Here is a 72,089-nt window from a genome sequence, read left to right on the forward strand (position 1 = left end):
CTGCCTGGGACAGCAGGCAGGACGGGCTGCAGGGTCACACAACAGCGCTGGGCTCTCACAGCCCGCCCGTCCCAGCCCGTTCCCAGTGCACCCGCACCGGGACTGGCACTGCCACACACACCACGGCCATGCACCTTGGCTTTGCTGGTGCTGGCTATTCCGTGCCAGCTCCCAGTCTGGGCTTGAAAAGGAAACCTGCTGGGCAATGGAACAGGGGTTGTCCTGCAGCTGCATGAGAAGCAGAAGTGGGAATGCTGTCAGAGCACAGAAGGGCTGGCATGGGGCGAGCCACACTGCACGGAGCAGGGAGGGCAGGGATGCCACCCCTCCCGCTGCTGCAGGAGAGACTGACTGCTGTCCCTTGTGGAAAACACAGCTGTGCTTCGGGGCAGGGGGAGCTGTGCCCACTGCTCACCCCAGGCTGTAGCTAACACAGCAAGCAGACAGGCACGGCAGGGGAGAAAGCCCCCCAGCTTACACCAAGGTGTAAATCTGCAGCTCCTCGTGTTCTGTCAGTTGGATCTTGTGTAACAGACTCACTGGATCCCAGCTCTGTAGAGGCATTGCCCACCACTCTCTCACTGCCCACCCCCAACAACCTCTGTGAGCACCTGCAGTTCTTTTCCTTTAAACAACTGCCCCGTTATTTCTGGCTCATTTGCATCTCTTCACCCATCTGACATTTAAGAGGGACCTCTAAAGGAGCTGCACACACCAGCAAGCCAGGGCATGACTCCAACCAGGTGTGGTGTCCCCCAGCAGCGAGTGAATCACAGAATCCCAGAATGGTTTGGGTTGGAAGGACCTTAATGCCCATCCAGTGCCACCCCTTCCAAGGGCAGGGACACCTCCCACTGTCCCAGGGTGCTCCAAGCCCTGTCCAACCTGGCCTTGGGCACTGCCAGGAATAGGGCAGCCACAACCAAAGGCCATGCTTCCCTTCTCTGCCTTTTAGGAGGACACCACAGATCCTGGCAACTCAACCACTTGACTTGGGCATAGGAAAAACTTTTATTTACATGTTAATTAAAAAAATACTTGACAAAAAAGGCATACAGTATTTTATACTAAAAGAATAAAGATTTTTATTAAGCACTGTAAGTTGCATTCAATAGCCTTCAAAGACACCACACCACAATCCATCTACAACCAGCCAAACCCAACAGTAGTTCATTCTTGCACAATCCATGAGTTGGGGCAGAACTCCCTTCAACTTACATTAAGATACCTACTTAGCTCTGGCGGGCAGGGAATGGGGAATTACACCTCATTTCTGATCACTAATGTGTGATGAAGAGCATCAGGAGAATTATATGAAAACGAATATAAAGAAATGATTCTGATTTTGAAGTACATTAAGTTTGGAAACACTAACAAAAACATCAAAATGATACAGGTATATTTGCTTATACTAAATTCTTGATGGGAAAGTTCTCAAGAACAAGCCATTTGTTTCCTGCTACAGAAGGGGGGTACTTTTTTTTTTGAAGATCAAAGCGTTTTTTTTTTGTTTTTCACAGAATTTCATATTTGCTAATATGAAGGCATAAAACAGCAACAGAGAACAATAATGCATACAGCAATGAGTACACCAGGGTAACGTTGATATTCAAAACGGCTAGATAATTTTTTTTTTTAAGTTTTAGAATAAATGCAACAGAGGTCAATAATCACAAAATTTTAAGGTTAGAGCAAGATCAGTCAATGACTAAACATAGTTAACATCTTTTATAGGACTATTACTGATTATTAGCTTTTTTTGTTTTGCAAATGGGCACAGTACTTGTAAGAATGGAAGAAAGAGGACAATAACATGCATAATATTAACTACACACTTTAAAAATCATGAACCATGCAGAAGTTTAGCTCAAATAGTAGTACTAATGGTCTACGTCTGATTCAAAACCACATAGTTCATTGATCACGGATGCATGGTATTAGTCACAAAAAGTTTCCTAACACATTGTGTTTGTTTTGAAAGGTCGTTTGCATCTTCTATGATTTCAAGTTTATCTCCGTTTAACTCGCTCGTAACATATGTATGATGTCTATTGAACTCAGCAGAACTGCAGTGTTACTGAGAATTGGTAGTTTCGAGAGTTTGCACATTTTTAACACAAAAGAACCACGGCAACGGTGATGAGATTTCAGAAAGAAAAAACTGTGGTTGTGCCTTTTTCCCCCCATAATCATGAAATCAAAGCCTTAAAGAAAGCTTTATTGTGACACAGTAATGCAAAATCAAATATAATGGCATACATATGGTGCCAAGTACTAAAAATTATAGTTTTAAGCTATATATACTTAAAGACTGCCAAAATTTGTTTTCTTTATATTTCAAAAAACAAAACTACAAGCTTTTGTCATAACCAGTTTAAACTTTATGTATACTTCATTTTAAGTGCGGGAGTCAAATGCTCTTCATTCTTTTTTTTTTTTTTTTGTTTTATTGTAGCATTTTGACTACAACTGGTTAAAACTAAAAAATGTGTTGTTTAAATCTCTGACATCAAAGAGGGATCCGAATTTCCAAAGTCCTCATTTTTCTCTTACGGAAAGGAAAAAATGTACGTAACTGTAGGCTCTCTTTCTTTCCAGATATTCCTAATCCTGACCCTTCCCAACATCCTTCACCCTCTATAAAAAATAAGTTTACTCTTCTTTTTTTAAGACAGTGGCCTCAAGAGCATCATCTTTATGGCAAACACTGTCTGCATTTAGTGCATTTAAATGAGGATTCGTATTGCACATTTTAGAGTCATTACTCAAGGCACTTTCAGACTGATTGGAAGCCCTGATGTCTCCTGTATTCCCATTCATCTGGGAAGCTGGTTTTTCCTCAGTCACAACTCCATTTTCAGCCAGGGATCCATCTGAAGACACAAGTGAGGATTTAGATTCCTCGGATTTTGACTTAAGTTCTTTGGCTACTTCTTCTGCTGAAGCAGCGTAAGGAGGTTTGCCCTAGTTGTTAAAAAAAGAAGAGAATTACTGAAGAACCAGTGCTAAAAATGTATATAAATGTACAGTCTGATATAAGGACACTACAACAGGCAGCATGCAGGGCACAGGGTCGTGAGTGAACACCAAATATTAGGCATTGCTGAAAGAAGTGGCCCACAAAATACATGGAGAGGATTTTCGGTGTTCCCCAGAGCCTTCTGATGCCCCTGGGGCAATGCTTTAGTTTTAACTTTGCTGTTGCCCTCCTTTACAACATCAGAGCTACATAAATGTCTGAAACACCAAAACTGAGAATCAATGTCCAGCTGCACTTTGCTCCTTAGTTCACGTGTGCTGTGGTTCAGTGGCAGGACTCTGTGTTACTCAAACACAAACACGACTGTTTCCAGCCAGCGTTTGGAGGAGTGCAGAAGCACCATGCACTATTCCCTGCACCAAGCTATATGCTTGCAAGATTAGGAAAGGCTTTCATAAAAAAGCATATAGTAAAATTGTACAAGACTGAGTACAGCCAAAAAAACTAGACTGATGCAGCATACAATTAGTTATGTATTTGTAATTAATCTTAGTGTTCCAGAAACATAATAGCCTTTAAACAAACCAAAATAAGCAGGTTAGGCTGCTAAGAAGCAGCACACTGGTCTGTCACATTGTTCACAAAGTCAAGTGCTAAGAAATGGCTTATGACAGGGATGCCTCAAACAGCAGCAAACAGCTCTGCAGTATAAAAACCTCCACTGTCACCTACTGGAACACCTGCAGGAAGCTGTTGAAGGGTTTTACAGAAGAACTTTGCAGGTGAGTCAGAACTGCTGTTCTCCAGCATTCTCATTATCCAGATAATCACAATTCTCAGTCCCATTGCACAGGTATGGGTGATCACTGTCACCGTGCCTCTTTACAGACATCCTTAAATTCAGCTTCCAAGACATGCTTTAGTTTCTTTCCAGAACAAGAGTGAAAAGTTTCATCTTGGGACAAACCAGAGCAGTCTGGTGTGTTGGATAAATCCAAAGAGATTGTTTTGGTCAGATTCCCAAGCTGAGGGGAGGAAGTGCCTCTGGCTGAGCCTGGTCCTGCACAAGCACTGCCTCAGTGAGGCACAGGGGCCACTGGCACCTCCCAGCCTCACCTGGCCCTCACAGTCCACTCACTGCATGGGAACTTTCCCAAGTTCTCCCTGCCATGTGCATTTTAAATAATCTTTTTTATCTTCCTATACAAGAAACATCCTACATGGCCCTGATGACCACAAAATGCAATGAGCTCAGGTCCATTGAGAATGCCACTTATCTTCTCCAGGCACAATTTTACACACAGGTCCTTGTGATCACAAGTATTTACCATCCAAATTACAGATCATTATTAGAAATGCAAATACCCAACCTTGATGGCACTTGTCAAGACACCTGCAGCTATTACCTGAACTATACTCCCATATGTACACCTGTAGTAAGCCTGGAGTATTTGGGAGCTTGTTTTCAGGACTTCCGTTATTTCAAAGCTTAAATCAGAAATTAGATGCTCTATTATTAACACAGTGGTTTCTCTTCTACTTAAAATGTAAAGTTTCAGATCCACAGGTACATTTGTAGACATATAGTCTGCATACACAGCAATTTAACAAGGAAGAGAAGTATTTGAATTTTTACACCTTTAAAACAGTCAGTTTTACTGGAAGTTAATAGTTCCTTCATTATCTACTGGAGAACATTCTTTTACTGTCTGACACCTGAAAACACCCCCCTACTCTCAGGTCTCTCTGACAAATGGCATGTCCATATGACATATTTATTGTGGAAGTTTTTCCAACTATTTACTACTCATTCATCCAAACTGCATAGCAGCCAGAACCATGGAAAAGGAAGAAAAACAGAACTCTGAAAGCAACTGACATGTCATACAGGTCAGCAGCGTGCCTCAGCTATATTTGAAGGATCCATGGAACAGACAGAAGTCATGATCCACGGACGCTTGGCAGGGTATCACCAGGAAGGAACCTGCATGCTCAGGAGGAAAGGCTGCTCCGCTATTCCCAAGTTTAGAGTGACCTTTTAGATCTGGAGCATGGCAGCAGCAAAGATCCTTCACTGCTACAAACTTTCCTTCATGAGTCTGGACCGTGGTCCCAGAAAAAAAATTGGGGAAGAGTGGGGGCAGGAACAGAACTGCTAATTTGTTTCAGCTTTGTATTTCTCCCATTTTCTAAATTTTCTTCTACTCCCATGGCTGGTTAGAGCTGTGTAGGCACAAGATTCATGTCAAAATACATTCTTCCACATCTGTCTGTAGAAGCAAAGTTTGCTTTAAGCGAGCTGTGACACAGCCTGTCCTGTCACCGCTGTGCGGCTCACAGCCTCCACGGGTCGCCAGAAGCACTTGGAGCTGTGACAGTGCTGCTGGTCTGGGTGCAGCCCAGCCCAGCCCGTCCCAGAGCGTGCTGCAGTCAGGCACATGGCTTCATTACCTGAATTGCTCCCTGGCTTTTATAACCTCGCCCATAGTACCTTCCACCTCTTCCAAAAGTTCGTATCACCGGAGTGGAGATAACTCCTCTAGGTCGCCTGCAGGGGTGGGATAAGGGGAGAAAATAAAACACTGATCAGTTTTCTTTACAACTGCTTTGCATTTAGTTTTGCCAGACTATTATTTCCCTAGCTTTACTGTCTAGTGCCTATCATCAACACATTTTGAAAGAGGAAAGATACCTAATTCGGAATTGTAGGGTTCTGCTGCTTGCAATTGTATCAAACCCGACAAACCTTTTGGGTCCGGAGCAATAAAATGTCTCTTTCTAGATTTCCTTTCAAAAGAAACAATAAATGATATTTTCAAGATTTGCAGAAACATTTTCCAAGTGTCAAATTATCCTCATGGCACTTTAAAACCAGAGCTCAAAATACTTTCACCATACAAAAATAGCATGAAAAGACATTTCCCTCATTAAGTAACAGCTCCCAACGTAAACACATGAGACAGGCTCTGATAAAAGAAAGTAAGGCAGAATTAAAAAGTTGTGTAGGTACAAAATTATCTAAGAAACTGAGGGAATAAATGAGCTTCACCTTTATCTGGCATGTGGCAATTGGTAAGTTGGGATGCCTTCCAATGGAGACTCCCAACTAAGACACATTAGGCAGTGGTTTTTGGTGTGATTCAGTACAGATTACATCAGATGAAACCAAACTTTCCCACCTTGGTCTCAGGCTGTGCCAGGGAAGGTGGCTTAGATTAGATATATTTGGAAAAATTTGTTCACAGAAAGGGTTGTCAAGCCCTGGTACAAGCAGCCCAGGGCAGTGCTGGAGTCATAATTTTGGAACTGTTCACAAAACACATGGATGTGGCACTTGGGGACACGGCTTAGGGGTGAGCATGGTGCTGGGTACTGGGTTGACAGCTGGACTTGATGATCTCAGAGGTCTTTTCCAACCGCAGCAATTCCAGGATTCAGCTACAATTGCTTTAACTCCATCAGCTGCAGAAACTGAATTTCCCAGTCATTATGTCAAGAACTCTTATATAAATGTTCTAAAAATTCCTTGCTTTCTCTACCAGAGATCCTGGATTGCTCTAGAAGCCTGGGAATGCCCTATGTTTGCTCTGGATGTGCTGCCTGGCAGTAGGAGGTGGTGGTGTGACCCCTGACTCCACTGGGGCTGGCTGTGTGCTGCTCAGGCCCCTGAGCTGAATGAAGCCCAGGGGAACTGGGCTGTGCCCCCCAGTCTCCTCTCATATGCTGTGAATTCCCACACTGGGCACTAAGAGATCAAATTCTGGGGTTTAGAAGTGACAGCAGAGAATGAACAGAGGAGCTGTGGTTTGCACGTGAGTCCCTCTCACTGTGTTCCCTCCTTGCCAACCCCACTGGCTCTCTTTTTACAAGGACAAAGCATGTCCTTCAAGGAGCTGTAAAACTTCTCCTGCCCAGAAAATCACACTAAATCCACTGCTGGATCGAGGCTAATGCAAAGCAGCTGGTACAATTTTACACAAGAAGAACAACATCTGAACTCAGCATTGCAGAGACATGAGGCAATGGGGTGGGTGAACAAGCCTGACTCAATCCCCTCTGCTGAAAGAGATAAAAATGGAATACAAGTGTGCAGAACTGGGCCATGAACTAAGACAACCTGCTGTGCTGTTTCCTAGTTGTGACCTTTGTAGGAAATTACCTCTGCCAATATGAACCTGCTGTTAAAGCACTGGATCTCAGGGCAAGGCTCTGCCCCCAGAGGGTGCTGGCAGTGCCCAGGCTCCCCAGGGAATGGGCACGGCCCCGAGGCTGCCAGAGCCTTTGGCCAGGGATGGCCAGGGTGGGATTGTTGGGGGGTCTGTGCAGGGCCAGGGGTTGGACTCCATGATCCTTGTGGCTCCTTTCTAACTCAAAATATTTCTATGGTTCTGTCTTTAGGCAGAACCCTTAACATGATCATATTTTCCTATTGGTTCTACTTTAGCACCAACTGACCAAACAGGAAAGCTGCCTGCAGTCATTCTACCTCTGGCCTATTCTAGTAACTCTGCATGTGACCAATGCCCTATCAGTGCTGATCTGATGGAGAGAGGAAGATCTGGCATTGACAATTTTCCTGTTTCTTTGGGGTGACAATCTGCACCAAACCATACTGCCTTAAGACAGTACCTCCAACAAAAAGAAACTTCAGGCATTTTATCTCAAATTGAAATCTACTACTGAAAAATGGTATTTCTCTGTCATAAAGGTACTGGCAGGAGCAGCAACACCCTTTCAGTGATCTGTTCACTTCCCAGATAAGGAGGGTTCTCAGTTCCTGGCTGCTGATGCTCTGTGTGAATCCAGGTATTTCCCCCTTCAGGAGATGGAGGAACTGCTGTCCTGTATGGATGTAACTGAGCTCTGAGCCCCAGGCTGCCCACAGACCCTGGCTTTGGCAGGATGGCAGGACACACAGTGCACATCACTGGGAGAAGCCACCAGCTTCTGTTCATGTATCCTCATGAAGAGCAGAACAAATGATCATACAAGAACCTCGTTTCAGTGGTGAAAAAGGTTATTTTGTCCCCCGGTACCCAAGCAAACCTCATTCCTCCCCACCTTTATTCACTCCCCCTCTCTCCAGATGCTGCTCTGGACCAGTGCAGGGCTCCCAAACCTGCCCCCACACCCACCCAGGCACCTGACAACTGTCTGAAACACCTAAAACAACACTCAATGCTTCTGTTTTGGCAGCTGGATCTCATTCTTGAGAACTGGGCAGTCCTAGCTAAATGAGGTCCCCTCAAAAGATCAGCTCTGCAGCCAGTGAACCTGCTCACATTTGTTCCCACAGCTCCTGCCTCTCCCTGGCCCCACAGCAGCTCCAATTCTCCCAGGGCTTCAGATTAACCCAGCTCCTCACTCAGCCCAACATGACATGCATTCCAACAGCTCTGGCTGACTCCAGCATGAAGCTCCATAGTGCACACTGGAGTAAATGAACAGAGAGATGAAATTCATGAGGTGCAGTCTTTCACACTGCTGCTCCCTAGCTACAGGTGGCAATAAATCCATCAGCTTTACTGCACTAATACAGACAGACACAATGCACAGTCCTTTAGGATTGTCTCCTGTAATAGACACAACCTTAACAAAAGATAAAGAGAGTTCTGTAAGGCACAGAACCAGCAAGCCTATGGAAAAAATACCATCTTAAAAGTAACAAACTAGATATTTTTGTAACAAAGTACTTGAGTTTCAGACATGCTGTGCACCTATAACTTCAGCTGTAGTGAAATGAAGTGGAAGAGCTAAAGAAATTAATATTCTTTTAAGCACACTTCCATCATGAGAACTGTAACAGAGAACTATTAAACTCAGAAATGTCCTTCAAGTGTTTTCTGCTTCACAGGATTACATAATGTAGTTGTTAAAACTGTTATCATGCTTCTTGATAAATGTCCTTCCACAAAAAGGAAAGGTGTTTAATGTAATGCATCTACTGGTTTCATGGAAAAGTCCCAAAGTCATTTCCTCACTCAAAAGCAACCTCTATGTTTGTGTGTGTGTATATATATATATATATTTCAGATTGAGTATGAATTTTATTTGCACATAAAAATGCTTACTGTGTTTGTGTGTGTGTGTATATATATATATATATATATTTCAGATTGAGTATGAATTTTATTTGCACACAAAAATGCTTATACCTATAACTGGTGAAAAGCATCTTAAAAGGAATTCTTGAATATGCAGTGGGTATAATTCACCCTATGTGTCCTAAAGTGTGTCATATGCAATCTCTACTGCTTCCAGCTTCTGTTTTCCTTGCTTCCCCAGTGATTAAACCCCAGGTGAGCAGCACATCCCCAGGCTGGCACTTACCCTCTGGCTGGTCCTCCCACGGACACCACCTGCAGAGGAAATGGCCCTCTACCCCCTCGTCCACGTCTGCTTCCAGCCCAATGGCCGACTACAGTGCCGGCAATTTCAAGTTTCCCTCCCTGAGAAGGAATAGGTTGGACTCCTGCACATAAAAGCAAAACCAAACTTTGATCTTCACAATCATCACAGTAAAGTTCCAAACGAATGGAAAGCTGGTCTGCCCATATTTCACCACCCCATTTCCTCTAGGGATACTGTGAGGTTATTGCTCATTTTGCAGTATTCCACAAGTGTTAGAACTCCAAGAGCCTGTTTCCCCCACCCTTTTTTAAAAATAGATATGAATTCTGAAAAGAAAAATTGTCTGACATGAATGCTTCCGTTTCAGTAATTGAAAATATACTTGAGATAAGCCTCAAGAAACCAGGGGAGTTTTACAAGCTGGCTGAAGACTGTTTTTTTTCCTGCATTCTTGAAGAAGAAGGAATTCTTGCAGGTTCAAGGCACTTTTTAGCCAACAGCAAGTGTCAGCATAGATCACACAGATTATATTGGCAATAAAGAACTTACTAGGCTGGACAAGCTGTACTAACACTAAGTTGCTATAAAAATGTACCATTCAAACAGATCTGGTTTAAAAGGTGTGTTTATCATTTCCCCTCAAAGAAGGCAGCTGAAGTTACAGTTGTCTAAGATGCAACTACATCTTCTGTTCAAGTTGCTCATGTCTTTATACTAAATCAGCTCTGGGGCATAACATGTATTTCAAGAAATCCAGGTATGTGAACTGAGCAAGATGTTACTGGTAAGACCATCAGCACCGAAAGGGTTACAAACCACAGCATTTATGCAGCCATAATTAGTCTCCAAATGTTATAGGCTGGGAACTACACTACTGCTTACATCCAGAAGGTTCCTACTTCCCTGTGCAAGTCCTTCAGCTCCAAATGCAGATGGTATGCAGGGCCAGAGTTATCCATACATGAAGCACTAGAGGTATGATTGCTCTTAGAATAAAAGCTCAGAGGCCAGAAACAACAGCTAAATATGTGGGAAAAATGTACCCTCAACAAGCTTCCATCATCTCACATACAGGAAGTAAGCAATGGGCACACAGGTAGGGAAGTAAATCCCACTCCTGTGTCCACACCAGCACTGATGCCAGCAAAGAAGGGCTCAGCAGTAATACCAAAGACAGTCATTTCTATGCTAGGTCTTTGCAAAAAGCTCAACTGTCCCCAGATTTTGGAAAATCCCTGTTAATACAGAGGCCAGTGGGTTACAGATGCCCTCTTGGCCAGTGGGAGACAGGCTGCCTGCCGGGTTTGGGCTCTCCTGTGTTTGGAAGAGGTTTCTGGCACGAGGAGCCTGGGGGCTTGCGGCAGGGATGGGAGCAGAGCGGACAGCAGCCGGGCAGGCTCTAGAGAGGGAAGCTGAGACAGTTAAGGAGACAGGGAGTCAGAAGGAAAGCCTCAGACCAACCCGTACAGTGGAGGAAGCCGTTGCCAGAAGCTCTAAGAAAAGGGGTTTGGGTATAATTACCGCCCTGAAACTTGCTAGTCCTGTTGCTGTCATTGCCAGAGAAGGCTCCGGAGTGTCCTGCCGCTGCCGCCACCCGGAAGGCCCGGTAAGTGCCTGTGGCTACTGTTTCCCCATAAGGGCCTCCAAAGCCATAGACTCCTGTTAGACCCAGGGTAAAGAAAGACAGGGGAAAAGCTGTGAGGGGGCCAGGCAACTGGGAAAGCCCAGCAGAGAGGTTGCTGCCTCCTTCCACCCTTGCAGAGGCAGGCGGGAGGGCCGCGCTCCCGCAGGCAATACTGCAGCCCCGCCGAGGGAGCCCTGGCCAAAGGCATCCTGCTGTCCCAGCCAGCAGGGAGCTCTGACCCAAAGGGCAGGCCCTGGGGCTTGGGATGGGATCCCAACTTCTGTGGCATGGTAAAGGCTTGTGACAATTTTTTGGCAGTGAGCATTGGTAGCTACAGTCACGGCACCCCTGAAATGCCTGTGGCCAGTATCTTCACCTCTGGGCCTTGGTACGGAGAGATTTTGAGGAAGTGAGCAATTCTAGGAACAGCCTGCAATGTTTATGTCAGTATTTACACTTGAGGGTGCCAATGGCTATATGACTGCAGCAAAACACAGAGGAGTGGGGAGGGGAAAAGGTTGTCTTTAGCCCTGACAATTAAACTGTGTCTGATAATTTATAAATGTTTTGAACCAATTTACTGTGCAAATCAAAGTTTTTTCATATTGCCCAGTGTCAATCTATTCCTCTTTTTTCTACTTCTACAAAAACAGTAAAAATATTTTGATCTGGCACAGTTACTAAAATCCTGATGAAAATATGTAGCGATACAGCACATTCCATATCACTGGGCTAATAAAAGCAACCCCAAAACACAGTGGCAGGCACATGCCAACACAAGCCCACCACTTGCTTTTCTGTATTTTCCCTATGAAATTGAGCAGACCTATCAGCTTTGGGAATGTGCAAGGTATGGTGACGTGTGGCACCGCTGTCCCATCACTTACCAGCAAAGCCTCTCCCCCTGCCCTGAGGTGGTGGGACTGGCCCAAAGTGTCGAGGATACATAGAAGCTGGATAGAAAGGCATGGCAGGTGGAGGTGGGAAAGGGAGAGGATGGTTCTGCCTGGAGAAATTTAATCCTTCTAGGATGCTCTGACGCATCTTTTCAACCTTGGCTGCCTGCTCAGCCTAGGAATAAAGAGAAGGTCACAGAGGGACATTAAAATTCTTATTGCAATTGTATAAAGCTACATTTACACAACAAATTCAAAGGAAAACCCAAAATAATACAGAAGTAGAGAGAGAATCATCATCCTAGACCTGGACTGCAACCCAGAGTCCGTGTATACAGGCCTGGAGGGTTATAACCCTGAGAAGGGACCACAGCCACCATCAAAAGCAAACTTGGGATCAGCTTCCCTCAATTCACAAAAAAAGAAGGGATACAATTTCATATCTTTCAAAAAGTTAAAAACAAAAAAGTTTAGGTTGTTAAACAGAAACTCTTTTATCAGTTTCCTGGTTTTACAGGTAGATAGTAACTTCGCATGATTTGGATAACACAAAAAAGGCCTTCGTTCGTATTTTAAGAAATGTTTAAGATTGTAAGAAATGTGAAAAGATTTTGAGCTGAGGACCCCAGGAATGACTTCACAATCTGTCAAGTCAGTTAGAAAACACCAATTTTCTTTCACTACAAATCCAGTGCAGTTTAGTATTTTGGACAGTCTGACCCAAAAAGGTGGGACTTGAACAAATGAGCAGAGTTTCCAACTTGGCCATTCATCATATCAGTGTTTCCGTTTTCAGAGAGAAAAAAAAAAATCAAATTCAACTTGATGCCTCTTCTTCCAAATCTACCCAAATGCCATCCTACTCATCAAGAAATAAGGAACTAAACAGCAAAACCCACCCATTAGCCATTTTCCTCATATTTGCCTTTTAAAGCAGAGGTGACACACGTGGTAAATGACAAGCCAGGCCATGGAACCCTTGTGGACACATGGGACACTCCATCACCCTGCCAACTACACACCTGACCATCACAGAGGTCGATGAGCGGAACTTTCTCCCGGCTTGCTTTGATGAGCTTGGTCTGGAATAATTTCCCATCAAAATACATCCAGGGACAGCAGTGCTCCCATGGAATGGGCTGTCCGCAGGCGTCGTTGGCAAAAAGAGCCATGTCCACACCGCTCATAAAGAGAGCAGACAGCTGGATTCCACGGGGATCCAGATTCTCAATCTGTTTAAAACCACAGTAAATACAGTCAGATCGCAGTGAGATAGAATTCAAAGTTATTCCAATAGTTACATTCTTTTCAAAACTCTTGCAAACAGAGGGATTTTAAAAGGTCATCCAGACTTTCAGAGGTTTGAGCAGAAGAATGCACCAGAACCTCACACTTGTGCATGCAGAGCTGCCATCTTCAGAAAAGCTCTTGTCCCATCCACCTGCTCTGGAGACCAGAGATAAACAGAAACCCCAATTTTCTCAACACAAAGTGCAGGAAACTATTTCTAAAGACACTTACAGGAAATTAGCACTAGAAAACTTCATTCAAAATTTTATTCCAAATAATTAAGTGCTTCTTAGGTGTGTGGCAGAACATCTCAGGAATGAGCTCAACGCAAAATTCCATTTTTCTTCCCATGTAACACATTTCTTTCTCAACTCCTTTATCATGGATTTTCTATTAGCTTGATTCAAGATTTTGCTTTAAGAACACTTTAAGATTTCTTAATAACAAAGTAGTGTGTATGCACACAACAGCTTTATTTAGGATGTAGGATAGGGACACTAAGGTAGAACTAAACAGTGAATAATAGGTAGTGGTCAAAGCAAAAAGGATTTGCTTGCAGCAAGTGTATTTTTAGCTCTAGCATAAGAAAATATCACTACTGGTGTTCTCTGAAATACTTCTCAAAATATCAGCCCTTGCTTGGGAACATTTTCAAGACCTTGGTATTAAATTTTAAAATGAAACTCCATTACCACCTTCCTTATGCATAAGCAACCTTTAAGAGCCCAAAGACTCTCCTGCTCATTTTGCAGATACATGGCTGGGTTCAATCAATTTCAACTGCTCTTTATGTCTGACTTCACAAACTGCTTCCTGTGAGGACAGTAACAACCCTGAGGGAATTACTGCATCTTCCAGCTAACCAACATATCTTATGGAAGTAATCCACATTACTTTATGTATGATTAAAAAATTTTAAAAAAAATACTACTAAATCAAAATATTATCTGCTATTAGTGGCCTTTTGATTTGTGTTGGAATGGCAAGAATATTTTCTCTGGGAATTCCTTTCTTAGGTCTCTAAGAACAGTGATTTTCACACTGGAGTTTCTTCCCCTATGCATCAGATCTTAAGAGAGAAGTGAGACTTGGTGACTCTACAGTAGATACTTTTGCCAAAATCTATACACCTAGATATCATTTAGGCTATGGGCTCAACATCTCTGGAAGTGTTCCAGGCCAGGTTAGATGGGGCTTGGAGCAACTTGGGATAGTGGAAGGTGTCCCTGCCCATGTCAGGGAGTGGAATGAGATGGGCCTTATTTAAGGTCTCTCCCAACCCAACCCACACTGTGATTTTGATGCATTGTGTTGTGTTTGGAAAATGGACATTGCAGACCACTGCAGCCATCTCTGCAACACTTTAAGCTGCTATGACTAATATTTTGGAAAGTACAGGCTTTTAGTGAGGCACACACAGATCAGCCACTACAGTTAATTCCTGCATCAGCTGGAAACAAATCTCTCAAATTATCTAAGTCCTAGTTAAGAATTACCTTGAGTTCCTGAAGCTGGTCAGGTTCATAGAGCTTTGGAGACAACGCCTGGGCAAGGAAAGCATCGAGTTCCTGGCGGCGCAGAATGCGCACCCCCGGCCACTGCACCATGTACCTGCAGGGAAGCACAGCCCGTCAGTGCCCCGGCACAAACCACCAGGGCACACACAGGGTACACACACAGGGACATGGCACAGCACACAAACATGCTGGGCAGGGAAAAGAGCAGCTCTAAGATAACACTTGTTTTGCATACCAAGTAGCCTATAAGGAGAAACAGTGCTCAAAAGGCAAGATGAGGTCCAATAGAACCAAAGACAAATTTACATTTATCATTCTCAGAAATGGCTTAAATTTTACCATGTTTAAGATGCTTACCTTGGATTCTAAAAGAACCATAAGCTAATTGTCTTAAATAATTACCCCAAACGTAAGCATCTCCCAATTCATCTGTCAATTTTCAATGTGAAAATTAAATAGTTCAGGATTTTGGAACTTATGACATTTTCTGGAAGCTTTTGTTGTGCAACTTTACCCACAGAACCCTCTGAGGCCCCAAAAGTTGTTTATTTTTACTGAGCTGAAGTCTTGAGTACACTAAGGTAAAACTAATTGAAATGATAAAACCTCTTTGCAACACAAGACCTTTTTTATATTCCCCTCAATCCTTTAGAGACTGATAAAGAACTACACACATGCTTTTCTACAACCAAACCCGCTCCCCCAGTGAGGCTGCAAATATGAATTAGCACTTTCTAGAGATCCCAGAGTAAAACCTTTCCTGGGTTCTGACGGCCCTGGAGGTGACACTGACCTCAGCACACAGCAGAGCACCATAAGATGAGTGGGCACATTAGTTGGGTTGAGCATTGCTGGTGTGTCTGATCGCATACAGGCCAGGAACGCTCTCATACGTCGGTTCTTGTCTTCCACAGCTTTGCCCAGCCACAGCTTCTTCAGGTTTGGGCAGGTCCACTCCCTGAAGGCGAGGGCTTCCACCAGCTCAGGGGTCTGAGGAGATTTGCCTTTGTAAGCAGCCCATTCCTTAATTATCACCGGTGAAACTGCAGGATGGCAACAACAGAAAGAAATCAGCCTTAGTATTTCATATTCCAGCATTTATTTCAAACTTTACATGCAAGAGATTTTGACTGAAAAAGCATCACTGTGAGACTGCAGTAGTGTGCTGGATTACACTGCCAAACAGGTAATTTAAACCCTGCATGAAATACTTTTAATTGTGATCACTTACAAATTAGGTGTATACAGACATGCATACACCAGGAATGTCATGCTAATAATTTCAAATGAATATACAACATAGAGGGAATACACACATTTTTCTAAAACAAACAGCACAATTTCCCCTGGAAGTGTTCGATGCCAGGGTGGACAGGGCTTGAAAGAAACCTGATCTACTGGAATGTGTGGCTGCCCATAGCAGGATTGGAAATGGATGGTGCTTAAGGTCCCTTCCAATCTAAACCATTCTGTGATTTTAACTTAAAAGTGCAGTTTTCTACTTAAATATCTGTGTCATATCTGTCTGTGGTCATACTGTCACGTGTGACAACACTTGTGTACGATGAGAAACCTATTCCAGAGGGGGTCTTTTAAGAACAATATGATCATAGTGATTCTATTTGAATCATATTTAAACCTGGTATTATTATACTTGTCTGCAGCTGTTCAGCTACCGCAATGGAATGAGATCTCAAATATAGGCAAGTGTGGAGTTCTCCCTAAACATTTTACAAAACACTACTTTATATTAAGCCTTCCCATTTATTGCACTGCTTTCTATGAAGAGGTTAGTGGTTTTGTGCCTAATCTCCCTCTCATCTGCATCAGCACGAAGACAGTTCACTCTACATTGCTACTAAATCATCTCCATTCTTCTATTTGAAGACAACCAGAACAGAAGACAAGTTCAAGTCAAGGCTGAGACACTATACCTTTGGCCTTGAAGCAACCCGAGCCTGACACAGTTCACAGTGTGCCTGCACCCTGCCAACTCTGAGCCAGTTATGCAGTGTGGAAAGGTTCAAGGAACTTGTTAGTGCAGGTTCAGGTTACAGTCCAGGGGGATTCCCTGAGGGAGCCCAGACCTGTTCACTCTGCTGGAAATCCACTGGATACAGCCTGGGGAATACATCCCACTGGTGCCAGCACAGGCCTGACGGCTACAAAGCAATGGGGCAGCAACCTAATATGTGATTCTATAGCCAAGGGCAGGCAAACCACAGCAAAGGTGATGGTCAGGATTACAGAGCAAAGCTCCAGAACACCCCAAAGAGTTCTCCTGCTTTTCATGAATAAACCCAGCCCAGCATTACAGTTACTCTTCACAGAGCTCAGGGCAGTTTTACAAAATCACGCACAGCAACGCAAATAAACACTCTGACATATTTAGTTGGTCACCTCACTATAAAATCATGTTCTATTTTGGTTGCTTCCAGGTTTTATACACCACCACACTCTAAAGATGGGCTCTAACAGCCAGCCGAGCTACCCTGCCCTAGTGTACAGCTCATCTCTCTGGGTTTCTCTGCTTGCTTAGGCCCAGAACAGCAAATACAAATAAAAGTATGTCTTTTATGTCTGCTTTCAAACTGTTCTGTAATTGCTTTAGATATCAGAAGCAAAGCTGTACACACCACCAGTGTTTTTCCAGTGTTTCTTTCACTTACACTGAACACACTTCTCAAGCTTATAAGAATGGAATGTTTTATGTCTATGTTTTCTACCTTACGTTTCAACATTCAAATACGGTTCAAAGCTTTTAATCTGTGGATGAAAACTTCCACAGCCCTGTGACATGAAGGTCACAGGAAGAATACCTCAGCCTTTTATTCAGCCACATGCTACAAAGGTTACACTAGAGATGCACACTGCCTTCTATGTTGTGTTAAATAATAATACACAAGATCACTAGAATGGCTAGAGTGGGAACAGACCTTAAAGCCCACCTTGTTCCATCCCCCACTGTGGCAGGATGACCTGTGCTGGGCCTCACCACTCTCACAAGGAAGAATTTCTTCCCAATATTCCATAACTGCCCTCAGGAAGCAATTCCCCTTGTCCTGTCACTCCAAGCCCTTGTCCCAAGTCCACCTGCAGCTCTCTTGGAGTCCCTTTAGGTACTGGAAAGGGCTCCAATTCTTCCTGAAGCTTTGTCTTCTCCAGGATAAAGAGTCCTCCCAGAGTGTCTCCACAGCAGAAGTGTTCCAGCCCTCAGAACACCTTCATAGCCTTCTCTGGACTTGCTCCTGCAGATGCATGCCCTGTGCTGAGGACCCACAGCTGGGTGAAGGTAACCATGCTTCTTGTGCAAAGGTTTAACACAGAGATCAATCTAGTGGGCTGGAATAGAGTTTCCTCTCTGAGTGATGGGGATGAGGAATTGCAGCTGAATCCACTAACAAGCAACTCTAGCACTGTCCACCAAAAATTAGCATTTAACCTAACAGATGGATCCAGTACTTCTCCATATCCACTAATTTTTCCAGGGCGTTCCTTAAACCTTTGAAAAATCTCCACTGAGACTGCTGCCAAACTCCCTGCATCCTCAGCTGACAGAATCACGTATGGAGACTTCCACTGAGACATGAGCAGTGCCTACCCTGAAAGCTACACAGACTACTACTAGGATCAGCATGTAATGTACCATGGTGTATTACACTGTTTGCATACCAACCTCATCCTACTGCTCCTCAGCACGTTTGAATGCTCACTGAGGCCTAAGGCACCACACAATCTATGGACCTCTGCTTTCAACAGTGCCCTCATGACATGCTGAGGCTAATCCAAGCAGAGGGTCAGCATCAACCTGCACAACAGCAACCTGCTTAATGAACACCTGAGTGCCATTACAGACTCTGAAGGCACCAGCCATAGCACCTCAGCAGAGCTCTGGTTGCCAAGCTCCAGGTTCTGGTCTTATTCATTTACTGTGATTTTTAACCTTACAATCCTTCCTGACAGCACAGCTTGAGCTCAGCACACTTGATTTTGCACGAGGGCTACTGCCCAAGAGACACGGCTTTCCTCTTGGCTGAGTGATGCGTGATGGGAACAGCAGGTCACCTGGGGCTGGGCTCAAAGTAACAAACCCTGGGATCCAAGCAGGAGCTCTGCCAGCCTTTTGCCACTGAGCAGAGAGAGCAGATGGTTTCACTACACACATGGATTTATCCTGGACAATAACCTGGTCCAGGGCTCGACAAGCAGAGCAAGGGAGAGCCTTGGTTTCACCCCCTGGGAGGGAAGGGCAGCACGGGCAGCACCGTGCCCTTGGCAGCCAAACACAATGAGGCACTCTGTGACCCAGCAGCTCCTGTCCTCTGAGAGCACAGATGAGGCCATGTACACAGACACTCATCACTGAAGAACCCCACTGACTGCTGCTTCTGTTGTTTCTCACTGGCTTTTAAACTTCATACAAAAAATAATGATTTAAAAGTCAAGAAGCCATCCATTTCATGATAGATCCATTATCTTGCCATCTATATATTTAGTAGTAATCCTGATGTGTCAGTTTATTATGCATTTTTCCCAGCTTCCCATAACCCTCATGTACAATATCCTTGCCAATTATTCAGGAACTATTATTAAGTTGCCAGTGTTTGGTTTGTACAACAAAGATGACAAGATTTTAGGTATTAATATTCATTACCTCTCTACATAAATCTTAAGGATCATTTCCATTTCTTCAGAAACTAATTTATTGATTCTCTTAACATATCTTAATACCTAGATTTTCTTTTAATTGTCTTCATTACAGCATTTCATAACATACTCATTTCTGAGAGCAGCAAAACAATGTAGACACTGGAGGAGAATGAGCATCACCAGTTCATTATAGTCTGGGTGCTCAAAAAAGTTAGAGAAGGCTAATCAGTGCTTCAGACACTGTTCTCTCCTTAGGTCTTGCACAGACTGCCCAAGCCTTGTAAGAGAGCCAACCAAAATAAAGGCACTCCTGCACCAGAGCCGTTTCACACCCCATACCTGCACAGCAGCCCAAATCCATCTTTACTGGCACTGCCAGCTTTGCAGGAACTTTTGGGCATATGTTCAAATCGGCTTCTGCTTTTTTAAGAGCTTGGTCAGTCCTAAGCTAGAAGTAGGTCAGTAGCTGAATGCATCCTGCAGCAAGATTTGCCAGAGCTCTTGTAACTAAACTAAGTCAGCAGCAGTGTGCTTACCCTCCAGAGGTAAACTCTGGAAGCAGGATAAATGGAGAGAAAATAGAGATTATATAGGCTTCCCCAGTAGCCTACAGAGAACATTGGAGGTTTATGAGATTAACCTGAAGCACACCTCCAGCACACCTCCAGCACTCAGCCACTTCACCACAAGACAGCTGTAGTACGCTTTTCAGGACAGAATTCTCATGAGGATACATCATGACTGCAAATAAAATCACTGCTTTAATCCTGAAATGACCTTGTAACCCAAAATATCACCATGTTGTGTGAGTCTTAAGAAGTAAGAAGTTTGTGAGTAGGTGTGCTGAGGTATTATTCAAGCAGTAATACTAAATACTGTAATAGTAAATACTGATTCCCACAAAGTAACTGGCAAAGATAAACAGCTTTTCAAACATCATTGGGAGATTACCATCTTCACTACAAACGTACAAAAACATTCTCAATCCCAAATGGAAAGAGCAGAGGGCAGGGAATGAACATAAAGTTTACAACTGATAGTTATTTTTATCCTTTTACACATGAAGCCTGTGAATGATGATTTCATACATTCTGAGTATCTGATTCTTAAATTTACCATAGTGACAGGAGACTCCCACATTTAAATACTTGTGCTGCTGCTGCCTTGCACTGAATGCTTCAGCATTCCTGTAACCTTTATAAGCTGCTGCTGCTGCAAAGTTCAGTCATTTCCTTGTATGCATTCATTATAACAAAAACACTCTAGAACGAGGACTGAAATGACAGTAATTCCTGGAAACTGAAGACTTAAAAGACAACTTTCAGATTAATTAGAAGATTAACATCTGTATCTCCGAACAAATCAAAGGATCTTTTGACAAGGCGGTTTGCAGAAGTCTAGTCTGTCCTTACCCAGGGCTACCTTTGGTTACATTACACCCTGATTTCTGTGGCATTTAATTAAACTAGGTTTTTGTATGCCAATACCTGGAGGACACATGATACTTGCAAAGTTCCCTGAGGTACCTTCAGGGACACATTTGGGAAGCCAGGGCAAGTTAACCTGTGCACCTCTGATTTTTGAAAAAAGCAGGCAGATTTGTACATGTGCAGAGAATAGAAGTTTCCTAAAATCCAGTTCTGCCATACACAGAAATGACATCACAAGCTGACATCACTCACTGCAGGTCTGGCAGCAGCTTAAGCAAATGTTCAAAACCAAGCTTCAGAGCTTGCTTAGAAATAGCAACATTTATAACTCTTAAACTATGATAGGAAATAAACTTTCAAAGTAGCAACATCTTTTTCTCTTATCCACAGCATCCAACAGGCATGAAATTCCTCTGGCTTCAGCTACCTTGAGGGGATCTTAGCAACAATTTCCATTCACACCATGGTACAAGTGGCTCTGAAACCACAGCAAAGGGAAGAGGAATAAAGCATGGGTTGTGCAGTACGTACATTCTGGTGGAAGTCTGTTCTTTCTAAAAGCAAGCCTTTCAGTTTTCTTTCTGCTTTCTGCCAAACTAAACAGGACTCCGTAAACATACTGACGCACTGGCCTATACAGGAGAGCAGCAGGAGGCAAGTCTTTGTTGGCTTCATCTTCTATAGAAACGGCGATTTTGATTTCACCCTTTGGCATGAAAGAAAGCAGAGAAATATGACATGTTACAGTGAACAAGAAGCATTCAGGTATGCACAGCAACCCAATCCAACCCTAATACACGTCCAGCTAGTCAAGACAAATGTGGATCTCAGGGAAGGATTAGCCCAGCCTGCTTCATTTCCTCTGGGTTCTGTTGCTGTCCTCTTTTCCTTCTCCATCACACACATATTTGTCTAGACATGTGAGGATTAACTAAATATTGCTCTTTTAATACAGGCACTTGGAAAAACAGCACACATGGAAATAGAGCAAAGCGCTTTTAGACAGCCAAAGCACATGTGAAGCTGATCTAGATTTCAGGCAGTTATCTTAAAAAATACTCATGCGGTCTAAAAACACCAGTCTGACTTTTTGCTGCAGGATTTGAAACACTATTGGGGACTCACTGTAAAAAAACAATGCATGAGCACATGTGGCAAAAACCACCTACCTGGGAATTGCTACAATAAGGCTGGGTTTGAATTACTACAATAAGGCTAGGTTTCTACATCTATGTAAAAATTTAACATTTATACCTTTTAAGAAAAAAAAGCATGAAAGAACCTTCCAACATTTTCCCTCAAAACAGCGACACTGTTTTCTATAACTGCACATCCAAACATGTTAAGATATTCTTGGAAAATGACTGACTGCACTGTCCCCAAAAATCAACCTTTATTTTTAACACTGACAAGAAAACACTCCATTGTGCTACTTTCTCTTAAAAAAACCCCCTATTTAAACTATCGCAGTAATGAATTCTGAAGGTGACACCTTGAAGTGGTTACATTAGGATATTGTCAGGTTTAACTGGACAACATTACCTTAGATGTAAGGTTATGTGTCAAAGGTCTTTCCCACCACAAGGTTCAAGAGTTCTGCACTAGAGTCACAGAGACCTCCTGCAGCTCCAGGCTGAGCCAGAGGGCCTGGCAAGGCCCTGGGGGTGCTGTGGCAGTGGCTGAACAGGAGCCCAGGTGGGTAGGAAGGACCAGGGCACCTTGGGCTGCTCAGCACTGGCGTGGCAGCAGGGCCAGGGCAGTGCCCACCCCTGTGCTGGACATGCTGGGGTCAGTTTTGAGCCCCTCACAATAAGGAAGAGCTGCAGGGGCTGGAGTGTGTCCAGAGAAGGGAACGGAGCTGGGAAGGGGCTCAGCCTCAGGAGGGACCTGCTTCAGCTCTGCACAGCTCCCTGACAGGAGAGCAGAGCCAGCAGGGGCAGGCTCTGCTTCCAGGACAGAGGAAGTGGCTTCAGGCAGCAGGGGAGTCCCCATCCATGTAGGATTTAAAAGCCACGCAGATGCAGCACGTGGGGACATGGGTCAGTGGTGGCCTTAGCAGTGATGGGTTAACAGTTTATCCTGAAGATCAAGATAATCTTACTCAATGATCTTGGAGATCTGTTCTAACCTAAATGATTCTGTGATTAAACATCAAGTAGCATTTAAACATGCTAAGAATATTTGGATATGCAAAGTGTGAAACAGAACTGGCATCAATGGTCATCACCGACCTTCTGATTCTTCTTCACTTGTCTTTGACCAAAAAGTGTAAGAACATGACAGCAACACGAGCTATGGTATAAACAAATGGGAAATAGGAAATCCAAACCTCAACCCTGATGCAGTAACTTTTAGTTTGATGGATTTCAGATCTGCCTGTGGTCCTTATTGTCCTGAAGAGGATTTTTAAGGTGAATAAAAGTTAACAGGCAAGGGGACAGTGCCATTTTGCTAGCTGCTGAAACAAAAGGGATTTCTTAGAGCTGTTGTGTTTCTCTAGGGGACAGCTACCAGTAATGGAAGGGATCAGACTGGGCGAGAAAACAATCTCAGTACTTTTGAATACTGAAAATAGAGAAGACTTGGCACAGACACCAAAGCACATATGCAGGAATTTTTAGATGGAAATGGACTCTGCATAAACACACGCACACAGACATATACACCCATGCATAGAGATACATACAAATAACTGCAAATAGTTGGGAAAAATAATTTTCTAAATAAGCACTTCTAATTATAGCCATCTCATATTTACTAGAACAATGTACCATATCAGTGCTTAGAAAACAGGGGGGAAAGCAGGTTCAAACAACTAAAAAGTGACCAGAAGTTAGAGCATTAAAAAGGAGGTAAAAATCTGATACTCTAGCCAGAAATGCCAGATATCTTCACAGAATCATTTTCTCACAGTAGCTCATTTCAAAATGCCATACCTTGGTTAGCACATGAAAGATGTAGGGATACATTAACCCCTTCTTGTGCCTGTGCTCTGCCACTCGTAATACTTCAGGTGCTACCGGAGGTAATGGAGGGGTGGTAATATCCATGTGGTTTCTGGTGGGCATAGACAGCAGGCATGGGATTTGTGGATTACTGCTTTGATTCCCTTTGACATCAGCTGCCTGACTTCCTGAAGAAGCACTAGAGGAACCTTCTGCCTGTAACAGAACATACAAAATAAAGTGCTTTGGATGTGTGCAGAAACATAACAGGAGATCAACCAAGAGAAACAGCAAACTTCCTCCCTCACCCCTAATGAAAACAGTACATCTTCACATCACACTGTGGCAGTGTGCAGAATGCATTATCCAAAGCTGGCTGTAAGGTTTTCAGGAAGCCTTCCGCCATTGTTTGCTAGTAGAACCAAATTACTAAGACAATAAATATTATGATAAAGCTTTTAATTCATTAACAGCAGCAAAAATTACTGTTTTCTGTAAAATTACTGTAAAATTTTAACTGCCTAATGCAGAAGTGGACTAATGGACTCCCAAATCCATGTGTTAATTGAGAGTCACATAGTCTGTAATTTATCTACATTTCCATAAACATAGCCCTTCTCAGCTTGCAATTCCACTCAAAACGGGAAATTTCATGGTTCAATTAAATAACATGTAAAATACATAGTGTCCAAACTCAAAACGTGGTAAACGCTGTTGATTTTTTTGCTGTTTGGGTTTTTGTTAACATAAAAGCTCTTTGAGAAAATGCTGAAGTTTTCTGACTGGAAAACTAAAGTGGCATTCTATTCCAGTTCTAGAAATGCAGCTTATAAACTTATGGGAAAAATACGATGCATAAAAATATACTGTAAACCTTCCAACCTTTATGTTGATTTCTCACAGATACAAAAAAAAAATTTGCAGTTCATTCCTGAAAATCCTGGTCTTCAAAACCAAAAGCTGGTTTTAGCTTAAGAGTTCCTGTTAGCTTCATGCATATCAATTATCACAGTGACAGTAAAAACTTTTGAGAGCAAAATTTCATCACTTGATGATACATCATGTATGAGTATTTTCATGCTATCAGTAAAGAAGTTCACATGCTTCCTAAGACTTGAAAAGCAAGGCTTGAAATGGAAATGGCCAAAGCATGAAATCCCACAGAACATGTAACATAAAAAATAGGCCCAAACAAACTCAGATGGTTCTCCTCAGACCCACAAAAAATTCAGACCTAAATCAAACAATAAAAAACCCCACACAACTTTCAAAAGTCTTCTACAGAAAAGTGTAGGTAGTAAAAACAGGCTCTAGCAAAGTAGCAAAATATCAAAGGGCAACCTTCTTTTCAGATGATGTTTTAATCACACAGTCAAAGAGGATGTTACTGAAAGATTGTATTTTAGTTGGTAATACAGACTTCATTTGAGTTATAAAAATGAAAATATATAGATGAATTGGCTCGAACATTTCCAAAACAATATGCTTAATAACAAATGCTTTTATATCACACCTTTATTAAATCTGTGTTATAGTATCAAATGTATCCATGTCAGGTTAAAGAATTTTCCCCTGTCTTCTCCTACCCCAACAAGTCTAAGTCAGCAATTCTGAACCACGAGAAGGTTACAGAACTATCCATTACTGGGGGCACACAGGGAAGAAAACAAAACCCTCACATGACAGCAATGCTTTGTACCCAGGCTCTTTCTGCTTCTGCTCCAGCAATATTCCAACACCTAAGCTGAAGAAACACCACAGTTAAAGGGTGATTCTTTTCTTTAGAAATATGCATCCAGCCAAATGAGAGGAGCTTATCTTTGTCAGGTAGAATTCACACTGTGAGATAACCGGTTTTTGACATTTAATTTTGACATTTAAGTCAAGTGAAAGGAGTGTCAACACTGCTGCTACCTGCCTGAGCCATGCTGGATTTTCAGCACTTCAGAAAATCACATAGCTTACTCACTTGAAATCTTGATAGAATCACAGACTGGAAGGGACCTTTGAGACCATCTTGTCCCACCCCTGCCATGGCCAGGAACACCTTCCACTATCTCAGGTTGCTCTGGGCCCTGTCCAACCTGGCCTTGGACACTTCCAGGGATGGGGCAGCTTCTCTGGGCAACTTCTTAAGGAAGTACTACCTCTTTTCTCTATCATTATTGTTTCACCTCTCCAGGAAATGAGTTCATTTACAAATGTACTCACAATCCTTCCTTTTGTGCTCAAAAGACACTTGTGCCTTCTCCAGCTACTGAGGGCTGACAAAGTGGTTTGATAATCAAAAACAAACAGGCATAAAGCTCAGGAGCATTACTACATGAAACTGTATACATTTAAGTCAGCCTGTTCATACATCTCCTGGAAAGTTCAGTGAGTGCTGGTTCATCTCTGGCTCAGTGTAGGGACTGTCTCTGTGAAAGGATGCTTGGGGCTGGGAGAGCCACAGGGCTGCACACAGGGCCCAGCCCAGCAGAGAAGAAAGGAATGTAATAGGTCAAATTAGCATTTGCATACAGTGACTAATCCCAGGCAGACACAGCTACAGGCACGGTCTGCAGAAATAATAACTGCTGATGGATGAAATCATCCACTTGATATTTTAAGCACAAAAGCCCAAGTTTACTGGAATTCCTGTGCCCAAAGTACAGGGAAAATGTTCTGCTTGCTCACAGTGTAACTAACTCAAGATCAGGGTTTTTTGACAGAGTTAAGTTGGTGTACAGCTCTACCATTAAGACACAGATATTAAGTGCAAATGCTCTGAATGTTCTTTCCAAACACAGATCAAACTTGGAATAGAGATCATGTTCTTGATTTGAAATCTCCAATTTAATAAAGATAAATCTTTATCAAGGGCTATCTAGCCCATCTTTACTGAGTTAAACAGCAACACTAACTGGCCCTATGGAGCTACTTTACAAGTATTATGTGAAATTCCTACCATGCAGTTATAAAGGACCTTTAATTCCTCAGCTGAGTGCTAATGCACCTGCAGTGCCTTGGCTAACACTGACGGTGTCAGAGCTGTGCTTGCTCCACTGTGGCTTACAGACATGGGCTCTGACTCCATGGACACTCAGACTGCCACACTCCTTCCTAAAATTCCAACACGCACTACTGGAAGCCCAGAAAGCAACATCTGAGGGTGAGATCATTGGCTAAGGGCCAAACAAAGTTATTGATTTGTTCCTGGTTTGTATCTAGTATTTTGTAAAACATCGTATTTCATGTTTGTATTTATGCATATGCTACGCTGTCCTTGGAAAACTTCCTCCTGTATTCCAAAGACGTTGTTTCGTACCTAACAAAGTCAGTTACAAAGTGTACAGGTTTGCACTAAATACTGTGGATCAATATTGAAAATCCTCCTCCAAGTCTGCCGGAAAGTTTTAACACAAAGTAATAAAATGTGAATTTAAGGAAATACCTTTGTTTGGTCTCCCAGCTCTCCACGTGTTTGACCTTCTGACTGGGTTCCTGGCTTTTCCCAGCCTATTTTGTTCCCACTGACATGGCTGAAGGACAACAGAAAGAAAAACATCATGCTAAAATGCAGTTTGAGAGATAGTGAAATAAATCCTTGGTGTCTGTGACTGGAATTTTGGGCAAGATATTCTGATTTTAAGGGATGCTTTCTATTAAAAATGTCCATTTGCAGGAGTCTTGGAACTTCAGACTTGTCAGAAACATTTATGCAAAATTCTGACTAATAATTTGTTGGTTTTATCTTTGCAAATTTAAAACTCTTACCACAACTCCTTTTCATTTTATGCTCAAATTTAGGATGTGTAAACAGTACAAGTTCAGTGAAGTTCTGCAGATTATAGCTTCTGAAATTTTAATGAATTCTACTGTGAAGCAAGAATATTTTTTATACAAAGTAAAGGAAAGGACTGGAAGGGTTTATGACATTTACCAAAACCTCACTCTCTCAATAAAACCTAAGGGCAGAAGAGGAAAAACACCCAACACTTTTTGGTTTTGGCTTCCTGCTTAAGGAACAAAGCGATGAGATTGAACAATGCACAGTCCACAGTCACAGTGACCCAAAACTATCTTTTTAAGGTCTGTCACATCACTGATTTCAGATTTCTGCAATGACACTTGGGGGTTCCTTTCAGCTCAGGGAATTCAATGATTAATTCTATGATTCTTACTTTCAGGATACAGGTAAACTATTTTGACAGTAAACTCATTATAACAGAAGCTGAGTAAGCGAATATCCTCATGAGAAACTTACTTCACTGCACCTCCATTGCCTTCATCATTGTCAGAGGACGAAGATGTAGAAGAGGCAGGAAAATAGGTTGAATCCACATGATTGGGGCTCCCACTCTGGGCTGGATTTATTGGAGAAGACCGTTCATACAATGGTGTGTGTTTTCCTTCGTGAGGAATGTTACTGTAATTGTTCTGCTCAGACAGACTTTTTCCACCTGTTTCCAAGGTGATGGCTGGCTCAGAGAGGCTGTATGGGTATGGACCCTGGCCTTGGGCCCCACCCTGACTGGACATCTGCTGGGCCTAAAATAAAGGGATCTCTCTTGAGTGAAGGCAGCTGAGGCTTTGCTTTGAAAACAAAATACATTCTTTAATCAAGTGGCCTTTTCCAAATGTATGCATTGAAACTCAGCCATCTTGAGCATCCACAAAAACTGTTCCACCAGAGGCTGTAGCATCACTTTAGTTTCAGGTTTAAAATTCAGTCAGTGACTGCCCACACTGAAAAAGCTGGCTCCACCTTTCCCACCTGGATTGCAGTTTGCTGAGCACTGCAGACCTCTCCCCAAGGAGCAGGGCAGAAGCTGTACTCACCACAGGTTTTGCTTGTAGTGAGGTCTGTGGAATGTTAAGCATCTGAGAAGGAACATATGGTGGCACTATCCCAGGCATACCGAACTGATTCGGTCTGGCTGCTGTATTGCAGGGGAGGAGGGGAAAAGAGAAGGAAAAAAAAATGAAAAAAACCCAAGCACTCATGAAAACACTCAGTATTTGACACAAATGTTACCTTGTTTGTCCTTCTGCTTCTATGGTTTATTTATTCTTGTTCTGTTAGCACTACTGTTTTCTCCTATGCCTTAAAGTCAGTTTTATTCATTTTTACCTTTCAACAGAAATACTTTGTAGCTTGTGAAGTGTATTTTATGTGTCTCACCTTCTTTCAGATCTTTGTATCCCTCATTGCTGCACATTCCTATTTTGTCTGGGAATCAAAGGGAGCTTACAAGAAAATAAACCCCAAGACATGTCATAATGGAGACACTGCCAACATCACACAGATACAGAATGTTGACATTTTGGCATTTGAATATCTGACCTCTTAACCCTTAAGTAGCCTCTTAACCCTTTGATACATGTCTCTGGAAGTAAATCAAGACACCCCAACACCTTCCACAAGAGCAGGAAAAATCTGTGTCACTGTACTAGTATGGTAACTGAAGATTTTTAGAAAATTTCAGCTAAAATGACATTTTAGTGTTAAGACTGGGGCATGAGTAGGAAATCTTGTGATCACACATTTTAATTTTTAGGCCTTGAGAATAATCTGAAACACTGCAACAATGTGTGGCTGCAATTTGAGCAGGTTTGTTATTACACCAAAAAAACCAAAAAACTATAAAGGAATTTCTAAAACATGCCAGCAAGGTCAGTGAGAAATAGTAAATATATTTTAATAACTAGAAATGGCAACTCATGAATGGGAGTGGACACCAGACTTCAGCTGTTCACAGCACCATTCTCTCAAGAGTCCCAATGCCAGAATGGATGCTGCAACAGCCAAGAAGAAACGTAATCCAGGTTGTTCTCTTCTGGAACATGAACACAACATATTCTATGAAAACCTTCTTCTGAAACCTCATCTTTGCAGGTCAATGGGAATTGCCAGAAGATAGAAACGTCTTTGTAAGATGCTGCCAACAATATAATTTCTGATTTAGGGTTACCCCAGGTTTTAATTAAAACAAAAGGCATGGCTGCTGTCATTACTTACCTAGGTAATGTGGTGGATGAAATGGCATAGGTTTATTAGTTGCTGAGTAATAAGCAACTGCTCTCTTAAACCGAGTAACTTTGTCATCTGTTCTAGACTAAAAAAATAAAAAAAAATCTGTCACAAGCACATTCAGGTTTGTCACCTGCAGGTCAGCACAGGGCTGTACAGTAGACAATGTACCATATCTCAGAATTAATGCCTATGGACCCTCCAGGGCTGCAGCACTGCTCCAGTACAAGAAATGTTATATCAACCCATGTAAGGGTAAAGTTTAAACACTTAGTCTTCATGTATAGCTGATTCTCAAGGGCAGTGCACACAGCTAGGCTAAAAACCCCTCTGGTTATCAAGACTGTAAAGCACTGAGGGTAAATGCAGTATTTTCACCCTCAGAAAGCACAGAACATGAAATGAGGACAGCTGAGCCACGGCAAATATCAAGAGATTCCTATTATCAACTGATCAAATCACTATTTTATCAAGTGCAATTCTTCAAGACAAATGTACAGCAAAATTGACTAAAAAAAGAAAACAAGACAACATTTGGCTTTATGCTTTACCTGAGAATGCTGAAAAACATCTTTTGCTATGGCATCCAGATCAGAGGTGTCCTGAATGTTGCGGACGTAGTCGGCCACGGCTTTGATCACCACGTCACACGGCGGCAGAACCAACTGGTGAGCGCGTACCTGTGAGCAAACAGGGCATGAGCAGGGATGGGGCACGGCTGAACCCCCACTGACAGCACTGCAGCACAGCTGAACCCCCACTGACAGCACTGCAGCAATGCCCTGTGCCCACATGTACCAGCTACTTCTGGGCCTTCCACTTTGCTTTTAAAATGTCACCTTCAACAGGGACTCACACAATTCCAACTCACTTCTATGTAAACCTGCTGGTAAAGTACCAGCTCCAACAACAAATGTCAACAATGCTGATTCCTTTACTGCTTTCTACTTGCACATTTCCCCCAGCACAATCATCCAATTCATCATACACGAAAATCTTCACCATACATTCACATATATATGCCAGGAAATATTTTGACACAGTTTATTTTCTGAGTGTAAAGTGATAGCAGAACTGATGAAAAAGACCCATTGGAAACCCTGGAGTTCCACCTCAGCATTCAATTGGTTACTCCTGAAAATAAATGATGACTTGGCTCATGATTATGGGAATGGCTGCTCCTATGTGCCCTGTGTAATCCTCTGTGGGGAACAGAAGCTTCAGGCCAAGGAGCCATCCTGGACCTCTGCAGAATTCCAGGCAGGGAGCAGGGCTGCCAGCTGGATCTGAAGAACTCCTCAAGTATCAGCAGCTTCTGCTCCCACCCCAAGTGCAGCACAGGCTCACACAGACAGGAATGAGGTCTCCAAACATGTGTCCTACATTCTAGAGGAATCCTGAGCAATTTCTAAAAATTCTGGCTGGCAGCTCTGCACAATTCTGAAGCACTCTTCTTGGGCCTATAGGAGCAGCTAGGTTTTTGCTTTTAACATCTTTCAATTTGTTTGCAAAATTCAGTGATTCAGAACCTGAGAGGTGACTATTACTATTAGAGGTAACTAACAGTTCTATTTTTAAGATACAAAAGATATTTAAACAACCTTTATGCGTCTTTACTGCATTCTACACAGAGAGATCACACTTTACTAGAAAATAGTGCAATTCAGACTTGTCAGAAACATTTAGGCAAAATTCTGACTAATAATTTGTTAGTTTTATCTTTGCAAATTTTAAACCCTCACCACAACTCCTTTTCATTTTATATGGGGTCTAACATATGTGATTATTTTCTTCCCTGCCCTTATCTGATCTACTTATGATGTGATTTCTTACACTGCTCTCTTCATATTTAGACCATGGAATTCTTGCCAGATACCCATTTTTATTAATTTCCTTCTCCTAATGTCTACTCTTTACAAATGTCAGGATACACATTCTATATCTGGCCAATCCCTACCAGAAATGAGCTCTATATTTTAGAAGCCTAAATTAAACCAAGGAACAGAATGGTTAAGGGACCCTAGTCATCCAGTTCCACCCCTGCCATAGCAGGGACACTTTCCACTAGTCCAGGCTGCTCCAAGCCCCATCCAGCCTGGCCTTGGGCACTGCCAGGGATCCAGGGGCAGCCACAGCTGCTCTGGGCACCCTGTGCCAGGGCCTGCCCACCCTCACAGCCAAGAATTTCTTTCTAATAACAAACCTAAACCTGCCCTCCCCTTCAGGTTAAGACCATGCCCTCATGTTTTATTAGTCCATGCCCTTGTGAAAAGTGGACAGTTAATAACAGTTTTGTTTAGTGTAGTCAGTGGCAGGCTAATTATTTCTAACTCAAATACTAAAATCTAAGTTTACACTAGTGAATATAGACAACAATACTAAATATAGATCACATTCACATGTAAGTTTAGAGTCACAAATACTGGTGATGAACTTTTGCCCACATTTTTCCAGAAGGAGGAATAGATTTTCTTCTCCCTGGTAATCCAAGTCAGCTGCTGAACACCTCCCATTTTCCTCCTATGTGTAACAATTACCCATCTCTGAAACAGCTGAATCATTCCATGGCTGTGTCATGCTGGATGTGCTCTCTGCAGAGCCCTTGCAGAAAGCCTGCACTGCTCCCTGAGTGTTCCTGCAATCTCTGCTTGGAAATCCAGTGGAGGACAGAAGGAAGCAATCGCCTGTAATTTATGTGTTCTCCATGATGGCAATATTGAATAAACCACACAAAGCTGCCATCACAAGAAGACATCACATCACTTTGGCACTAAAGGCCCTGCAAGTTTGAAGCCCAAGTGAGGCCTATGAAGGGCTCACTTGGCACACTGCTCCCATTGAGCTGCCTGCAAACAGCCTCAAGATCTCACCAGAGCATACTCTTAAATGCTGAAGTGAGACCTCCTGGAAGTATGTTTTATAGACCCAGAGACATCTCATGTATTTGGACTTTCTTCTATTGCAAAGACATCCAGTGCAGATGTGAGAACATCCTCAAAACTAAGAATATCATGACCAATGCTACACAAAATTCTGAAATGAAAATTGTGAAATAAAAGTACTTTCCTGATATTAAAGAATAAAATATCATTCTATTAATTTCAGAACTTTCCAGAAATCCAAAATTGTAGATCTTCTACTGAAACATAACAAATGTTTCTAATCCCGTGTGCATTAAAATACAAGCTAAGTCTTACTGCATGTTAGGGCTAGGAAAAATTCAGACTTGCAGCAGAAGTTACAGAGCATGTGTTTGTTGGTGGCTCAAACTTACTGTCAGTGTCACACAAAGCATTTTAGAGCAAAAGCAGCAGCATGTTTTACCAATTTCTTATTAGAAGTTACTTTTTTCCCTTATCCTCTAGAGAAACGTTTCAGACAAGCAACAACACAGAAAATCAATTTTGGAAGACAAACATGGGGTGGGTCCCACACCTGCAGGCAATCAGGTTGGAGAGCTTACACCTGACAGGAGCCCAGTTTCTTTGCTAGTTGTAAAAGGACTCCTTCAGTTTGTGACAGGGCACTGACAAAAATCACAAGTCACTTATTTGTGCACTCTGAGAAGACTAAGTGGGGAAAGGCAATGAATTCTATAGGGGTGCTTGTCAAAATGAGTAGATTACAAACATAGAAGCAGCAAGATAAAAATGTCTTGTGTTTGACAAAATAAATTTGCAAAAATGCTTTTTTGGAAGAGAACAGACTCACATAAGCACAACTCCATGGGATGATCAGGACAGTACAGAAGTACCTAAGCTACACTTGGGAAAAGGTCCCTGGCTGTGGGAACACCTCAGCTGCCCACTGTCTTCAGGAAGCAAAGCCTGCAGAGACTAATCAACACCCCATTTACTACTGTGCCTGCTGGAAACAGATAATTGGTTCAGTTTCATTTTCAAAACATTAGAAAAGAGACCTTGAAGATTTGGTTGCTGTGAGGCAACACACAGGGAACACCTTTTTTCCACTGGTGAGTGAAAAGGCTGAAGATATGAAGAGGAACATGAATTATGTCAGAAAGCAAAGAAGAGAGCAGAACTACAAGCCAAAGATGTGACACAGACAGACTCCATGAGACCTGTGGACAGCCCAGCACATTCCCAACCTGAGGGCTGGGCTGCCATCCAGAACTCCCTGACCAGCCATAGGGATGAGCCAACAGGAACCTAGAGGAATTCTACAGCTCTAGAATGAACCTTGCAGCTGGGCAGCAATAACCCCTGGCTGCCCCACAGGCTGCAGGTGTGCCAGAGGGACCCGCAGCAGGAAGATGCAGCAGGCTGAGGAGGAGCTGGGGCACCGTGGGCTGGGCAGCCAGCAGAGCCAGCAGAGCCAGGGATCCCCCTCAGTGCACAGCACTGCACTCTGTCTGGGGCTCCAGCCCTGTCAGAACAGCTGAGCTGGTTGCAGGCCACCCAGACTGTCAGAGAGGAGCAATTGCTCTGGAAAGGCTGAGGGAATGGGGCTTATCCAGAGTGGCAAAAACAAGGCTTTGTAAGTACAGCCTTCCACTGCCCTCAGAAAGGTAACTGAGCACAGAGAGCCAAGACAGCAGACATACCCTGAAACAAGCAGGGCTCAGCACACAAGGCAAAGCATCTTCACTGTTGGGGCCATGAAACCACAGGGCAGGTTGCCCAGACAGGCTCTGCAGTCTCCAACCTTGCAGATTTTCAAAACTAGTCTAGGCAGTGCCCTGAGCAATCTGCTCTGACCTCAAGCTCACCACACTTTTCACAGGAGGCTGCTCATCACTGGATGACTTCCTGAGATCCTTTCTGACCTGCATTACGATGACCCTTAGCAGCCAAAACCCCACGAACAAGGCACTGACCTGAAGTATATCCTAATAGTGTCACCTTTGTCATCTGAGCAGCAGCAAATTACCTAAGCACCTACTTCAAATATTGGTCTCCCTCTGGCAAACACCCTCAGAAGTCAACAAACAGCAAGACAGGAATTTCCTAGAGAGATTCAGAGAAGAAGCCTAACCTGCATAATCTGGATTGCTTTCTAGAAGCATCTTTGCCTCTCCACTGAAATGGAACAATGAAAGAAATGGAGTTTCCCTGCATACTCCTCTTATTTATAAAGGGAGGCTGCATTAAGCTTTGTTTCTAAGGTTACCTTGTGAATGAAGAGTCAGCACTTCTTCCGTGGTCTGTGCTCCCAAATAGGCACCAATTCCTTCCAGAGGTAAGAAACTGCCCGCCCAAATTCATTCTGACAGTATTATACATTGATCTTGAAGCTCCATACTGTAACCAGTTTTTCCAGAATAAGAACCAAATTGTCTTTGTCTTAAAGATAAATCTCAAAGCACACAAATAAAAAGCAGGGTAAGATAATTCTGGTTTACAAACAAGGTCTAACAATCAGATGATTCCTCAGAAAATCTATCAACTCTCCTTGTTTCAAACCCCTGATTTGGGGGGTCATTTTAGTGAACTCTGACCTCAGGGAGGTGACAGGACTCAAGTGCACGTCTGCACTCTTATGAGATTTTTCCACAGGGACATTTGGGACAGATGAGATCCTGACTCAGTTCAGGTCACAGAGCCAACTTTTGATTCCTTCTCCCTGTTGCAGCAACAGCAATTCCTATATCTTCTTTTATATTTGGTCATGGAATCTTCCCAGTTCTGTTAAGCTGACAGTAATTGTTGTTGCTGAAAGGCTTTTCATCCAGCACACAGAGACCTTGTCCTTACTCTTGGGTTCATTTCCTTCCAGATGTTAAGGCATGAATTCTTCAGTCAGGCTTTTAATTTTCCTCCCATCTTCCCATTTCTACTCAGCTGTTCCTGCATGAACACCCCTCCAATAAAAACAGAGGTAGGGGTTCCTTTGGTTTGTTTTTTTCCCCTCCCCAAGGTGACTCCAGGGGAGACCCAGCAATTTCTACCAGCAAAGCTGGTAGTTTCTTTTTTAAGTTACCCTTTTTCACTGGTGAACTGGCAAAGCTTCTCTTGCAGGAAAAGTACCTCTTTTGCTACAGCATAATAAAAGATTGAAAGAGAATGCAGGAAATAAACTGTATTTTATTAACTGTCACAGTTCTCCCTGAGAAGCAACAAATCCGGCCACTGGAACAGAATCTGTCAGCTTTGATGCTCAAGACCATACTGCTCTAAAGACAAAAGATTAAAATCTTTACACAATGAGAAAAAGCTTTCTAAATCCTGAGCTGAATAAGGTGGGATTAAATCCCTTGGGTTCCTGAACATGAAGAACACTCAGTTGTGACTCTAAATAGACACAACAAAACAAAGTTTGTAAGCACAGCCCAAGAAGGACATCCTGGGGAAACACAACAACTTCCCCCCCATTTTGAGGTCTCATGAAGGCTTGTGCTTTTTGGGAATGCTCTGAAACTACTCCTTGCTATCTCCCTTGTGGTTAATAGAGATATTTTTTAGGTTTTTTTAAGCATTCATAAAATTTACAAGTAATATCACTTTGCACACAGCTCCACTGAAGATATCCCTACAGAGAGCTGTGGTGGCATCACTGATATACCAGCACGTCAAGGAAATGAAACTCAATTAATGAGCTCCTGAAACAAGTCATCATTTCAAACCATGAGCACTGTAAAATGAAAGCTGAAGCAAACAGGCAGTTGTTCCATTACCAGCAACTAAAGCAGACCAGTTTGCTGCAGGTATGTTCTTCCACCTGACAGCCCTGCCAGGCAGGAGACAGAGGTGCTGTGCTCAGTCTGGGGCTGTGCACTGAACAAATGGCCAGCAAGCTGCCATGAAATTCAACAAACCCTGTGTTGTGATAGTCTCTCCTCAGTCAGGGCACTCATCTGGGGCTTTGCATTGCTTTCAGTGCAGCAGTTTTCACAGAACCCTTAACAGCCAAACGGGAACTGCTCTCATATCTGATCACATTGGCCCACAGATAAAACCCAGCAGGGAGGAGTGCCTGTGGCAGGCCAGGATGCTCTGAGGGTACACATTTCACTTCCTTGGGATGCCAGCCACAGAGTCCAGCTGGCACTTCCACTGAACAGGTACATCTAGATGCAAAGATGACATATCTAATTTTCACTTAAGTAATTCAGTATAAATTTTGAGGGCTTTCCAGAAGGTCTAGGTGTCTGAAGTTATAATCTGACCTGACTAACAAGTCTACTCAGGCTAGACATCAGGAAAGAATCACCAGAAAGTTTACCAACACTTGGCAAAAGCCGCTACATTTTAACCTCTTTAATAAAAAATGAAAATACAGGCACACTCACTCATTTTTTCACCTCAAATTTTAAGAGGAAGGAGCAAACATGCATGCAGGCTTTGTTTTGCCACTAGAATGTGCTGACACTTACCTTTCTAAACACCAGAGCAGCAGCAAAATAGAGGATGAATGTAACATCAAATGTCACAGCTGTTCACTAAGCAATGCATGTGCAAGCCTTGAAAATTCTGCTGAAAATCTGGAATCTTGTTTTAAATTCTACCTTTGGCAAAACAAGTTTTCAAGGCTTAATAAACTTCCAGAACAGAAGGGGAAACACTCGTCTATTTTTGCTGTAGAGATAACTACGCAGTCTGACAGAATTTACAAAAAGCAGATTATTTGCTACATGGCACACCTTAGGAGAAAGGCAAATATATGTATCTGTTGTGGCAGAGAGAAAGGTCACTATGATCCCATTCTCTGATGTGTCCAGTTTCCCTGTTATAGCCCTCTACTTGGCAGATGCACGGGGCAAGTGTGATGAAGCAGCAGAACACACATGCTGTAAACTAAGAGCATCAGGCAATTTGCTTGTCTCAACTCCCCCCCTCCAAACCTACCAAAGGCCACTTCAGCTTTCTCATGCAATCTGTTTTCCAGCATATTTACACTTTAAATACCAAAACCAGATTATTACACACAAACTCAGAGCAGCAGAAAATAAAACAAGATGGTAGGAAGATATACAGCTCATTATTTTTGATAGCTGAAGAACATGACCAAACAAAAAACTCTCCTTTTCAAGAAAGAGGAGAACAAGAAGCTACATTCTGCAAGCCAAATCACACTGGAGCTCTGACTTGTGTGGCTGAAGGGCACTGAGGGGGATCACACAGGCTAAGTTTAGCCTTGTAAGGCCAATGACCCCAGGTATCCTCTGCAGCCAGGCACTGGGACACTTGAGGGTGACTGGGCACAAGGGCCTTGCAGAGCTGCTTTCAATTAAGCTATCACATTGCTCTTGTTAACCAGTAGTATTGATTTTAGCTTAATTTCTCCTAGTTATATTAAATTTGTACCTTAAGTGAAGCTAGTGGATGTTCTGGACCAAGTAAACTCCAATGAAAGGAAGCCAAATCTTCATCAGGTAGAATATGATTACCTGGAACATAATGCAGAACTCATTTAAGTGCACTGTAAAACATTACACAGCTTCTACGTACAGCAAACAAATCCGCAGTCAGTCCTCAACTCCTGATCAAGGGGATTAACAGATTAAACTTGCAGATAGCATTCTGTTACTCCAGAAAAACCTAATTAGCATGCTACTGCTGCAGCAGCAACAGCTCCTTGGTGTGTGTGAGGACCACTCTTCCATGAAACCAGCTCATTGACACCAGCAACAGGGCCAGGCACAACCAGAGTCCACCTCAAGCCAGTGTGTCCTACTAGGAAATCCTCAACAGATTTCACACTGCAGGTGCAAGAGAGTAAGAGCCTGTTCTGTTGCTCCCTGACACAGGCTGGTAAGGCCTTTCTGCAGCCCAGCACGTGCCATTAGTGATCCACATGGGAGCTGCCCCTGCAACCTGCACTGTGCAAGCATGGGTCAAGCAGCAAGGCAGCAGCCAGGTTTATCCAACCCTCAGGAACATCAGCAGCTCCAGCAACACTTAGCAGATCCCCAGCTCCTGAAGGTTCTTTTCATGATCTGACCAGGCCAGATGGGACCTTGTGCTGTCAACAGGGAAGGAATTGGGAAATTATTCTGTTCTTTCCATGGACAGAGATAGAGACTGTATTTACCACACTGCTCATGCCTAATGGAAGATCACCCACATTGTTGTTTGGTTTTTTTCCCAAAGCACATCACACTCAAAAAAAAAATTATTACTAGGAAGCATTTAAAACATTTGTATTAATCAAAGACATAATTAATCAACCTCTGATGGAGTTCAGTGGCTGTGTACCCAAACTTTACAAAGAGCCAAACAGATGTGTTAACACAATTCTGGCAGAAAATTTCAGGATCTATTCAACACCTGGCTTTATGGAGCAGCAGTTTCTTAGTGAATGCACTGTTCATAAAGAACATGAAAAGATTCTCTGAATATTACAACAATTGTTTTCTTTCTTGGTAGTTTGTTTGTAAAATCATCTAGTGTGCTCTTAATGCTCCTTAACCTGCAAAGGCAGGCAAGCTGCCTGCTGACAAGCAGGTGTCCTCTCAGAGTGGGAAGTCTTTGTGTCCAATCAATACTTCACCCACTACTGAGATCTCCAGCAAGGAGATGTTATCATTTTTTTTTTCATTAGGAGCTAAGCTTTAATCTCATATCAGAAAGATTCAACAAGTTTGCATATAACAGCCACACTCACTAATCTGGTCAAGGTAAGATTAGACAGTCTTTCTAGAACAGGCCTGCAAAAATCTACTGTAGCCAGAGCAGGACAATTCTGTGCTGAGAATCACTCCTGCAGATGCTACCTTCTAAAACAGTCAGGGTCTCTCTCCTTCCACCCAAACTCCAATTTTGTTTGGTCTCTATCTGTCATTGCAGTTAATCCATGACCCAGAACACATACAGGCAGTGTTCGATCAATTCTCACCATGCACACGGAAATGCAGCAGTGTCTTCTGTGCTCCAATTAAGAAGTGATGCCTGTACTCACCTTATGTAGTTCTAAAATTTTAGAGAGGAGCAGAACAGGATTCCATAACTAAACATGTTACAAAGTGCTGTCACAGTGGGAAAGAGATCAGCGTTATATAAGCAACCTCTATTTCTTGACCTGGCTGAACAACCTCAACATATATTGATTTTTCCCAATTTAATGGCTTATTTTAGTGTATGCCTTAGGTTTTTTTTTTAAAGCAATTAGATACTAATTGAAGTCACTGTCCTTTCTAAAGAGTTCACTGAATTGGAACCTATATCTCACACTGGATTTGTTTTTCTACTTGCTGAAGCTTGGGTGCTTATCTTTTAAAAAATTATTCTGAAGTATTTGAGTCAAAAGTTACAAAATAACCCAATTCAACTCCCTGTTTACATCAGCAGCAATTAGAACAGAAATTTTTAAGAGCATGCTCAGAGGATGCAGTATCCAGATCACATTTTAACCACCCATTCCAAGAATACCCTTTATATTACAATGCTACAACTATAAACCCCTTCCAGATGAGAACTGTAAGAAGGAAAAAAAACAAACTGTAAACCAAGCCAACCAACCACAGTGTACACAGAACCTCATCTGAAAGCAATCTTTACAAGTTTGCCTTGTTGATACAGTCAGAAAAACATTTTGAGGGAATATTTCAATAGAAACTTTATCCCTGAACAGAACTCAATCCCAAAACACTTGCCATTGAGAACAATTTTTTAACTGCACAGTTTACAATCATTCCTCAGGCATCTCCAACTGTTCAGTGAAACTGAAACCTTGAGGATGATTTCCTTTTTCAGCATTTCTCAAATTAATTCTTGGAGTTAATGACAAGAAAGATTCTGAACACAAAGAAAACTTTAGTTTTCTGGATAGAGGGAAATACATCTGCAGCCCTAAAGCTGAATATGGATATCACAGCTATAGTGATAGTTTGGGCCTCCTGGAATTGCAAACATTAAACCAGCAACTTAACTGTAATTATTTCAGAACACATTCTTTTATTCCTACACAAAGTACTAGCATGGGGAGTTATACTCCTGTGCCCAGAAAAAAATTCCTGTGACTTCCCATGTCACCAAACGCTCACTCATTCCCTACCATTGTGCTTTTCTTTATTCTATTTAACACAATCGAAAAACATTCAAAGAGGCCACAGGAGTAGGGATGGAATAACCTGTGATGCCAGAGAAGTCCTCAGATATTCAACAAAAATATAAAAAATTAGATTAGAAAATAAGGCACCCTAATTTAAACACATTCCATGCTTCACGCACCTGTATGCATGTAGGAACCTAGTATTCTATTAAAAAAAAAGTTACTGTATTACCAAGGTTGCAAAAGTTAAAACATGTTGCCCATACTTCAAGCCAAACTGTATCTGTTTGTTGTCAGCTTATATAATCACTTCCTATCCAAATATCTAAAGTTCCTAAAATTCATTCATATAAAAATAATAAAAAAACTCCAAGCACAGGAATATCTTAAGAGTATCTTCTCTTCTAACCCCGATTTCCATGAACTTTATTCTGCTTACTCATACTGAATACATACACATAAGAAATGCAAAGGAATACTCAGAACTAAACTTGTAGCTGACCTGGGGGTTTTTAACCTTTGTACCAATTTGACAGGGAGGGAGGAAAGCAACCAAATCTCTCTAGAGTAATCACGTGAAATTACCTCAAATTTCTTTCTTCTAAGAACATGCTGAAAACTATTTGGTCATGAAAGACAAGAGAGAAAAAACAACCAAGAGTTTCCTGCATAAAACTGCAAAACTTTCAGAAACTTTATCAGAACTTATCTCACCCACTGTTTGATATAAGCAAGCAAAGCCCCAGCAGACCATGCAGCTGGAATTGTGTGCCAAATTAAAGCCACACTTCCCATGAAGTCCATAAAGCATATCTGCAACTGGGAAACTGCTTTTCCAGCAGTAATTATTACTCACTGAACTGGCATGCCCTAACTTATTTATAGACTCCAAAACAAAGCCAAGCAAGTCGTCTGACATGCAATTCCTGCAATGGCAGCTCAGCCATCCTTACCATTGCCTTCCCCCCCTACACCTGTGCACACACGAAAAACAAACAACAAAATCAAGTCCAACTAGCCAAATACCAGTGGCTGTCTACTGCAAGATCCATTGGATCTTTCCTTCTTAATATGGAAAGTGCCTTCCTGGACTGGGAACAATGTTAAGGACCACTAAAATATTAGCATTTAAAACAGTGACACAAAGCCTCTCTCACTGAGAGCTTTCAAAGAAGTTTTATTCCTCTATCCTGTTACCATTCTTAATTTGTTTGCACAGCATGACAAGACTGAGAACATGGCTGCTTCCAAAAAGCATTTAGAATGCTATTATAAATAAATCTTATTCATTGGAGTCAACTTTGTCAGTACTTAATTCACTCTTCTGTCTGAGAGAGTATGACAGTTATTCTCTACCACTGCTATGGAAATAGTGTGTGTTAAAACTCTCCCATTTGAGCAGAAAAGTGAAACTGGAGACATTCCCACCTATGCTACTGAGAATGAGGAGCTCATGGGCATGAGAAGCAGGAGTGCTAAGGAAGTATGCAGCCAAAACCAATGGAATGGCACAAGGTCAGTCACTTGTGCTTTCAGAAATGCAGAGTTCCACTCAATAATAGCTCAGCATATTTCTGTTGCACCTGACATGCTGCCATATTTGTCCAATACTCATTTCTGAGGGGAAAAAACGCCCCAGCAAACCAAGCACCTTCACTCCATAGGTGTTATTTTTAGGAAGAATTCAGGACAAAAGCATACTTCCCGTCAGGAAAGTGTACCACTGAAACTAGACCTCATACACTATACAGGACCCAAACTAGAACCACAACTGTCCTGATTTCCCCCACCCACAGAGAACATTCTGGCTAGGCAGAGCTCAGTCAAACCCTTGCTTTCAGCTCTTCTTTCTAGACAGCCACAATTTGCATTGCTCGAAGGTTTCTATAAACCGGGCATGTCTGACCTCAAACACACATGCAGTCCACCTCACACAGCAGGAGTGTCTGGAACAAAAGGATGCCTTTCCCCCGGTACCCTGTCAAATTACACACACATTATTTTAAACCCGTTAACAGCAACTGAAATCATAAGGCTGACTAGCAGCATCTTCACTTACCTAAAAGAGCAGCAAAAATAGGAAAGCGATTTGGATTCAGGTCCAGTTGCTTGGCAACTTCATGCATTAGGTATTGGCTTGTTGTGAGGCTTTTCCCATTCCGGCTCAGTTTTAGGGCATGGGCACTGAAATAGTAAGGGATGTTGCACAATGCATAATCGGAGTCATATGCAACCAAACCATGGAAACCCTTTTCTCTGCAGAAAGCAATCACTTCTTGATGATGATCTTCAATGCTCTGTGCAACCTAGAGTAGAAGACAGAGCAATTAGCTTCAGCGTAAATGGAAGCACTGATTGATCACAACTATTATGATACAGTGGGTCGTTCTGAAATGATACACGTGAATTTAAAATACTCGAGATATTTTTGAAGTAATTAAAAAAATCCAGTGATGCAGCACATACAGACAGGACCTCAGGAGCACCTGGAAGCACAGCACACACTTCTGCAAGCCTGCGTGCTGCAGTGGCATTGTGCACTAGTGAACTCATCTGAAAAAACTGCTTATTACCAGAAACATTTCAACTCTGAAGACATTACTGTTCCAGTGTCTGTACCAGCTCATGGCAAAAGCCTTGAGGATGTGGCTACTCCAGCAGTTCAGCACATAAAGATGCCCCCATGATCAAACGAACTCACGGTACCTTTTAAAATTTTTTGAGCCTTTTAAATGGGCCAAACACAACCACAGATGAACAGAGATAACTTTGTTGACCTTTCAAATGCAAACCTTGCTGTATTAAGCCAACTTTTTTTCTCATTTCCACCTTCAGCCTAATCCCTTCAGGCTCAACTGAATCTGATGGTGCAAACTGCTTTGAGTTTTTAGCCCAAACTTCACCTCTCCACTCCTGTTGCCTAGCAAAGCCCGTATTTTAGGCTACAGAAACCAGATGACTTGAATAGACATGTGCAGGGAGACATGGGCCAATGCCTAATGTTGGATATATAAAAGGAACCCTTTCTAATCAAGAAGCTTATACTGAAACTGGAAGTCCCATGAGGACAGGCCAGGACCTACAGCCCTGCATTCCACCATACCTTCAGAACTGGTACAATTACAGTATGCATAAAGCACACTCAACAAGAGCCAGCTGAGGAAAGCAGAGGGGAAGGGATCCCTCTGGATCCCTAATGCCTCTGCCATCCACAGACACAACACACATTCAGCCACACAGAAATCCTCTTGCAAGCTGGGTGTTGGTATAACCCATCCTCACTGAGTAATCCCTTTTAACCTCAATACAGATAGCAAGTTATCCCAAAACAGACCAGTACAAAACTATTAGCTTCAGTCCCCACAGCATACATGAATAAGCACAGCCTTAGTGCCAGCAAGGCTATTTATTTCCTCTGCAGAACAGGAGACAAGGTCCACAGCCCCTGCAGTCACCCACAGCAAGTTTACAGTGACCCTTCCTGTTCTACTCAAGTCTTGCACTTGCTGAAGCTGCTGCTGAACTACCATATTCCAGAGAGGTATGTCAAATGTTCCTTCTCCTGTGCACCTTTGTGAGATGCTCCCTTTCAAGCCAGACCCTGAGCAGCGAAACAGTCAGCACCTCACCTGCTCCTGCAAACAATGACCAGCTCACTAAGCTCTCCCGACTACTAATCCTACCATCCCATAGTCCTCAGAAAATGTTACTTCTTCAGAAACTTCCTCGATGGACTGTTTTTGAAATTTACTTTGTGACAAGAACACACACACACTCATTTTTCTCACAATGATGCTGCCCTCTAGCATAAGGTGTGGGAGAAACCATAAACACTTCTGGAAAAAATTTAAAGACATCAGATTTACATAGTTCCTAACTAAAGGAATGCAACTTAGGCTTTACCCCACCCCCACCCACCAGTCTTCACGGGTTTTAAATTAGAAAAATCCCTCCAATGTTTTTTAATTAAGGGTAGATAGATTTAAATTATGTCCATATCTCTAAACCCAACCTCTCTGCATGCACAAGCAGCTCTGATCTATAAAAAACCAAGTGAGAACTTCTTCTGCAGCACTAGGTGTGACATGGGTGTGCAGATAACGCAAGAGGAAGCTCTGTGTGCAGCTCCTCTGATTTTTTATGAGCTATTTCCTCTATCTCCACAGCCTGTAGTTCCCACCCCATTTTATTGAGCTCTGTAACCCAGCACGAACCTGCTGTGTGCTCAGGGAATACCAGAATCCATGTTCAAATAACTGAACCATCACCAGGAAAAGAGTGGCATTTACCAAAGTACAGTTAACCCACAAAGCTCTGACAAGATGGAAGTAAGAGATAAATTTCATGGCTCTCAAAATGCAGAGGTACCCAGAACAGCAGCTTCAAAAGGAGAGGGATGTGGTGGAAATCACAGTCAGGAATGTGGAACCATTCTCAAGTCTAAATCTTGTGTAAACATTAATGGTGCTGCCTCAGAAAGAGAGAATCCTGCCTGAGTAAATACACATGAGCACCTTAAGGTACTGGGAACAAAACAATCCCCCCAAGTATTAGAGTTATGAAGAACTCCACTACCTAAATATTTCGATTTTAGCAAACCTACTTAGCATAAAAGTTTCTTTTAAGAATTATTCTCCCCAAACTGAAAACCACCAGGTCACAATGAAACTAAGAACCCGCAGGATATTTGTTATAACCTGGAGGAACCTGTTATTTTTACATCCTGCTGAAACCATCTGTGAGTGATTTATAATTGTTCTGGATAGAAGACATTACTTTTTCTCCTCCCTAATTACCAAAATGGATTAAATTCATGGCCACTTCCTAGCTTCACACAGAAACCTACTCCAGACTCAAATGCTCATAAAAATATGAAACTCAGTTTCACATTTAAAGTCAATCAGTATTCTCAACCCAACTCCTCAAAACAAAGTAAGAAAACACTACAATTTAAAAACTGTTTTATGCATATGTAGATTTTTTTAAATCACCTATATAAGTAAATAAAAATCACACTTTCAAGATGCATTTGCTCTGTGGCCATCAGGAGGGCTACACCAGAGTGTGTGAGAATAAAACTGAAGGAAGATTTAGAGAAAAACAGATATATGTAACAAAGCAGATTTAGAAATATAATGAATCATGTAAGAGAAGAAGAACAGCAGAGAAGGAAAGTGCTTTAAGCTCAGCAGTATCTTTGATGTGTATTATGCATGTGACCACTATAACCATGAAACATCCTTCCTAACCTGAAAATTAACCCATTACAATTAGATTTATCATCAGAGTTTCTGGACAACTGAAAAAACTGAGGCATCAAACAGAAATTGCTGATATCCTTCCCATCCCCAGGACATCTGAGCAATGCAGAGAACCAGAGCAGTTGGGACCTGCATGGTGGTGGCTCAGTGGTGTGGACAGCAACAATCTCTCTCCTCCCACACCCGTCAGTATCTGGTAAGAAGTTGTCAATTCCTGGGGCTAACCCAACACAGACAAATAAATATACACCTCATAAACCTTCTTTGTCAAACTGGGGGGGATACTGTATTTACTGAGATTTTGCAAGTTTAGGGTATTTTAAAATTTTTTTTAATGAAAAAGGACTCAGTATGAGTGTGCTCACACTCCTATAACTGCTTCCAGATATTAGGAATAAGGCCTGTCACCAAGAAACCATAAAGGAGCTAAAGCAGCAGCACTGGAAAGTAAACAAAATCCTACAGGGTAATACCTTTGTCAAATGCAGCAACTCGGTTCAGATGTAATGTACCTGAGTCAGATCTGTAACAGAAAATGCCTAACAAACTAACAGCCACCTCAACATACTACAAAACTATTGCAAGCACTAAATTCCCACTGATATCAAAATAGCTGCCTTCCTGTTGGGTACTATGCATTTTTATGTTGCATTAAACCAAGTCTCTACTTTAACACACTAAAAGAAAAAAAAAATCCTTCTTTTACCCCATTCATTGTTTTTACTAATGATCTCTGGGTCTCAATAAGAAATGAGGAAGATTTATAATGCACCCAGAAACAGGTCAGGGTAAGGACCTTCACTGCATGGGCCCTAAAACTTTTTGCTGAAAGCACAAAACTATTTCCTAGCAACAGAAGGTCCCCAAAAACTCAAATGATAGGATGTTTTACTTATTGTGCAAATTCCCACCATCCAAAATATGTAACACCATTTGGCTTCTACGATGACCAGGAAAAATGACTGCAGCAGACGCGGCCACAACCTCCTCACTTTAGGCAAGGCCAAGCCCAAGGCACCACGTTTGGCAGAGCTGCACGTGCCCTGCAAGAACGAGCTTCGCCTCCACTTCCACTTTGTTCCACACACGCTCTGCCTGGCGCAGCGGCCCCGGCCTGCTGACCCAATCCCGGCCACGGCCCACAGGGTGGGACCTCCACTGCCGAGTGAACTCAGCATGGCTGTGCTCCAGCTCGGTGCTCCTCCACACATGGGCCTGGCCCAGCGAGCAGGGCACTGCGAGGGAGCAGCACCATTCCCGCCCTGTTGGCAGAACTGGGAGAAACTTCACCCAAAGCCACCTGTGGGGTGAGCTCCTTGGAGAGAGGCCTCTGTACCCCAGGCCTGCAGCCCAGCCAGAATGTTTCTCATCCGCTGTAAGGCCAAATTACATTAAGGTGCTGCTAGTGATCGAGCAATTCCCAAGATTACATAATATTTTTCTACCGACAAAAGTAATTTAAGATAATAAAGCATGAATATGTGCTTCCCTCCTGCTGCTCTTCCCTCCCCAGCAGGAAGGTGAGCAGGCAACTCCTAAAACTGCAGCTTCATCCCTGGGCTTGCTTTTCCAGCGTCTTGTGTTTCAATATACACAATCGCTCAGCTGAACAGATACCATCGTAAATCAGGAACGCCATGTGGAGAGATGCGACGTGGTCATATCCTGCAACCTTTGAAATCGTAGCCTTTGAGCGCAAGACGGCCATGAAGCCCAGCTCCGACACGAAGGGCTGTTTGTGGGGCTGGAAAACTGAGGTTGCCCCTTAAAATAAGGAGTTTAAAAGAAGGACTGCCAGCTTGGCACTGCTGATTGCCCAAAACTATAAGTGACGCTGTTATGGAGTAAGGAGCCAGTTAGTCTACAACTGTTTTTAAAAGCTTGTTGATATTGAGAAAACGCTGAGCAAATACGAGAACCTCCATAAAGCCAAAAGTGGAACCCCTGCGTTTTTTGCAGCGAGCCATTTCCCCTTCAGCCCAAGTTTAAAACACCTCGCCTCAGCCGGGAACTTGTTGCAGATCCATCCTGTGCGAGAACTGATTAATTTTTTTTTTTCCTCCCCTCAACAATTAATTACAGAGATGCTTTTCGCCCACCCGCTCTCCCCTGCGGTACCACAGCCCACAAGGCAAGAAGGGACATTTTGAGTCAACGGAGCGAAAGAACATGGAGGCAGAAGCCGCCCTGCTGCCGGGCCGGGCCATGGGCGCTGCCAGTCGCCCCGCCAAGGCCTCCCGGCCTCCGGCCTTGGGGGAGCGGCGGGCAACGCCATGTAAATAAGCCAAAATCCCCCGGGGATTGAGGCCGCCGAAAGTTGTGCCGCCCCCGCGGGTCTGGGCGACATTTTGAGGCGCTGAGGGGAGCGGCTGAGGGTGCCCTCCCTCCCCCCGCGGGCAGCCCCCGCTGCCATCTTGGAGCCGGGAGGGAGCGGCGGGGAGGGGGCGCCGGGACCCCCGGGCGGGGGGGACTCCGGGCTCCTCCTCACCTTGATGTGGAAGCGGATGAGGGCCAGGCGGATGCAGTGCGCCATGCAGACGGGCGGCAGGAACCAGACCTTGGGCGGCGGGGTGCCCTTGTTCTGGACGTGGCTGACGATCTGCTGCGCCGTCTGGCGCTCGTTGCCCTGGCGCTTCACCCACTCGTGCAGCCGGGCCTTCTCCAGGGCGCCGTTGAAGAAGACGAAGAGCTCGATGTTCCCGTTGAAGCAGGCCTTGGCCAGGGCCGCCAGGTAGCCCAGCATGTGGTTCCACTGCCCGCCGCTCACCCAGTCCGTGTAGAAGCCGCCGTAGAGCCGGTGCAGGCAGTTGTCGGCGTCGATGAGGAGGCGCAGCGGGGTCTGGGGGGGCCGCTGGCGGCCCCCACCCACGAGGCTGCCCCGCGCCAGCTTCTGCAGCTCGACGGGCACTACGGCGCTGGGGCAGTGCTTCTCGATGTAGTCCTGGAATCCCTGCACTCCCATGGTGAGGACCGGGCGGCGGCGGCGGGCGGGCGAGCGGGGGCCCGGCGGCGGCGGCGGCAGCAGCGGGGTCTGGGCTCGGGCCGGGCGGCGCGGCGGCGGCGGCGGGCGGGCGGTGGGAGCGGTGGAGCCGGGTGGGAGCGCTGGCTGCCGTCAGTGGCCGATCAGGGGGGAGTTGTATGGATTAGTGTGGGGCTCATGGCTGCCGCGGCCGCCATGTGCTGCGCTCACAGAGCCATGGCTCGGGGATCCGGGCGGCTGCGGCTCCGACTGCCGGGGGGCGGGGGAGCGGCCGGGCGCGCAGGAAACCAACCCGCCGCCGCCGCCGCCTGCGGCAGCGAGAGCGGAACGGGCGGGACTTGGCGGCGGCGCCGCTGCCACTCACACACCGCGCGGGGCCGCGGCGGGTGCGCGGGGAGAGCGAAGCGCCCTCGGCGCCGCCCGCGTCGTAGCCCGGAGCCCCTCACGGCCCCCTGCCCTGCCCTGCCCTGCGGCTCTGGCCCGGCCCGGCCCGGCCCGGCCCGCCCGCCGCGGCCGTTGCATAACCCGGGCATGCGCGGGAGCGCGGCGGAAGCGAGTGGCGGGGAAGGGGAGGGGGCCGGAGGCGGGGAGCGGCGGGGGAACCGGGGCAGGGGTCTCCCGGATCGGCCCGGCCCGGTCTTGGCCCCGCGCTGCTGGCCAGCGGTGCTCCATCAGCCCCGCGGCCGCCGTGGCGGACGCCGCTCGGGAGAGCGGCGCCCCGGGCACCTGTTGCTCGGGGGTGTTGGGCCGTGCAAGGGCGGCAGAGGAGGTCCCACAGCGGTTCGATTCCGCCCGGGGAGCCGGGGGTCTCCCGGGCCGGTGTCACGCCCGGCCTGGCCACAGTGCCTCCGGTGAAGGTGACCGGCTGGCCTGGCCTCTCCTGGCTGAGCGTTTGCTGCTGCTGGTAAAGCTTCCAGATCGTAGAATACCCCGAGCTCGAAGGGACCTGCAAGGGTCATCGAGTGCAGCCCCTGGCCCTGCGCAGACGCCCCAACAATCCCACCCCGGCTGTCCCTCAGAGTGTTGTCCCAATGCTCCCGGAGCTCTGGCAGCCTTGGAGACATGGCCAAGCCCAGGGGAGTCTGTTCAGGGCCCCAGCAGCCTCTGGGGGAAGAGCCTTTCCCTGATGTCCCCCCTGACCCTGCCCTGGCCCAGCTCCAGCTGTTCCCTGGGTGCTGTCCCTGTCCCAGAGCAGAGATTGGAGCTGCCCCTCGGGAGGAGCTGCAGCCCCTGGAGCTGTGACCTCAATCTTCCCTTCTCCGGCTGAGCAAACCAAGTGCCCTCAGACACTCTTTGTAGGGCCTCTCTGGCCCGTTCACCATCTTCTTAGCCCTCCTTTGGACATTCTCTAATTGCTTAAGATCTTTCTTGTATCGTAGCACCTGAAACTGCACACAAGACTTGAGGTGAGGCCGCAGCAGTGCAGAATAGGGATATGCAATCACCTCCCTCAATGATTTTGGCAGCCTTTTTACCTTAGACATGCATAAAGTGGCAACTGCTTGCATCTTGAGATCTGCCATCCACAGGGCAGCCAAACTGTTGCCATAACTGGTAAATGAACATAAGTCTCAACTACCAGAGAAGAAACCCATAAATGAGCATTACTATCAATTACTGGAAGAAACCTGCTCTTCACTGCACAGGCAGTGAGGAATTAACTGTCTTCAGTTGTACCAGAAGAAATTATTTTTTAAATGGCCAAAGTGCCCAAGCTCCAGAGGTTGCCTGCAAGTTTATCGTTGCAATAATACCACAGCACCTGAGCAGTTCTTTGTTGTTTAGGTGTTGGAAAACTACAGAAAGTGTCAAACTGCTGATGCTCTATGTTCACATTAATATTTTATTAATGAGGAAAAGCAAGTTGGTAATGAGATTTCAGTCAGGCTAGATTGACACCCACAGTAAATATTCCCAGCAGGGAATAGCTGTTGCTGCAGGGGTGGGCCAGCTCACTCCCAGGCAGTGAGTGTCATGGATGTGTGTCTGAGCCCAACTGGTGCAGCATCAGCATGATAGAATAAAGAATCCTGGAAAAGCTATGGAAGTAGTCAATGACAAGTGCATGTTTCTTCTTGGAAATCTCTTTTTGCAGTAAAAAAAGACTGCACTCTGAGAGTGTGGTTTCCTAAGTAAATATTCTGATCTCTTTCCGAACTGCTTTCCCCTTAGAGCTCTTAGATTACCCTATAAGAATAGGTATGCTCTAGTAACATTGAAATAATAAAAGGATTTGGAAGGAACTTTGAGGAGCACACAAAACATGGTAGGAGGCTAGTAGTGCTAATAGAAGGGAAGTGGATCAACAAGAAAGAACTTCAGAATTTCAAATATCCTAAAAAATCACCAAAATTTGGTCAAAATTACAAGTACTGCCATACATGAGGTGCCTAAAAATCAGACTTTCAGACAGCCCTGCATGTATCCAATGCTCCAGCAGTGCAAAACTTGATCACAAACAAGCCATTCTCTAAGTAGCCTTGTGAGCAATAACTGAGTCAAGAGGAATTCACTTCTTGTCGTGAATTGTCTCACAGGGTCTTTATTTCTGTAGTCTTAGGAATGGCAAATAATCTATAAATAAATGATAAATTTGCTCGTTTCTTTTTCTGTTTTGTTATTTAGGAAGGAAACTAGTCCAGAGCATGTGCCACCAGGAGCCTGGCTGTCAGCATCCTTGGAGTCAGGGCAGCACAGCAGAACTGAGCACTGCCAGCTCGTGCCCAGCCACACACACAACCCTCCCTCCCCAACCAGAAGAGAGAGGAAAAGCATAAGGGGAACAAGGTGCTTCCAGAACTTATTTAATATAAACTAAAAGTTTGGCCAGACAAGAAGACAATGGAAAATAAGTTAAATTTATGGAAAAACAAAATTACTCTGGAAAGCAGGTAGATTAAGCTAGACTTAAAGAGCAATTAATCAAAGACACGAGGCAAACAAAGTGGTTTTTTCATCAGCCAGCAGCAGAAAGCCTGCAGGATTCATCAGTCTTCTACTTCAGCACTGAGACACGTGTTCCACAGTTCCCAGATGTTGGTTGTGTAAGGGAAGGGTTAATAGCAGTTGGTATTAAAGTCAGTGACTCATTATCCAACCTGAACAGAGGCGAATTAGGAGTGGCTCCCTCAAAGGAAGGAACTGAACAGTCTTTAGGAAGAACTAACGAATAACCATGTCAGAGCAAGAGCAGAGATGAATGTTATCAGTTTAGTCGTGGTTCCTCTGTTAAGGAAGGTCAGTCCCACAGCAAGATGAACATGGACACAGCCTGTGGAACAGACTAGCCACGGGGACCTGAAAGGTACGTCTGCCTGGGGGGAATAAGTGCATGTTATCCATGGGAAACACTTTTCAGTGTAATTTCCCTTAATATTTCTCCTCTTTTCTCAGCCTGGTGTATCTTGCTGTGGACCTGCTGCCCCAGAAGTTCCCTGTTCTTGCTGCTGTAGAAGAGCTCCCAGCCTTCACCTCACTGCCAGGTCTACAAGTGGCTGTGGGCTCACCCTGCAGGCAAGTGCTTTTCTGCATTGCTACTTCAGCACTCACAGTTCTAGGCATGCAGGTCACTAAGTCGAAAAAAGTTGCAAAAATAAAAGAAATTGAAGAAAAAATGTTGAGGTTTAAAAAAGTGTCGAGGATAAAGTCTGTCACTTACTGCAATCTTGCTCTGATTTTGTATCATAGTATTTGCTACCACCTGTGACATCCCTTTCTCGTCTCTTATGTTGCTGCAATTAAACTATACACCATCACACAACATTTGTAGAAGGAGGTTTTTCATCTTCAGCTATCTCCACAAAATATCAACAAGAACCATCTTGCTTGAGCAATAACTTTTTTCAAATATCTGTGATACTTCAGATGGAACATTTTTCTCTACAGACAAAGATGTGCATGTAGAAGACACATCGCCGAGTTACTTAAAACATTTATTGGTCTCTGCATCAGCTCTCTAGGGACCAGCAATTCAAAGAAAAGATGATTCAAAAGGTAGCATGGAGCCACTGCTATGCTCAAACTCAAAATTTCTGATTGTCCATGGAGGCCAACCCTTGAGGGGTTTGGCCCTGGACATATGTGGGGTAAATGATGATGTTGCTCCAGCAAACTTTTAGGGCAAGAAAATGACTGGCAGTGAGTCCTCTGAGTGCCTGGGAGAAGCAGGCTGGAGGAGGAGGAGGGGGCAATGACGCTGGCTGAAAGAATTCCTCCTTTCAGAGAACAAGCAGCGCTTTCACAGCAGTGGATGCTCAGCCACAGCACACACTACACAGATTACATCGGGGCCATTTGCTGCCTTTGATTAGTTTTAAGAAACAAAAGCATGAAAATTTTAAGTTCTAAAGTTGAATTTTCAAGAGAAAAAGCATAAATAATAAGGGCATTATGGAGCAGGCAGTGGGAGCTGGTGGGGAGCGGTAGCACTGCAGCTTCAAAAACCTGGAACAGCAGTGAGCTGTTCCTGTGGCAGTTGTGAGACGTACAAAAAGCAAGTATTTAAAGCCTATCCTACTGCAGTTCTTGCAGGACCATTAATAATATGATGAAAAGATACTAATGCTGCAGGTTGATATTATAACAGATAAGAGGCACTTGCCAGTGGTATGGCGAGAGCACATCTGAGCTAAAATACATCTACTGTGGCCATTTCAGAAGAGCAATGGTTTACACTCCCAACACTTTAAAAACACATCATTTTGGTTGGCATTTATGAAATTAACACAAGTATCTCAGGCATGAAAGAAACAGATTTAGCTACCTAAATGTGAGTAGGGCTGCCTGGTTTGGGAATACCATCCATGCCAGACCTTCACTTTCAGTCTGCTACAGCAGCTGAATTCTTCATCCTGCCCAAGTGCACAGCAGCACGGTCTGCCAGCGTGCCACACGTAGACTTGGATCACTTTGTTCTTTGTCTTACCATGGTCTGCCTGTATTTCACCCCTGCAGTTCTTGCTACAGAGTCTAAAAAGGAAGTATAAAAATCCCCCTAAATTTATTTGAATTGCAAAGTATAAAGTTCTGGTGCTGTGCCTGCTTGAATCAGCACACAGGATGAAATGAGGTCCATAAATCCAGTGTTTTCAAAGTAGTAGCCTGGACACAAGGGATACTTTGTGCTGTTGCCTTTCCTGTCGCATAATGGCTCTGCCATGTCCATCCCAGAGGCACAGCCACCACTCCTGGGACAGGGTGCTCCTTGAGCTGGTGCAGTTGGAGAAGCAGACAATCCTCCTGTTGTCCAGAACTGGCCCACGAGCCACCAATTAGACTGCTGGGAACGACAGCATTCTGTTCAAAGGGCTGCTAATTGTATTTTAATGATGATTTAAATGCTGCTGCTGATAATTTCAGAGACATCCAGATCACTAATTACTCATAGTCTATGTTGAGCTTTAAGCAGGCGCAGGCACAGCACCGTAGAAGCATCCAGTAATGTCATTAATGTTCTCAAAGGCCTTCACTGCCCTCCCACATGTCAAAAGCATCATCTCCTGTTCCCAGGCCCAAGCCCAGCCCTGCCTGCTCACATCTGGGATCCAGCAGCCCAGCTGCACCACAAGTTCTTGCAGCATTCTGGAAGTAAGGAAAGAGAAGCAGCGAATCAAAATTACTTACATTCATTAAATAAAATTCTACCAATATTAGTAAAAATTAGCTTACACCCTTACAACACCACCACTTCAGATCATTTTACCTTTAAGATAAAATACTAGCTCAGTTGAACTGCATCCCTGAACACAGCATGGTCAGAGTGTTTGAATTACCTCGCCAGAAATGCAGATCCTAACAAGCTGCCTGCACAGCCAGGAAGAATATCAGTCTGTTGGAGCAAGTCCAGAGGAGGCTGCCAAGATGGTCAGAAGGATGGAGCACCTCTGCTACAAGGAAAGGCTGAGAGCATTAGGGTTGTTCAGCCTGGAGAAGGGAAGCTTCAGGGTGACCCAGTTGCAGCCTTGCAGTACCTGAAGGGAGCGTACAAGAGAAGTGGAAGGAGGCTATTTACAAGGACCCAGAGTGACAGAACAAGGGAGAATGGCTTCACACTGACACAGGACAGGTTTAGGTTAGATATTGGAAAGAAATTAGAAATTCTTGGCTGTGAGGGTGGGGAGGCCCTGGCACTGGCTGCCCAGAGGAGCTGTGGCTGCCCCATCCCTCAAGGTGCCCAAGGCCAGGTTGGACAGGGCTTGGAGCAACCTGGGATAGTGGAAGATGTCCCTGCCCGTGGCAGGGGTGGCACTGGATGATCTTTGAGGTACCTTCCAAGCCATTCAGTTCTAGGATTCTCTGACTGTCTCCTTGCCATTGCAGCAGGAGCAGTGATGTGCTGGAAACGTGGCCATCCTGCAGAGCTCACACAGCCAGAGCTGTGCTGTGCAGTTCGTCCAAGGGAGTCGAGTTTCCAAGGCTGTCAAATCAATACCTGCCATAAGCATGAAACTCCTTCCCAAATATTTACTTGTATTCTGTACAAGATGCTCATAGTGTGTGGAGGAATCTATTCTCCAGAAAAAATATTTAGAGTGCAAGTCACAGTTTTCCCCTTCAGAAATTCAGCCAAAACACACCAAATGTGCTATCCATGGGCAGTGTAGTGCTGATCAAGATGTTTATACATAAAACACTCTGTCAGTGAGAGTAAAGCACATATCTTGCCTGTGTAATTGATATCTACAAATGGGGAAGCTGGCTGAGCCCTGTTCTAAAATATGTGCTTTTACAAGAATGTAGGTTAGCTGTAGTACAGTGGATTTTACATGCCAAACCTAAGCAGTCAGAATTTGGAAGAGACTTCCAATGGTGCAGGAACAAAGGGGAGGCTTGTTTTCTCATTGGAAAATAAAATGCATGTAAATAGATCCTAGTGCTGTTTGGCTTTTTTTGTGAAGATTTGTGTGAGTTTAATCACTTTATAGTCCTAGACTGTATTAGTTTCACTGATGTACCCTCAGTTTGATGTGAGGTTTCTGGCCTAGGACAAGAGTGAGGAGCTTGCTCCCTCCTCTGACCAGGCAGAGGGGAAGAGAGTGGGATCCTCTGGCACTCTGTCCCCCAGCAATGCTGTGCCTGAGCTGCAGGGGCACCTCTGCCTGAGCAAGCCCCTGCAACAGCCTTGAAAGAGACACTTGTGCAGCTCAGGTGGCTGCTACAGAACAGGATTTGCATGGGGGAAAAATTTTACAGGGAATTTTTTGCAGCAAACTTACCTAAGAGTTTTACTTTTTATATAAATAGTCTGTCTTGCTTGTCTGAGGAAGGTTTTATGTTTTTTTTTTTTGTGTGTCTTCTGTTTTCTGAGGGCTGTGCCAGCTGTGGCAGCTTTGGAAATGAAAAGTCATGAAAAATTCTTGCACCTTGTTACCAAGTGCTGGGTTTTTTCCCTTTTACGTCGTTGATGGTAGAAACTGAGTAGATACAGGGGCAAATAATTCCTCCCTTTTCTGTTTCATCAAGCACCTGCCTCAGCCGCCAGCCTGCTCCTACAAACCCCACAGCTTGCACAGAGCAGCTGAGCTGAGCTGATGCCAGGAAAGTGAAGGTCTTGTAAGACAATGTTTAAATTTGTGTATTCCCAGCTTTTGTAATTACAGGTTAGTCATTTGGTTTTCATTCTTTTCAGCAAGATTTGAGATGTTAGTGTCGTAGGTTTTCTGTCTGATCTTCACAGGTTACTTCCATATCTTCATTTATTCTTTCAAATATACATCACTTGAACTTTGTCCTGTGGCTTTCTTGTCTAAGATCAGTCAGGAAAATGTTTAAAAATTAAAGAATTAAACATTTTTGTATAATAGATAATCTCTTTTGCAAGAGATGAAAAGAGTTAAATCCTGCAAGCTTGTCACTCGATGACAGAAACCCTCACTTGTGAAAGTTGTCCCCACATGGAGCCTGGCCTGTACTCAATGTCTTGACTGCCACGAAACCAGAAACATTAATGAGCATAAAACATTTGTAATCTAGTTCTGAAAAAGAAAAAAAAAAACCAAAACCCAAGAAAAAAGGCAAATACTACACAGCTTTCATTTATGAGAGCATTCTTATCTTCCAGAAGACATCAGTTTAATTCTCCAGTTACTCTCACTACACCCAGCAACTTTTTGGTCTCCCCCCACATAGTACAGCACAGGAGAGTGTCTCTTTAAATTCATTTATAAAATAATTCAGGGCTGTGGGTGTCTTTGATCTGTTTCTCTCTGCTAACGTACAGAAGAGAAGAACATGTCGCTTAGCAACCCCGCTTAGCCAGCACTGGGGGAGGCAGGAGGGATGGATGGTCCAGAGCCACAAAAGGGGAAGATTAAGACCCATCAGGAAACTAAATTTCGGACAATCTTTCTCAAAACTGAAGCAAGCAAACATGGCTGTTTGCAGAATTGGGAAATCTCACTTTTTTCTCTTTTTTTAATATCCACTTATGGTCTATTAATAGCGATCTTCCAACCAAATGGGAAAATCTGGCATGGGATGGACAACACAAGGTTCAACAGCTTCAGGGCTCGGTTGCAGCTGAAGGGAACCTGAAGTCTAATTTTAAACCAGTTCAATAGATTTTAAATAGCATTAATGTTGTCAAGACTAATAGTAATGAATTTCATACTGCAGGTTTAATCTTAACACTTCAAATAAATTTTGTGTGAGTCTCTTCCTCTTGTACAATTGGACAGGCTAAGTGTCCCCAGCCTGACTTATTCAGGGTCACTTACCTTGTTGTAAATAAACCCCAGAATTCTCTGAGTGGTTACCAGGCTATGATTCACTGGTAACTAGGTAACATCTTAGAGCTGCAAAAATACACCAGTCAGGAAAGTAACTTTGCACTGAAGCAGACAAGCTGCCCTCAGCCCTTTGTCCTCCTTGCAGCTGCAGGATGGTGATGTCCCAAGAGCCAAGGCAGGAGCAGGCACCAGCTCAAACCCTCCTGCTTGTGCCCTTGCTGACCAGTGCTGGCCTAGAGCAGACTTGATCGATTTTTTTTCCCAAACATCAAATCCCACAGCAGTGTATAGCTGAGTTATGGAAGAAAAAATGATGCTAAAAACCTGTGACAGAGGAAGAATCACAGAACTATCCACTTCAGCATCTCACACAGACAAAAAATAGCTCTAAATGAAACACAAGTAAATTGTTACATCTGGTCTTCTGTTAATGATCATAAAGATCATCCTAAATCTAATTAATTTTTGCACTACTTTCATGTACTAATCACCTATAGCTTATTAGTGAACAGTTAAGAGAATCCCTAAATTCCAATGGTTCAGGTTTCTTCCAGAGCTCAGTGCAGGCAATCCTGTGCTCAAACTCTGTAGCAAAACTGCAGATTGTTAGACTGAGTACCTACCTCTATCCACAGGCAGGAAGCTTGTCTAAACTGGCATCTGCTGAATATTCCAGCAATTTAAACATACCTGAATAGGGACATGGTTGGACTCTGAAGTACCGTTGGTTTTGTCCAGTAAGGGAGGTGGTAAGTGCTAGTGCAGAGCTCATTCAGAGCTGAGGTTCTTAGAATAGTGTACTGGAGAACTTAATTCCGAAGTGACAAGATAATTTTTATTACCCATATATAGTAAAGATCTGTACAGTAGAATAATTTCTTCAATGGGAATTTTACTGGTGACTGTAGGGGTGCCTGAATTTTACCCAGAATCTCTCAGTGTGCTTTTGTATTGGCCAATGCTCGTGTAATGTGATTCTTTGGAGAAATTTAATTAAAGAAAAATGTGTAAGGCACTTGGCATTAAGTGGCTTAAGTTTGTTAACGTACAGTATGGAGAATAAAGCCCAAATTAGAGGCAAATAACACTAACTCAACTGTGAGCATTTCCATGAAAACTGCTTTAGTAAGAAATTTCTATTTTTGTAGCACATATTTTCTCTATACTTTTATGATGATTTTCTCTATACTTCATGCTTTCAATTTTATGATCTAAACTAATTTAGAGGCTTTATTTGTGTCACAAGTGAAGGAAACCCTGTTGACTTTGTCTTTGCTCTCAGTTACACCACAGTTAACAATTCTTAACTATAACTCAATACTGAGAAAGTAATTTTGCTGACTGCCTGAATTGAGGAGGAGGAGGAATCCAGCAACAGTAGAAGTCTTTTACTTGCACTTGTGTTTACAATAGCAGTTCATATATGTAATGGGTTTTAGGTTTAGGAAACAGAAATATGTCATATCCATAAGGCCAAGATGCTTTTTCTTGGAGATTCTTGTGACGAAGACTGTCTGTGATTCCTCTAACAGACAAAGAACATCTCCACCTTCTCGAGCAGACTTGGTGAGGCTGATGGTCTTGAGGAATATGTTTTGGACTACACTGACTTCCAATTAACATAGCTTTCTGCTTATGACATTCAGGTTCCCAGATCAGGATGATGCATGGAAAAAGCATGCAGATAAAGCATAATTTGCCCAAACATGTCATCAGAAACTGACTTCCTAAAGGTACGTCTCAAGTTGCAGAATACAAACAGATGTGTGATATTTTTCCATCTCAGAGCAATCATTAAAATATCACTATGATGCAGATAACCTTAATGAGTTCTTAATCTCAGCAGTGACAGAGAGAGAGAGAAATCTAAATTTGCCAAAGCATCATGTTGGAGAACTCTCAGTTTAGAGCAGTGATTCTTGAAAATATATTGGCCCAGCTGACAGTTTTGGGGCAAAAAATATTATCTCTGGCATGGAACCACACTGCAACAGCCCCTGCTCTCAGGGAAACAGCTCTAATCTAAAATCTATCAGACTATTTCTTTGTCTTATAATTTCCTCCTAAACGAAAATAGAATTATTTGGCTTTTTGTCATGATGTATAGAAAAGTGTGAAGTTAAAAATAAATCTCAGCTCCTGCTCAGTGGAGGGACAATGGCTGTCTTTTTAAACTAAAAGCTCACTGGTCCCATTACCTTCTGCTAAACAGTCAGGCATCACAGAAAGGTTTTTTGGTGTTTGAGGCTCAGTTTCCCCAGAGATCAATAATTACAGCAAGGAGAACTGCAGGGAGGTTGGACATCTTTACTGCCTGCAGTACTACCACCACATGTCTGACCCCAGCACCAGCTGGAATATAAATGGACTGGAAAATTCACTGAAATGCATTGACATTGTATAGATGCAGAATTTGAAAGGATTGTGAGTGTCTATTTCTAAAAGTAAATTAATAAAAGACATTGTAAGGCTATGAAAAATACTGTGTTGTATAAAGGAAGATCAGGAAATTCTTGTTTCTCTCACAGTGTAAGGAACACAGGCATTCACACAAAGAGATACAGTGTGCAAAAATATGCAAACAAACCAAAGAAAGCCATTCCCTGCTGGGTCTCACTGTGTCCTGACTGCCTGGTTCAGCTGAGTGGGGACCATGGGCCAGCCTGCCCAAACCAGCCCTGCTCTCACTGAAATCACCACGACTGTCACCCCCATGGTCCTGCAGCTCTGAAAATCTGTGACTGGAAGGAAATGGTTTTGAAGGAGAGAAAAAACAGGTGCAGAGAGGTCCTTGTCCTCAGAAAGCCTGCTGAACCATGCCTTTTTCCTTGGAAGAAGTCATATTTACATGGCAAATTTACATGTAGCGGTGACAGTGACAGAATATTTCCAAGAAAGTGGAATTATTAATGTTTTGGCAGTGTGAGATTGTTTTTTTCCCAATTGCAAATGTTGCTCCATCTGCCACAAAACCATTAGTTCCAACAGCCTGACCTTCCCCATGAAAGGGGCATCACAACACATCATGTTTGTGGCTGAGGTATGAGGAGGGGAAGGTGATAGCAGTGTGTGACACATTGCAGCGGTGTGCCCTGTTGGCCAGGAGTTGGCTCTGAGAAAACCAGCCAGCTGGGGAGGTGTGAGGTGTGTCTTCCTGCCTCTTTTCTGTGTGTGGATATTAAGTTAGTTGCTTGACATCATCTATGTTAAGATTTTGATAACACCACTGGCTTAAATCTGAGTTATGCCATAGAAATACTGGTTGGACAGGGCCTTTAGATCAGCTCCTGCATTCTGCTCAAAGCAGGACTGAACCAACACTGGACTATGTCTGCTGTCGTTTTACCTGGCCAAATGTTTGGTATCCTGCCCTGGGTAACTTCTTCCCTCTGCAGTCCTCAATATTTTCAGATTTTAAGGTCATGACCTGTCTGTCCCTGCAAAACACTGTTTTTAGCAAAACATCTCATGTCCACAAAGATACCTTCCTGATTTCTTTTTTGAAATCTGAATTTTAATGAGGATAAAAGATATGTGATTGCTTAAACCTAAAGGAGACATCCAACATAAAAAAGCAATCTTAATTCTAAAATGGCTATTTTAATGATGACTTGTAATCTATGCACTTTTTATCTAGTTGTATCTAGCTTAGTTTGTATCTAAAGAAAAGGAATTAAATGAGAAAACTATTCCTTTGATACACATTAAGTTATTCAGTTAGTAAATTAGTGAATCTTACCCTGTTATTAGCTATTAGCATGTTACACCTCTTGATGTTGCTCATGAGGAATGCCTATGGAAATGAGAGAAAAAATTGCCTTTTGAAGTTCCTGCCACTTGATATGTTGACATTTCTTTTAATTTGTGACTGTCCTCTTGAATTCCACTGTCTGGTTTTATGAAAGATTCTTCATTTTTAATTTTTTCTCCCATTGATCAGACTTTTTTTGAATGGGTAGCTCTCAAAATAATTAGCCTTTCAAGGAAGCCATGTTCTCTCCCATTAAGTACTCCTTGCTCTTTTTCACTAGGGGACTTTCAAGGCCTGGTTAACCTGTCCTGCTACTACTGAAGACAGCAAGAATCTCGCTGCAGATTTCAGGGAGAGCAAGAGCAGACCCTGTGAGTGAAGAAACACCATTTGCATTCACTTTGGTAGGTGGCTGTGTTCTAGGAGAACCTACAAACAGTTCTTGGGGCTCCAGGGAGGGAGGAGGGGGTAAAATGAGTGAAAGAAAACAAGGCATGTTGCCTTCTCTTTTTTCATCCTCCTTATGGTCTAGGTTTCCATCTTCAGAAGATTCCATCAGCTGCAGCAGGAGCCTCCATTGGATTGCCCTGTTCACAGTGCTGGAGACAAAAAGTTCCCTTTTATTTGAAGTCAATGTATATTACATAAACATAAACTCATTCAAACCAACAGTCATTCTGTATCTGAAGCTATCTGATGTTTTCATCTGCAGGTATGCACAGCCAGTTTCAGTGAGGTTTTATTCTGTACCTCAGGTTTCTACAAGTAACAGAAAATAACAGTTGGTTGTTTTGTCTCTGCTGGTCCTGATTTTGCAGTCCCTAAAAACCAACATCTTCCTCTGCAGTAGACACATTTTTGGGAAGAAATAGACCAAGAACTTCAATAGAAGAAAGGTTCAGAAACATCAACAACACCTTTCAGGGAGAAAATCAATACGAGATTAATGAAATTGAAAAAAAAAATTACAAATAAAATCCAAGGTGATCCAACACAAGTTGTAAAAGTCATTGTAAATGGCTGACCAAACAACCGTCATGGAGTCATAATTTAAAGGGAAGCTTCACTTTGGAGAAGAGCAATGTTTATAGAGAAGCTAATTTTATCTTTTTGAATACTACTAAAATACCTATTGAAAGTAACAAGTTGTAGTCCAAAATACTGCAGTGCAGCTCAGAGGAGAGCTAGCACAGGCTATGAACTGGCCTCACATGGTGCTCTATGTCTGATACCATAAGAAATACACAATTTCAAGTGCCCAGGCAAGCTGAATAGGTAGAGCCCTGTCCTTGCTGCAAGGATAGTTTTTGCTAGTGATGTCAGTGAATTGATGTTTTTCTCTGATTTTAGCCCATGAAAACTTAAATACTGAGCCAGGAAACCCATAGCAGTTATACTGCATGTAATACCGGTGATTTTTAAACACATTTGCTTAGGAGGATTACTAAATGGAATTTGAACAGTGGTTTATTATTGGAAATTATTTTTGTTTGTTTATTCACTCAGTTTTCCTAATTGTGCCATGTTATTTTGCATGGTAATGTGCCTCTGCTGTACGAGGACAAGATATGCACTTAAACCTTTGGGCATATGAGGTGAGTTGTTTCCCTTCCCCATTCCGCTGGAAAATCAACAAAAGCAAGCCTTCAATAGCATGAATTCCATTATGACCCACCCTAGCAGGCACCTAAATCCTGCGATGATAATTTATCTTTGAACTCCTTAGTAGTGCCGCATAATTAACAAGTAAGCCGCAGGAACACGCAGTAGCTCTGTATTTACCTGGTATTTGCCGTGCAGTTGTGCTGTAATTACAGACATTATACCTGCTCTCTAGAGTAGAAGCACACGGTGTACCTCATTTTGTGCTGTTTCACAGCAGCAGAGCAGAGCCCAGCGAACAGAAGTTCCCTTTGCAGCGGTGGAGGGAGCGCGGGCAGGGAGCGGCGGGAGCGCGCAGGGAGCGGAGCGGAGCGGCAGCGCCGCGGGGCTGCAGCCGGGAACACGGCGGGGATCACAGCCGGGATCACAGCCGGGAACACGGCCGGGAACACGGCGAGGATCACAGCCGGGCTGCCATCGGGGATCGCAGCCGGGCTCCAGCCGGGATCACACCTGGGCTCACAGCCGGGATCACTCCTGGGCTCACAGCCGGGCTCACAGCCGGGATCACAGCCGGGCTGCCATCGGGGCTCACAGCCGGGATCACACCTGGGCTCACAGCCGGGATCACACCTGGGCTCACAGCCGGGATCGCAGCCGGGCTCCAGCCGGGATCACACCTGGGCTCACAGCCGGGATCACAGCCGGGCTCACAGCCGGGCTCACAGCCGGGCTCACAGCCGGGCTGCCATCGGGGCTCACAGCCGGGCTCCAGCCGGCTCACAGCCGGGGTCACAGCCGGGCTCCATGGGGGCTCACAGCCGGGCTCACAGCCGGGCTGCCATCGGGGCTCACAGCCGGGCTCCAGCCGGCTCACAGCCGGGGTCACAGCCGGGCTCCATGGGGGCTCACAGCCGGGCTCCAGCCGGGCTCACAGCCGGGCTCCATGGGGGCTCACAGCCGGGCTCACAGCCGGGCTCCAGCCGGGCTCACAGCCGGGATCACAGCCGGGCTCACAGCCGGGCTCCATGGGGGCTCACAGCCGGGCTCACAGCCGGGCTCCATGGGGGCTCACAGCCGGGCTCACAGCCGGGCTCCAGCCGGGCTCACAGCCGGGATCACAGCCGGGCTCACAGCCGGGCTCCATGGGGGCTCACAGCCGGGCTCACAGCCGGGCTCCATGGGGGCTCACAGCCGGGCTCACAGCCGGGATCACAGCCGGGGTCACAGCCGGGCTCACAGCCGGGGTCACAGCCGGGCTGCCATCGGGGATCGCATCCGGGCTCCATGGGGGCTCCATGGGGGCTCACGGCCCGCCCGCTGCGCTCCGGGGCTTGGGCTGGGACTGCCGCCCTCGCCGGGACCCGGTCAGCTTCAACAGGCACATTCAAAGGCAGGCAGGCGGTGTTGGCGCTTTTTACTACAGCAACTTTCCCCTCTGACGTATAGTCAGTTTCTGTACTAAGGAAAGAATCTATCTTCTCAAATAAACTTTGTAAAGTTTATTTGATGCTAGCACATCCTCACTGCTTTGCCCTAAAACTCCATTGGTATCACAATACCAAATGTGAAGTTGCAGCACGAAGGTGCTGGGAAAAAAATACCGGCAAGTGGTGAAAATTGCAAAGAAATAATGCTGTGCCTCTGAGTTGATCACATTTCGTGTGATTCAGCATAAACTATAAGTGAAATTAAATTTAAAGTTTCTATTATGATTGAGATCCACATCTAACAGGAAGGGGAATACACATCATTTGGTGCAGAAATAGCTGTGCCACTGCTCCAAAGCAGATTGTCCACTCCTGCATGCAGTATTGCCTTCTCTGAGGAGAATGCACAGGCCTTTCTAGAGCATGGATACAGCACCACACTAGTTAAGCAACGCAGCAGAAGAAACGTGAATTTATTTGCTGTTGCCAAAGAGTAAAATTTCACTTCAGTAGACAATAAAACCGTGTAATAGTTTCCCATTCTGCTCTGGGTGGAAGGAAAAGTAGAGAGCTTTTCTAAGTGTAAATTATTGTTGTTCAACTTCATAACAATTTTCCTGTCTTGAGGCACTTGGTTTCTGAGTGCAGAGTTAACAGATCCTCACTCTGAAGGGCCAGCAGTGGGACACGACAGGGCATCAGCTGTGCTGTATTGATCTCCAGCTCTGTGTTGGCCATGTTCAACTGCATCACCAAAAGGAGATACAAATTGCCATTATACACCGGAATGTCTCACGGTGATTTCACTCTGTGCCACAGTCAGGGCTCTCATGGTTTTTATGGGTTTTTATGGGTTTTTATGGGTTTTTATGGGCTCTGCTGAGCTTGGCAAGGCTCCCCCACCCCAGGGCTGGGCTGCATCTGGCACCCAGCTTGTTGGACAAGCCTAAAACTGATTGTTTGAACCTTGGGTTCAGGGAACTTTGATGCATAACATCAATAACTTATTTCTGTCACAAACTACATTATCTGAGGAGTTGTTCATGAGCAGTGAGAGTTAATATTTCAGCCCATCTCAGATGGTTCTGGTTAAGGACATGAACACAGTGCACTAAGTCTTTTCTGCACTGACAGATTTAAAAATCATTTCAGAAGAAGTTAGAGAAGAAAAATAAAATGAAACTTCTTTTCCAAAATTCATATTTGAAAAAATGGTAATTGATTTCTCACTAGCAGTATTTCTATGTGGATTTTTTAATTATATTTAAATTTTAAAATCTTTTAAATGAAAATCTTTTCTTTTTAAATAAAATCTTCCTGTTTTCATAGTGGACAGTAAGGAATTACAGAAGAGATGCCTGTCCGTGTCCCATTTACAATCACAAACATCGTCATCCATGAATTCCACGACTTTTTCATTTCCATTTTTCCTACTTCACATCACAGAGTGCTGGGGTGGTGGCTGCAGCAGCTGGAATATGAGCACAGCATTTCCCTGGCACACCAACCAGAGCCAGGCCTGTGTTTTACAGGTGCCTTCAAAGCAAACATTTCAGGCCAGCTGTGAGACTTGGATTTGAAATGTGAAAGCTCCTTAGCTCTGGCGTACCACAGCACTCAGGCTTTGACTTTTACCTCCTTTTCCATATTGTCAGAGCCACTCCAATGCTTTTCTTTGGGAGAGGATGCAAGGTACCCAGCCCAGCTCCCATTGAAAGGTGCCATCATTCCTTTGAATTTTTCTCTTAAAAGACAGTGTTTTACAGCAGCCTAGAAGAGCACTTTCCTCCATCTAAAAAATGGAGAAAGAAGAACTTTGCACTGAGTCCAGCATGGTCCTGGTCAGACTCTTCAGCTGGGCTTGTTTTTCATTCAAGTGTTTCAACAACCAGGAGAATCCTGCCATCATTTCTAGGAATGAAGTAATTTTTAAATGGTGAAATTGTGCATAATTTCAATTGTTCTTAGGGAGAATACTCAAGACTGGCTCTTTTGATGTTTTGTTCACAGAAATAGACACATGATGCAAGTGTACATATACAATGAATGGAGTTGGGACAAATGTTTGGAGACTTCTTGCAACAAGTTGCTCACAAATGATCTACAGCAAGAGTTACTTCCAGAATGCTTTCTGCACATGTGTTTGAAAAAAAGATATTCAAGCAAATCAATCTGCTTGTGGACAAATAATGAAAAGAGAAAAAGGAAAAATTCCTCTAACAAATATGAAACTGCAAATTATTCACTCAGCTCAGTTGGCAACAACCAATTTTTGTGGTAGTAGGAGCTCATGGAGTAGGAGGTAACTGTGTGAAGAATGATTGGTTTGGTATCTTATATTGCAATTCTGGAAGGGCTTCAACTTCTAATTTAAAAGCCATCTTCCTCCTTTTACCCAGTAAAGAAAACAAAATGATAGTTGATTTCTGTGAGCTGTTTTGGGCAGATAGGATCTGTTTTATGTCCTCTAGACACTGACAACAGCTAGCTCATAAGAAAGAGCAGTTATTTATTAGAAAAGATCTCTCTTGCCAGGAAAAAAACCCCAAAGCCTGCCTAAGGAAGGACATCACCATCACAATCCTCTTTGCATCTTCCAGGACAGACATGCAATGGGTCTAAACTTGGTGCACCTTTGAGTTGTGGAGCCTTGTGTAAGCTGCACCTCCAGCGCCCATTGTTCGGTACAAATACCGATTTACTTCCCTCTTGGAAGAACACTCAGCACATCTGGAACATCTCTGAGCTAAGAGCACCTTCTGCTTCTCTTTCCCTGCTCCTGGGATGGAACCAGGCACCCTTTTGGTGAGAGGCTCTGGGATGCTGCAGTGGGATGCCAGCAGAATTGTCTTCTCCAAAGGAAGTGACCACAGTGTGCTCTGTGCAGTGGTGGATGAGAGTTTAGCATCCAACTCTTCTCAACTCCTTCCATGTGTATTTGTGATTGAATATGTAACTCCTGATTTATTCCTGAGCAGGCACACGCTCCCTTGTGGCACAGCAGATGCAAGGGAGCCCGCTGCATCCCTACTGCTTCACTTCTCAAAAACCTTAAAATGCCAAAGCCAGAAATAGGCATTATCCCACAGTCTTTGGCTGAATGGTCTCCAACGTTACTGCAGATCTTAGTCACAGTGAAAGCTTCTACAAGCTACTTTGAGCTAATGGCAAAACAGTTTTCCTTTAAAGCAGTGATGTGTTCCTTTCCACAAATGCTAACTGGCACAATTCTATTGTAAGTTCTGGCCTTAGTTGCACTGAGTTACCTTGTTGTAACTTAACCCTAACCATTGACCAGAGATTAATTTTACCCTTCCTGTGGTTTTAGAGAGAAAGATACTGGGACTGAGACTCTTTGATGTCACCAAAGTCAGCAATGGCAAAAAGGTGCATTTCTGCAAGAATGTTCTAGGCAACCTCCTCAGCACAGAAGGATGTGCTGCAGATAGTGATGCTCAGGAGCCATTCCACCAGCCCACTAGGGTACAAGATGAGGATAACTGCATCCAGCTGAGCTGTGCCAAAACTACCTTGACTTCCTGCCTCCTATATCTTTCTTTCCATGCTGCAAATCCATGAGTGCTTGAAATATCTGTGGCTGGCAATGCCAGCCTATGGCTGGTGAACATCCTACCCACTGCTGGTGCCCTAGGAGCCCTTTCTACAACACCTGCCTCCTTGGGACAGGAGCTGGGGCATACAGGAGCTCTTCACCTCATTGTCAGAGCACAGCTGATATGCTGGGGGGCTAACTTCAACTATTTCACTGCAGGAGAGCTTTCATTCTGACTATTGTAAGAATATAGACAAATTTCTCAACCTGCTTGAGTCTGTGAGTTGCAGATACATATACAGCTTGTTTGATCTTGGATACAAAACCCACCACTGCCCTCTGTCTTTACCTTCCCCATTCCCTGCAATTTGTGAATGTTTGCCTAGAAAGGGTAAGAAAAGATTCGGTTGCTGCAGATCCTCCTAAACACACCAGCTTTTTTGTTTGTTTGTTTAATTTGCTACATATGATTAACTCCACTGAGTTTCTGCCAGGCAGAATTTGCAACTCAGTTACCCCATGAGTGTGCTGCAACACTGCCAGGAATTGAATATCACCAGTCTTCATAATCACTGTTTTTCCAAAGACCAGGTATAGCAGACAGGCTATTTTGGGCTAGAAATGGAAATCAGAAAATGAGATTTTCTTTCCCTGCTAGTTCCTCTCCTGGGAATTGTAGTCCTTTTCTCTGTGCACATGCTTTGGTTGATGGGATATTGGTAATGTGGGTCTCTCCGAGCATCTGTCCCTGGAGCCTGTTCTCAAGCGCTGCAATGCCAGTGAAGGTGGGAAATCATTCCCACTAGCACCCATGTGCTGTTTGTTGATATAATATCACATATTAGACCAAAACCAGATCAGGATAGCCTGATTTACCCCATGAGTCTGGTGACAGGCGATTCAAAAGTCAGGTTTACAAAGTAAGTAAAGGTATTTCCCAGCTACCTGCACTTCCTTTTCTAATGGTGGTGATCCATCTGCAACACTCAGGTTTGCAGATTGCCTGCTGCCTCCTGTGGATGATGAAGTCTTGTCATGAATGCAGGTGCTCTGAACTCGCAGTCCTGTCCGTGTCAGGGATGTCTGGCCTTGCCTTCAGTTTATAGCACAGACATTGCCATCTGAATCATCCATACCATATGGATCTAGTGCAAGATCTTTTCATGGCCTTTACATCTGAGAAGTTCCAATTATCATTCTTCCATCATCAATTATTCTGTCATCAGTTCTATCATTCATCATTAATTATGCATTTTTCTTTTTTTCTGGAAAAAGCTTTGCATTATTAGGAGTTCAAGGTTTTGCTGCAGCAACATGCAGATCTTGGAACTTGAGAACAAACCCTTAGCCCCATATGCACTTTTCTGTTGCCCCTAATGGTAATGAGAAGCATTTTCTGGACTAGAAAATACCTTCATTAGTTCATGACAGGGTGATTCTAGGCCTGTATGCCATTGTTTGATTAAATGCTAATCAAAAGGGTCCTTTGATAGAGTAAAAAAAAAATTATCCTTTCATATTTTAGTCAATTGTAATACTACTGAGAAGCACTCTTTTCCTGCCTATAGAAATAAAGAACCATTTAACCTTGGAAAAACATGATTCATGCTATTTTCTTCACTGGAGGAAAAGGAGTGGGCTATTTTGGGGTACAAACCTCTTCAGTGAGAGGTATCTCAGTGTGCTGGGGTGATTTTATGATGCTTGTATCCCCATGTGTCAGTTTAGCCTAGAAATGAGTCCTGCACCTTTAGGACTGGTTCCAAGAGTGAAGGGGGGAGTGGGGGGAAGGTGAGAAGAAGCAAGGAGTTTGTTATCAGGAACTGCACTTGCTCCCCTGCATCCTTCTCCTGCACTATGCAGTCTGCGGCAAGGACAGACAGACGGACACAGCTCTCCTTTGATTTTTAATTAGTTTTTAGCTAGCTGAGGCGGAGAATTTCTCTGGACTGTGTTTTTTCATTTTTTGTGGAACTGTTTGAACCTGCTCTGGACTGAAATCCCAGAAGAGCACCAGCAGCTCACACCTGTGGCCCACTGGACTGGGCCAGGGTTGCAGCATTTCCAATGCGGGAGGGACTGAAAACAGAATGAGTTAGCAGAGCTACAGCCCACTTTCTGAGTGTGTCACCTCTTCTAAGCGGCAAGAGGTGTTATTGTTCAATATTGTTCCTTTTTTATTCTGCTGGTAAATGCTTTGCCTGTTAAATAAAGAGGTTTCTTTCCACTTTCCTCCCAAGAAATCTTTTCCCAAACCTGTTAAAGGAAGGGCTGCTTAAATCTGCTTTATAGAGAAACCCCTTTGGAGGTTTTCTCCCAAATTTGCCCTAATCCAAGACACTTAGTCAACAGGGGTCAGCTCTGGCACTGAGAGGAGACAAAATAATTTGAGACAATATGTGAAAAAAAACCAGATGGCTTTAACTAAATTAATAGAAAACATATTTTGCCTTTTATCCAGCTATCACGTGATAATCCTGACATCACAAACTGTTGTCACAGTCATACACTCTCATTCTCTTAGTCTTCCGCTTTGCTTTGTCATTTACAGCATTCATGTAAATGCTTGCTGACTGCAAGCAACCTGATGCTGTTCACCAGCTACTTGGTTTGATATTAAAATATTATTAAAATTGAAAAAACATTTAGAAAGTTGGAGGACTGTGGCCCAGTAAAAATTCTCAGAGTGCAGTAAAAGATGTAAAGTGACTGAATCCTTGGATTTACTGTGAAGAGGTCCTATCCCCCTGTGTCTCTCCTTGCCCACCACCAGGTGCAGCCGCCCTTGTTGATGCTGTGTGCTCTGCACCTTTCTTATGGAGGTTCCTTTTTTTTTAACATGGTTTATTGAGATGTCTTCATCCTCATCCCTCTCTAGTCCTCCTTCAGAAACAGCTGGAGACCCAGCAGTTAGCTGTGCCTCCTTGCTCTGTCATCAGCTCAAAGCCTTTAGATTATTGGTGGTAACAGCTGACCCCCATCCTTTAATCCCATAGTTTTCTCTATAAAGCCTCTTGTCCCAACACTCCTTTCTCCTTGAACCACTGTGGTTCTTCAAAATGAGAGGAGCAGCAGTGAACAGATGACAGCTGTGAGGACACACAGCTCTCAGCCAGCAGCATCCTGACCCACAGCAGTCCCCAGGTTCAGCAACCACTGAAACTCAAGTTATGCCTAAAGGGTGGCAGCTACAGGTCCGTGCCTGTATTTGCAGCATTCACCATTGATGATCCTGTGGGCTATCAAGGAGACTTTGTATCAGGATATGTATCAGAAAAGCAGCTTTTCTCAGAATAGGAATTAAGATCAGGAGGCAGAAACCCTCACTGCCTCAATGGGGCTTAAATCTGAACAAGTGCGGGCTAATCTGTCTGCCAGTCCTCTGCTACTTGAACAAGGAATACTCTGGTTTTGTTATTCATGTTTTCTTATATTGCCCCATATGCTGTGTAGGCACAAAGGAACAGGTCATCCTTGTGCAGAACATCTGCAGTGCTAAATCATGAGCCTCATGTCCTGCTTTCCCAGCCTTCAACCAGAGGTTATTTTTTGCCACCAACCTAAAAGGGCTCAGAAGAAAGCTCTCTTTGGTTTAAATAATTAACTACTTTGACCTGGATATTCTGAGAGGCCCCACTAATCTCAGCCTTCACAGCAGTTTCTAAAATAAAGTAAAAGCAATAGAATAAGATGAAATAACATAACAATAAATGAAATAAAATAAATTAGCCTAAGTCACCATTAGTTTTATGACCGAGCTCTTCTGCCGCATTCACAGCTCCCACTTGGGATCAGCCCTGTGCTTCTCCATCCCGTTTGCTTTGTGCCCAAGGCAATGGCAAGAGAGCAGTTTATTTCAGCTGAGAATTTGATGTCAGGCTATTCCGGGACTGAGTAAGACTTGTCCACCATAATTACTTCACAATCAGTGAAGAGCTCTTTCTAAGAGCAGCCTGATGTGATACAAAGCACACACACTTTAAATATTCTGGGCTTGTGCTGTGTGACAGCAAGAAAGGACAATGGCCTGGACAGTGCAGGGCGTTCACTTGAGAGGCCACAAAAGTGCTATGGCTGTGACAGAACGGGCAGAAATAGAACATTTAACCAGTCCTGAGGCTGCTAACAGGGGACCAAAGA

General features: G+C 43.9%; 1 protein-coding gene and 1 long non-coding RNA gene across 4 annotated transcripts; one reads left to right on the plus strand and one right to left on the minus strand.

The window, feature by feature from the left end:
- Positions 1–1,343: 1,343 nt before the first annotated feature.
- FAM120A (family with sequence similarity 120A) lies at positions 1,344–48,902 on the minus strand. Of its 3 annotated transcripts, none has more exons than XM_054280693.1 (18): positions 48,396–48,902; positions 42,706–42,952; positions 37,961–38,043; positions 30,248–30,376; positions 29,685–29,781; positions 28,505–28,602; positions 27,930–28,213; positions 27,117–27,204; positions 23,675–23,899; positions 21,270–21,444; positions 15,452–15,701; positions 14,638–14,752; positions 12,874–13,083; positions 11,843–12,026; positions 10,853–10,990; positions 9,311–9,452; positions 5,432–5,528; positions 1,344–2,964 (listed from the first exon to the last, which is right to left on the minus strand). In XM_054280693.1, exons 1-18 carry the CDS (start codon positions 48,867–48,869, stop codon positions 2,653–2,655), a joined length of 3,348 nt encoding a protein of 1,115 aa, XP_054136668.1. In that variant the 5' UTR covers positions 48,870–48,902; the 3' UTR covers positions 1,344–2,652. The 3 variants fall into 3 exon arrangements, with proteins under 3 accessions (XP_054136668.1, XP_054136667.1, XP_054136669.1); XM_054280692.1 differs by having other exon boundaries at positions 28,505–28,605; XM_054280694.1 differs by lacking the exon at positions 10,853–10,990 and having other exon boundaries at positions 28,505–28,605.
- LOC128939612 (uncharacterized) lies at positions 48,790–55,019 on the plus strand. The gene is made up of 3 exons (XR_008483241.1): positions 48,790–48,870; positions 51,513–52,191; positions 52,281–55,019. It is a non-coding gene; the product is annotated as an uncharacterized LOC128939612 (long non-coding RNA).
- Positions 55,020–72,089: the final 17,070 nt, after the last annotated feature.

The sequence above is a fragment of the Melozone crissalis genome, unplaced genomic scaffold (assembly GCF_028551555.1).
Source record: "Melozone crissalis strain CALT ecotype California unplaced genomic scaffold, PUWL_Pcris_2 ptg000029l_1, whole genome shotgun sequence".
Lineage (NCBI taxonomy): Eukaryota > Metazoa > Chordata > Aves > Passeriformes > Passerellidae > Melozone > Melozone crissalis.

What these genes read in the sequence shown, in the direction of transcription:
- FAM120A (XM_054280692.1), bottom strand. Translation starts at nt 48,869, where the DNA reads ATGGGAGTGCAGGGATTCCAGGACTACATCGAGAAGCACTGCCCCAGC. An exon ending in TCATCCGCTTCCACATCAAG is followed by an intron (nt 42,953 to 48,395) that starts GTGAGGAGGAGC and finishes CTTCTACTCTAG; the next exon opens with GTTGCACAGAGCATTGAAGA. An exon ending in AAAGCCAGGGAGCAATTCAG is followed by an intron (nt 2,965 to 5,431) that starts GTAATGAAGCCA and finishes TTTAACAACTAG; the next exon opens with GGCAAACCTCCTTACGCTGC.